General features: G+C 43.3%; 1 protein-coding gene across 1 annotated transcript; it reads left to right on the top strand.

Annotated features, from left to right (window-relative positions):
- Window positions 1–1,842: 1,842 nt before the first annotated feature.
- Window positions 1,843–41,998, top strand: SUGT1 (SGT1 homolog, MIS12 kinetochore complex assembly cochaperone). The gene is made up of 13 exons (XM_053397566.1): window positions 1,843–1,963; window positions 2,056–2,101; window positions 7,860–7,950; window positions 11,661–11,730; window positions 12,287–12,357; window positions 13,729–13,782; window positions 18,332–18,351; window positions 19,420–19,466; window positions 24,463–24,559; window positions 25,313–25,420; window positions 34,334–34,424; window positions 39,261–39,448; window positions 39,800–41,998. Exons 1-13 carry the CDS (start codon window positions 1,932–1,934, stop codon window positions 39,899–39,901), a joined length of 1,017 nt encoding a protein of 338 aa, XP_053253541.1. The 5' UTR covers window positions 1,843–1,931; the 3' UTR covers window positions 39,902–41,998.
- Window positions 41,999–52,875: the final 10,877 nt, after the last annotated feature.

A 52,875-nucleotide genomic window follows, 5' to 3' on the forward strand; every position in this document is an offset into this window, starting at 1 on the left:
TTTCCGTATCTCAAGTCTTTTCTTTTCTTTTCTTTTTACTTTCCTCACCATTATTTTTCCTTTGGGATGTGGGTAAAAGGAAGAAAAAAAGAAGACTCAAAATACAGCATTTAAAACAAATATGGAAACATGCACAGCTGAATCTATAGGGAAGTTTGTAGCAGAAAAGATAATTTGCCCACAGCATTTGCTTGTGCACCTGTCATTTATCTCCATTGCAAAGATAATAAACACAGAAGGAATTCCTCAATTTTGGTTTTCTAGAGCTAGCTCGTTTTAAAAATACTTTTGGGCAGAAGAGAGCGGTCGGCAGAAATCAATAGCTATATCTAATCTTTTACTAATTATATGACAGGCTGGCAGGTGCATGCCCTCCAACATTTTCGTCCCCCAAAATGGGACGTTAGGAGGGGCACACCTTCCTCTCCTGCTGTCTGGTGCTCATCGGCTCTGTTGACTCGCTCCATTCCAGGATCCAAACACAAGCCAGGATTGGCTTCTGTGATCTGGAATGTCCCACTTAAAATGAGACACTTGCAGGATATGCAAGTGCACCCCACCACCCTTATAACAACAACAACAACAAATAATAATAATAATAATAAATGAAAGAAAAGGAAGCAGGAGTAGGGCTCTTTCTAGCTCCCCACCCTCAAGGATATTTTTTTTTAATGTATATAAAAGTACAGCCAATCTGCATGCAAGTCACTGGAGGCTTCTGCAAAAAGAATCATTTTAAAAGGGAAAGAAGCAGAAAGAATCTGTTATTGGCAGATATAATGGAGCTAAAACATGGGAGAACGGATGTTTTATGAGACAGGAAAAAATGCCAGAACTTCAAGCTCCAGAGGTGTATAAGGGAGCCATTGGAGCACCCCACAATCGCCTAACCTTGACTCCCATAGGTTCAGGTCTTCAAGCAAGGGACTTCAGCCAGGAGATAGAAGCAAACCAGCAGCCAGTAGGCTTTGCAACACCACTTCAAACTACCACATAGAAGCAGAGAGAAGCCCCAAACAATGGTTACATCCATATTCCCAAAATACATTTCCAGAAGCAGCATCAAGACATCATAGATATGTCCCAGAAAAATGTGTGGTCTCAGGTAGAACCTGAAATCCAGGCATGCCCGAGTCACTCAAAGTCTTTCACACATACTCCATCACAGTACAAATAAAAGTATTTCGTTTCCAAATCCCTGTGTCAAGTCAGATACACCCATTTGTGTCTCTGGGCTTCTTCCCACTATGGGGCAGGTAGGCATTGTGACTGACATGCTCATGTCTGACACGCCCATGACTCCTTGGGAAGGCCCTGTGGACCTGGGCTCTCTCGCCGCACCCTTACACCTCGCTTCCCTGGGTCCTAAATGCCATTGGAACTGAGGAGATGGATGCAACGATGTGATTTCTTCGGAATTTCGAGTTTCCCCATTGAGCCATCAGCCAGTTGGGCACGTGCCTCGTGGGCGGGAGAGGGGGGCGGGGCGGGGGGTCTCAAGCCCTCCTTCCAATTTCCCGGTAACTGGTACGGAAAATGTCTATAGCTAGGCAAGATTTCAGCCAAATATATATGATGCTTTGCATGAGAAAGCCTCGAAATGATTAGCTTATAAAGTGAAGCCACGTAAATTTAGAACCAGAACCAGATGAGGGTCTGGAGCTTCAGGAGTGAAGCTCTTTTCAGCCAAGTTTACACGACGGGGAAGATCTCGGTGTCCTTCCCGCCCCGAGACGCGAGCGCGCCCAGAGGCGCCTTCCCGGCGGGGGAAGCGGCGCGCGTCTCGCGCCCTCTGACGCTCCAGCCGAGCGGCGGGCGCGCGGACGCTCGCTGATGGCGTCACCGTGACGCCCCGCCCCGCCCCTTCCCTCGCCGTAAAGAAAACCGAACCAAAGTCTTGGCGCTCTCGAAGTTTCCGTGGCGTCGCCAAGATGGCGGAGTCGGCGGGGCTGGGCGCGTTGCGGTGAGCGGCCTGGTCCCCCCCTGGCTCCCCTCGGGGTCCCCTGTCTGTCTGTCTGTCTGTCCGCCTCTGACTCTGAGCCTCTTTCCCCTCAGGCTGCCGGACGGAGACGTCGAAGGAGACCCCGCCGGAGCCGCGCAGGTGAGCGCCGCCAGCCGGGGGGGGGGGGGAGGCCGGGCGAGAGCAGGGAGGCTGCCGCGCTTCTTCCTCCGCCCCGTCTCCCAGCTCCTTAGGCGGCCCCGCCGGTCCCTTGGCCGCCTCCCGCTTTTCTGATTGGAAGGGCCTTTCAGGACCTCCCCTCCCTCGGGGACCCGCGTCTCTCGGGGGGCTTCTGAGCGCCAGATCTCGCCCAGGAGCATCTTCAGCTTTTCGAAATTGCCCTCCTTAAAGTCCAGAGTCTGTGTCCGACTGGGCTTAGCTTTCCCTTGCCTCTGTATGGTCACTTCCTCGCGAGTTTCCACTGCATCAATCAGTTCCTTCCTGTTGGTGAGGACCAGGTCCAAGATAGATGATCCCCTTGCTGGTTCTTCCACCTTCTGGGAAATGAAATTGACAATGAGGCAATGGAGGAATTGGTTGGAAGTCTCCCACTGATCTTTCTCCTTTTTGAATGTTTGGTCATCTGCCCTAGGAAGGAGTCATCCATGTCTTCAGTTTGGCTTGGAGGTCTTTAGCAGACCCCCACAGTAAGGTCACTGTTGTTTCTCCTACAATTTGTACCATAAACTCTCAATCTGCTTTTCATGCTCCAGGTCATGGATTTCTTCAAGAGTGTAGACTATCTTTACATATGCCGCTGCTACTCCTCCCTTTTTGGTCTATTCCTTTAAATGTATTGATTGATATATGCAGCCCATATGTTTATATAGGAACATATCCAAAACCCTGGATGACAGCCCCCAATGCTTTTATGTTGTTGTTGTTTAGTCGTTGAGTCGTGTCCGACTCTTCGTGACCCCATGGACCAGAGCACGCCAGGCACTCCTGTCTTCCACTGCCTCCCGCAGTTTGGTCAAACTCATGCTGGTACCTTCGAGAACATGATTTTCGAGAACATGAATGCTTTTATAGACATTAAATAACATAGGAGAAAGAATGGACCCTTGTGGGACACCACAGTCAAAGGTCATGGGGCTGGCACTCCACAACATCCAACAAAATCCTAATATTACTTGCTGGTAGTGACCTCATAGGAGGTAGTGACCTAGGAGTGCAGCTACTGTAATACAGTACAGTGGTACCTCAGGTTAAGAACTTAATTTGTTCTGGAGGTCCGTTCTTAACCTGAAACTGTTCTTAACCTGAGGCACCACTTTAGCTAATGGGGTGCCGCGCTGCCACCACGCAATTTCTGTTCTCATCCTGAAGCAAAGTTCTTAACCCAAGGTGCTATTTCTGGGTTAGCGGAGTCTGTAACCTGAAGCGTGGTGCCACTGTACTTCCAATTCCCACTCCCTTGAGCAGCTTCAGAAGGGCATCATATTAAATGACACAGTTATTCTAATAACCCATTAAACTAATAATCTTATTTTAGTATAGGCAACTCCTGTTTTAGGCACGTCCAAACGACATATGATTGCACACATGTGCAAGGCACTAAACCTGGTAGTAGCCCCAAAATATACTAAAGATACCATGAAAACTACTCCCACTGTTACAATGAGTTTTTGGAAGTAACCTCTCCCCCCAAAAGCATTTTAAAGAATGAGATCATAAATATCAAGGGAGGAACTCAACAGTGCTTGCCAGATGAAACAACCTGCTTTCTTCTCCCCCTGTGTGCAGTTCTGGGGGTTCTCCCAACACTCTAGAATGGATTTGGGGGATGGAGAGAGGCAGGGAAAGCCCTCTTGCAGGAACAGGAGCCCTTGCGCTGACTTCTGCTGTTGTGCCGAGTTAGTGCAATCTGGCCCCAAGACTCTGCCAAATTCCATGTTACAATTCTCTGAGGGGTAATAATTTATTATTATTTTTCAATGTCACTAAAATCCAGGCAAAACCCAACATATTAGAATCATGTTGCTCCATTTATCATCTACTACATTTATTATCAGGTGGCGCTGTGGGTTAAACCACTGAGCCTATGACTTGCTGATCAGAAGGTCGGCGGTTCGAATCCCAGCGACGGGGTGAGCTCCCATTGCTTGGTCCCTGCTCCTGCCCGCCTAGCAGTTTGAAAGCACGTCAAAGTGCAAGTAGATCAATAGGTACTGCTCCAGCGGGAAGGTAAACCGCGTTTCCGTGCGCTGCTCTGGTTCGCCAGAAGCGGCTTAGTCATGCTGGCCACATGACCCGGAAGCTGTATGCCGGCTCCCTCGGCCAATAAAGTGAGATGAGCGCTGCAACCCCAGAGTTGGCCATGACTGGACCTATTGGTCAGGGGTCCCTTTACCTTTTACATTTATTATCCACCATCCAACTTGCCTAATAAGGTGACAGCTGGGAAGTTAATACCTCACTATTCCCTAAATAGCGACAGTTATAACCCAAACTTTTCTTATAGCTATATATAGCCACCAAAATATGTATGAAGACTATATCGGCCACATGTCCAACATCAAGCACTTGATAACTTACATCTTTTCACAAGCACCTAGTATATCTGAAGACTGCAAAGTTCCACCCACGTTTCTGGCATCAAGCACTCAGTTATATTTTTTGAAACCTCAAATTTGTTTGTGGATTTTAATTGTGCTTTTGCTGCTATTTTATTTGTACTCGACTTGGAGAGCTTTTTGATTATGTGCTTTATAACTACAAAAGATGTACGATACAAAAGATCAGGCACGTCCAACTTCAAATAGGCTGCGATCTACTACCCAGGATCATAAACTGGCAGTGATCTACCCATTGTCATTGAAGGGACGAGGAGTGTGCGCAGGGTGCATGTGTGGAAAGAGGTTGCTAAGGAGGGGGGAGTTTAAGTTGGGGGGGGAAGGAAAGGGAGGCAAAAGTTCTCTTTCTGAGGAGCCAGTCGGCTTCTCTCCCCATCCCCACCCCAAGCCAGCCCTTTCTTAATTTCTCTCTACCCCCTTAAGCAGCTCTCTCTCCCCATCCCCCACCCCTGTCAAAGAGAGCCATGCAGCTGTTGGATCCCAATCCTGCCTGATCCCCCACCCAGGGGAACCGAGCAGCTGATGCTGTTGCTGGTCCTGTCAGAGACAGCACAGACCACTCCCCAGCTCCCTTGCCCGCCTGCTTCTCATTGCTGCCTCCACCATTTCCCGAGCTCCAGCCTCACACAAATCTCAGTCCCCCCTGCCCCTTATACCGCATTGCGGCCCCCTCGCAACATGAATGATACAGTCAACTAAGTTGCACCCTGATCAATGGGTTGGACATGCCTGCAATAGATGAATCAGCTTATAAGAGTTTTCTTTTGCCCCCACATTCTTCCTCCATCTGTCTCTTATCTTTGAATATTATTTCCACCTTCTTTTGCTCCTGTCTCTTATTCTTGACACTCAAAGGATTTCATTATACTCTAGATAGCAATCCTTTCTGAGAATTGTAGTTTCCCAGCATTATCTCAAGTATAGTTTGTGACCTATGTGATACCGTTAGTCCTTGCAGATTTATTTAAGCTTTTTATTAGCCAAAACTCATATATAGGTTTCTAGATCCTTTGCTGTCACTGCAACTAATTCTCACATCTTTCAGACCCCTCACAAATTTGGTATGTTCCTCTAGTTTTCTAGAAACTGATGTCACAATATATTATCACTTTGAAAATGTTTCAGTGGAAAAATGACATTGCCAGAGAAATTTTATGGGCCATTACTAACCTAAACTTAATCCATTTTCTCACTAGCATTCATTGAATGGCATTAGAATGCACCATCCTACTATCTCCTAAACAGTATTTTAATGATGTTTAAATTCCTGATTGTTCCAGAGTCCATTGTGTTGGTTATACCCTTGTATAATAGCAGTTTATAGAGCTGCTCACAGCCTCCCAACATCTGGGCGGCTTTAAATGTTACCCTAGGACTTTTCCAATTGAAACAAACTTGTCTGCAGTTATGTACTTAAGAATTCTAGGCAAAAATTGTGTTCCTAAACTTTTTAAATGCCAACTTTAAATGCTCCTTTTGCCATTTCTACTTGAACAAAATTCCTTGGCTTCACTGCAGTGCTAAAAAATCAGTTTCCCAATTATTTTTAGCTGTTCCATAGATGCATTTTTTGTGAGAAACAATGTTTCCATGTGCTCTGGCACTTGTCATGGCCCTCCATGCACCCGAAGTGGTTTAGTCATGCTGGTCACATGACCCTGTTTGTGGACAAACCGCGGCTCCCTTAGCCTGAAAAGTAAGATGAGCACCGCAACCCCACAGTCGCCTTTGTGGGGTCCAGGCATCCTTTACCATTTACCTGTGAGAGATGAAACAAAATTGAGCTTGAGAATAAAAATTTATTTGATTCTCAGCAAATTCTTGTTACTAAACCTGCACTATCCAAGATAATGGGAAAACAGGGAACACTTAGGAAGATTATTATTTTATTTATTAATTAAATTTGTATATCACCCTTCATCTGAAATACTGCTGCAGAACAGGAAGGAAAGATAAGAAGTTTGTAACTGAAAGAAGATATTGGTGTTATAAATATGAAATTGGAAACTGCTAAATATGTGATATAATGAAATTTAGATTGGAGGGTGTCAAGGAAGTCTTATAGCAATGTACAGTGGTACATTGGGTTACATACGCTTCAGGTTACAGACTCCACTAACCCAGAAATAGGTTTTGATCCAGAGAGGATTCTTGTTATCGTAACTGGAATGCTACGTAAGTGAAGGAGCCTTTGTTCTCTTTATACATTATTTTTGCTGTGCTATGAATCGGCAAGCCTTCACTGAAAAAAGAATCAATTATTAATGGAATGAAATTACAGTGGTATCTCAGGTTACATACGCTTCAGGTTACATACTCCACTAAGCCAGAAATAGTGCTTCAGGTTAAGAACTTTGCTTCAGGATGAGAACAGAAATCGTGCTCCGGCGGCGTGGCGGCAGCAGCGGGAGGCCCCATTAACTAAAGTGGTGCTTCAGGTTAAGAACAGTTTCAGGTTAAAAACAGACCTCCGGAATGAATTAAGTTCTTAACCCGAGGTACCACTGTAAATGTACCAGGAAACAAGAAAACACAATTCTTTTATTTTTTTGTTTTTATTGCTGTTATGTTTTTATGTTGTGTCAAGTGTAATGTTTTTCTTTTGTGTTAATGTCTATGCATTATATGAGAAAACCAATAATTTTGGGGGGGGATGAAATACTGCTGCAGCACCCTGTTTTGCACTAAGTAACTGACTCGGGTGGGGAACAGAAAGGGGCTGGAGTAGATTTGCCTGTGGGGAAGCATTGGTGGATGAACCGTTCAGCATGTCCCTCCTATCCATGAAGCTTCCTAAGTGAATTTTGACCACCAAGGAGTTGCTTGTGCCTGTGCAACTTCATTCAGAGCAGTGCTGTTACATTGGATGTGAAACTGATCTTCTGTTGCATTGGGTATGAAATTGGTTGTCTACCCTGTTAGCTTTGAATAGTAAAGAGAAATTTGTGTGTATACTGAGAAATCAGAACAGTTGCACAGTAATAAATAGATGTCACAACATTATACATTCAGTAAATAATTTTTACTGTCTCTCCCCCCCCTTCATTCTAGATACAGTTTCTTGGCTAAAATGCTGTTTACTCCTTGGCGTATACTGTGATGCTTTTATCTCACTTATAGGCACCTATCCTCTGAATTTGAGAATTTTGCTTCTGGTGTAATTCTTCTCAAAGCAAAATTGTACTAATTGATGCTCTTTGATTTGACAGGCAAGACATTTCACTGTGGGCTACACAAGGATTTGTAGAAAATGTCATGTTAAATTTCTGCATTTACACTTGCAGAAGCTGACAGCGGCTTTAGAACAGAAGCCAGATGATGCAGAGAATTACTGTCAACGAGCTTTTGCTCACATTCTTCTACAAAATTACCATGGTAACATCTCTTTATTTGGTGCTGCTATATCCCAAAATGCTAAAATGTTTTTAGAGTTAATGATGTTCTAAAATTTGATTTCATACAGTCAAAGAATTGCCGTATTGCAGAGTTGGAAGGGTCCCTGAGGGTCATTTAGCTAACCCCTTGCAATGCAGGGCTTTCGTTTCTTTTTTGCTCCCCTCCCCCACCAGCACATTAGTAGGCTTTGCTTGTGAATTTCACAAAATAACTGCTTGGAATGCACACAGTTTGTGTCTTTGCCTGATATTTTCACCTCATCACACCTCTGTGCTAGATATAGTTACTTCAAAATCAATTCCGTTGGTTGGATCCAAACTGGGTAATAAGCAAGCAGAAGGCATTTCTACCCTCACAATATCAATGGTGTTTCTCCAGTTTTTGGCACCTTTCCGGTCCCCTATGGCTTACATGCCATTCTGGTCCTCTAACTTCTGGAGCAGATTTGGGCTTGTCATCAAGAAGCTCAGTTCAGCTGTAACTCTTCATGTGTCCTGAACAATGAGAATTTCATTGTGGTGGATAGGGTAAGCCCCCGTTGTGTAAACCAGTGATGATCTCAGCACGGGGGGAAACCAGTTGTGTGTCGAGGGTTGGATGCAGGCCACAGCCACCTGACCCACTCATGGTGAGAGCCTCTAGCGGGTGTGATAAAGAATCACTGGGCGAAAGAGGGGGAGGAAGTGGTTGGATCTGCCCATTGTATTGTCTGTGCTCTTTTACTGTTGATTAGGCATGGCATAGGGGAACTACGTGGGTGGCAGCCATCTGCGCTTTTTATTTTTTATTAATATTAAAATTTGCATACTGCCCTACACCCACAGGTAGGGCGGTTCACAACATAAAATCACAATATAGAAACATGAAAGACATAATAAAAATAAAAACAAGAACAACCCAATAATCCCCCTTCTCCAAAACATTTTTTTTCCATATAATATTTATTGGAATTTTACAAAAACATCAGTTTACAAAATACAAAAAAGAACATATGAAAAGAACAACAAAAAAAGAAAACCTAAAAAAAATGCATAAAAAAGAAGAAATACAAATAAAAATACAATATACAAAAAACGAATAGGTAAAAAAGAATTAAAAACAAATCCATTTTTTATAACTTTATGCTCATTAACTTGTTTCCTTGACCTCCTCACACCTCCCCTTTTTGTATTCCCATTTAGATAATCAAATCAGCAAATCCTTACCCTCTTTCATTTATCTTAACTCTATATCTTAACATATTATAACTCTATATTTTCATCCATTATCAATTCATTTTTGCATATTCTTATTAACTTTGTTGCTAATACCCCCTATTCAATCCAATCATCATTTTAACATTCATTAATTTTACAATATTTCTGTAGATAGTCTTTAAATTTCTTCCAATCTTCTTCCACCAACTCTTCTCCCTGGTCTCGGATTCTGCCAGTCATTTCCGCCAGTTCCATATAGTCCATCACCTTCATCTGCCACTCTTCCAGGGTGGGTAAATCTTGTGTCTTCCAATACTTTGCAATCAGTATTCTTGCTGCTGTTGTTGCGTACATAAAGAAAGTTCTGTCCTTCTTCGGCACCAATTAGCCGACTATGCCCAGGAGAAAGGCCTCTGGTTTCTTCAGGAAGGTATATTTAAATACCTTTTTCATTTCATTATAGATCATCTCCCAGAAAGCCTTAATCTTTGGGCACGTCCACCAAAGGTGAAAGAATGTACCTTCATTTTCTTTACATTTCCAACATTTGTTATCAGGCAAATGATATATTTTTGCAAGCTTGACTGGTGTCATGTACCACCCATATATCATTTTCATAATATTCTCTCTTAAGGCATTACATGCCGTAAATTTCATACCGGTGGTCCACAACTGTTCCCAGTCAGCAAACATAATGTTATGACCAATATCTTGTGCCCATTTAATCATTGCAGATTTAACCGTTTCATCCTGCGTATTCCATTTTAACAGCAAGTTATACATTCTTGAAAGTATCTTAGTTTTGGGATCTAACAGTTCTGTTTCCAATTTTGATTTTTCCACCTGGAAGCCAATTTTTTTGTCCAAATTATAGGCCTCTCTTATTTGATAATAATGAAGCCAGTCTCACACTTTATCTTTTAATTTCTCAAAACTCTGCAATTTCAATTTCTCTCCTTCTTGTTCCAATATTTCCCAATATTTCGGCCATTTGGCCTCCATATTGAGCTTTTTCTGAGCCTTTGCTTCCATTGGTGACAACCACCTTGGGGTTTTATTTTCCAATAAGTCTTTGTATCTTATCCAGACATTGAACAATGCTTTCCTGACAATATGGCACATTTTAAAAACAGATTGGATGTCAATCAACCAAAGGCCTGGTTAAAGAGTTTTCACCTGGCATCTAAAGGTGTATAATGAGTGCACCAGACGAACCTCCCTGAGGACAGCATTCCACAAATGGGGAGCCACTGCAGAAAAGGCCCATTCTTGTGTTCACCAGTATGCAGACTATACCAAGCTCGACCTCTTGTTTAAATCGGAACCAGTGAAGACAGTGAACTTCTTGTGTGGATATCTGGAGGTGGTTACGGAGTGGATGGCAGCCAGTGGATGGAATTAGTGGTTCTGGGAGACAGAGCAAGCAGGTGTGGGGGATTCCCTGATCCTGAAGGACCAGGTGCACAGCCTGGGAGTCATTTTGGACTCACAGCTGTCCATGGAGGCATGGGTCAATTCTGTGTCCAGGGCGGCTGTCTACCAGCTCTGTCTGGTACACCGGCTGAGACTCTTCCTGCCTGCAGGCTGTCTCGCCAGAGTGGTAATGCTCTGTGTATCTCCCGCTTGAACTACTGTGCTCTACATGGGGCTACCTTTGAAGGTGACATGGAAACTACAACTAATCCAGAATGTAGTTACCAGGCTGGTGACTGGGAGCAGCCACTGGGACCATAACACTGGCCGTAAAGGATCAGTACTGGCTCCCAGTACGTTTCTGAGCACAATTCACAATGTTGGTGCTGACCTTAAAGCCCTAAATGGCCTCAGCCCTGTATGCCTGAAGTATCTCCACCCACATCATCCAGCCCAGATAATGAGGTCCAGCTCTGAGGGTCTTCTGGTTGTTCCTTCACTGCAAGAAGTGAAGTTACAGGGAACTAGGAAGAGGGCCTTCTCAGTAGTCAAGCCCACCCTGTGGAATGCCTTCCCGTCAAATGTCAAGGAAATAAACAGTTACTTGGCTTTTAGAAGCCATCTGATGGCAACCCTGTATAGGGAAGTTTTTAATTTTTGAAGTTTTATTGTGCTTTTATAATTTTTGGAAGCCGCCCAGAGTGTTTGGGGCAACCTAGCCAGATGGGTGGAGTATAAATACTACGACTACTACGACTACTACTACTACTACTACTGTTGTATATCTTATCTTTTCTAGCTGATTTATTATGTACTGTACTTGTTTGTCATAACAGCTCAATATTTGAAACTGATACTACTAATCTAAATAAGATTCAGAAAACTTTAGATGCAGGTTTTGCCTTCTTCCTAGAATAGCTTGTTTATATTTTATTTCTAATATATGTAGTTGCCACCCATTAACTGACTATTCTAGTATGAGGAAACCTGTGTGAAGTATTGAGGAAAGACAGAATTAGTGTGGTTTAATAGTGAGTGAAATAATGCAGTACTTAGAAATTTAATAACCTTTTTTTGTAGATGCCATTGCAGATGCAAAGAAGTCACTATCACTTGATGCCAGTAATGCTGTAGCCTTTCTCAGACAAGGGTGAGTGTTTATTTTATGAATCGTATGCAGGTGTTTTTAGTTTCCCAATTTTGTGAAGATCTTGTTGACTTTCTTGCAAAGGTGCTTTTGTATGGGGAGAATCACTGGCATTCACACAAGTTGCCCTCCCCCCGATTTTTGCCACACACTCCCCCCACCATTGTGGCTTCCTGAGAAGTTGTTCCTTGGGAATGGTGTGGAATGTGGGTGCAATGGGTAGGGGGGGTTGGAGAGAACTGGGGCCTTGCTTTACAAAATTGGAAGTGTATTCTATTCTCAAAATAGTACTTTTGGATAAATATTTAGAATATTTACCTGGACCTATTTATGATTTCCGTAGCAATTTAATACAAGTTCATTCAAGATTCTTGATTGCAAGTCACAGACCAAGTAAAACTAAGGATTATTTTAATTATTAAATAATTGAAATGTTTATTAGGTTTGACTGTTCCTCTGCATTAATAGGAGTGAATTGTCAATCAATTACTGAATTTTATAATGTTGGTAGATCCTGCTTAACAAATATTGGCATTTTCTCCTCTTACGTGTACATCAGGGTAGGTGAATACCATATGAAAGACTATGATTCTGCACTGAAGTCTTTCAGGGAAGGACAACAACTGGATAGTAAGTATGAACGTTCAAACTGATATGCCACCTCATAGTTCAAACCATGCTCAAAGTGGCTGACAACATTTTAAAAATCACATAATTACAAACATAATCAAAGTAGTTATCACAAATAATGCATTGAAAAGCTCTAAATTAAAGATGCAAAAAAATAATATCGGTAACAGCAACCCTCCCATGATACAACAGCCCAGCAGCTTCAGTTTTTGTAGGTGGGGACAGTCAGGGTCTCACCCTCCCAGGCCAGGTGAAAAACACCCGCCAGACAGAGCAGGTCTTCCAGGACTAACAGCCAAGATCACAACACCATCATTACAGTGAATCATATTGTAGTTAGGCATCCCGATAACAAACCTAGGTGATCCTTCATGCGATACTCTCCCCTCCCCTGTAACTGTGAAGAGGAGATCAGAAGCTTAATCTTAACTAACGTTAAGGAAAACAAGCCACCTTTATAAACTATGGTTTAAAGTTGGCTTGTTTTCACTAACCATAATTAAAATTAACCAACCGTAGTTTGCTAGAGTGTAGATGACATCCAGTTTGCATACCCTCCATGATAGATGTCATCTTTTTGGACTTAAATGAAATCTGATCACCAAACTATTTAAGTAGCATTGAAAGCTGGAACAACATTGAGTGCCTTTGTCAATTGGTTCAATATTGAATGCTTTTTAAATAAATAGTTGGTACAGGTGCAGCTATGTTACTATGCTATCCTTCTATAATGGCATTTTGTAATCAAAAAAGTTTTTCTGTAATCCAGAGTTGAATACAATATCTCAAAGTTAACTGCTGATAGGTTGATATTGTCACAGGTAGGTTACTTGTGTGTGACTGAGAGCCACACTTTTTGCCACTTAAGGAGCAACATAGGGAGCCAGTGTGAAGCAGCCGTGGCATATGCATAAGGTGCATCAGATCCAGACTCTGTTCAAGAAATTACTGCCTAAGCATGGCAGAGAGAGAAAAAGCCTTTTGAGTTACATCACCCTTCTTGCCAGCTGAATTTATGGCAGTTTGCCAGGCCACTTGACTGAGCTCAATGGTCTTAGGATCCAGCTCAAGCCTGCCCCATTCCTGGAACACCCTTTTTTCAGGACTTGAGATCCCCTGGGCCCAGCTGCCCTGGGAACCTCCTAGCACAACTAGATTTCCGCTAGATCCCAGCTCTGCTCCTCCTGGCAGATATTGCTATAAGTTTGCTCCCTTTGTCTTCTTCAGTAAAAGCTAGAAAGGCTGGGAACCTCAGATTCTAGCAAGAGCCTGTGTTTGCTATGTAGACAGTTGTCACCACAGCATAAAAGCTTATCAAATCTTATAGTAGATGTCATACTGCAGTAGACTATTGTGTGTTTCATCTGCTAGGTACTGACACAGCTTTTACTATTTGGATTCAAAGATGTGAGGAAGCCATCAATGGTAAGCAATGCTTTACTTATATGCATTCTTATGGGATGGGAAACCTCAGATGTGCCATCCTAATGGAGCCTTTTTGGTGTTTTCATCTATACCCTGGTAAATACTCTTCACTGAATTTTTAATGCTTTTGACCCTGCCTGTCCCAAAATCTGTGTGATATATTCCAAGTAGAATCAGGATTTACACTGCACAAGTTTCCCTGTGAAGAGGATTTATTGGGGAACAACCATCAGCAAACCTAGTTGTGAGTCGAGGACCCGCCACCTGCGTAGGATTATAATAAGACACCAAACCACATTATTTTAGGTTAATGGGAAAAATTAGGCCACAACTTTATTGGTTACAGCATGTGAGTAGTATTGCCTTTAGGCATTGGATGAAACATCAACACATGACTCCACCCCTCTCAGCAGGGAGTCATTTCAGGGTTAACAACCAGTGGGAGAAGCTTGTTGATGCAAATACAACTGGAAGCTTCCCCATGATGTCACCAGGGGTCGTGCCATGGCCCTAGCCACCAGCAGGGCATCGGACAGGATCCACGACCGCCGGATTCCTTTAACAGAATACCCCAAAGAGGAGGGGTAGGTGATGGCCCATACCCAATCCTCCAACACAGCACACCTATTCCAATGCCTAACCGCCAATACCAGAAAGTTGTGATGAGTTGCTACGAGGTAGACGAGAAAACCAAGAGGCTGGTGCCAAATTGCCAAATGGATAAAAAAAGTCCAACCGAAGTCCATAGCAAGGTCAATACGCAAAGGAAGCTGACCAAAGAGGGAGGGAGGGAGATCCGATGCAAGCAGGAACTGACTGGGGTCAGAGAGCTGCCGTGGCTGCTTAAATGCAGGTAACCCCACCCACCAGCCAGCCCCTTTGGCCGACTGAAAGGCTTGGCCGCAGCAGCAGAGGCAATCAGAAGCAGGGAGCTGGATACGCCTCCCTGCCGCTGCGGGAAGCTGCTCCCACTCACAACTCCTCCCGTCTGGGAGGAGGAGAGGCCTTGTAGAACCTGCCAAGTGGGTTACGAGATCTAGTGCAACACTTGTTTTTCCAAATAACTTACAAATACATAAATATATTCATATTTATGCTTAGGGTGGCAACATGTATGTGTGTGAGCATGCAAGTGGTTCGTATACAAAAAGGTGTGGCTTTCAGAAAATGTGTGGTAGAGAGACATTGCAATTATAGACTGAATTTATTTTCAACCTTTCTATCTTGCTTCTGCCATAGAATGGTCTCAAGGTAGCTTACAATAATATAGCACAACAAAATGCAATACAATGAAATCAAAAAGAAAAGAGAGCAGATCAACTTCTAAACAAGTATAAACCAGTGATGTAAGTCCGTTAAAATACTCCAGGGTCCAAGAATGTTCCTTACAGTTGCCAGAATTTCTTCTATAAACGTATGGTATTTTATTAATTGGCTTTTGGGCTACTTCTTAAATGTACAGATTTCTGTCATAGACACTGAAATTATTGAATATTTGCTTTGATTTTATTATTCTGCCCTTGTATTTTGAATGGAGAATAAAGAAACCTATACCTAAATGCAGTAATTAAGGGGTGTTCTGTTTTAAGAAGCTAGGGACAGAGCACACATAGATCTTGTACGCATTTCAAAGCTTAGTTTAAATGTGATGGGAAATATGAAAGATATATAACTTTGAATTGACTGCTTCTGCACATCCCAGTGAGAATATGGAGATAATATTTTCCTCTTTGAGAAATAAAACCCTTCTCAAACTCCTTAAGGTAGAAAGTGAAGCAAGGTAGCCAAGTAAGAGTCAAAAGAGCAGTCATTTTCTACTTATTTGACAGACAAAATATTCTCTTCAAGCAGTTTTATGATTCCTACAAGGAACTTCAGTTCAAAATTCTACAGGCAAAAATTCAGCCCCCCCCCCCACGTTTAAAAAGTGCTAGAAGTGCCTAATGTTGTTCTCCTTTATTTGGCTAATTATTTTAAACCACGTAGTAGACACAGAAGTGAAATAGTGATTCAGAATGGAATTTGTGAGTTAACTGCAACCATTTGAACTTCAAGTACTTCATAATATTTGGCATTTCTGTAACACATTTCATATGTTCTGAAACCTCACATCAGCTCATTAATCCTTACTGCAGCCCTTTATGGTAGGCCAATACGATAAAAGAATTGGCAGAACATTCCCTTTAGTGAGCTGGAGGAAGACATAAAGACTAACAACAACAGCAAAGGTAAAGGACCCCTGGACGGTTAAGTCCAGTCAAAAGCGACTGTGGGGTGTGGCGCTCATCTCGCTTTCAGGCTGAGGGAGCCGGCGTTTGTCCACAGACGGATTTCCGGGTCATGTGGCCAGCAGGACTAAACTGCTTCTGGTGCAACAGAACACCATGACGGAAGCCAGAGCACACAGAAACTGTGTTTACCTTCCTGCCACAGTGGTACCTATTTATCTACTTGCACTTTGACATGCTTTTGAACTGGTAGGTTAGCAGGAGCTGGGACGGAGCAACGGGAGCTCACCCTGTTGCTGGGATTTGAACTGTTGACCTTCCAATCAGCAAGCCCAAAAGGCTCAGTGGTTTAGACCACAGCGCCACCCATGTCCCTAACATTTCAGTCGCTGCATACTTTCTGCTTTTCTGCAGTTTGGGATGCAACATTTTAACTGCCTGAGTCAAGCAAAGGATAAATCAGTGTTATATTGTACTACAGTGCCAGTGTTCAGGTGTGTATGGTAGTGTTTTATTGATTTCTTATTTGCATTTTTAATAAATTTATAAACAATAAACAATGTTGCTGATTTCCAGTTTGTGGCCAATGAGAGCAGGTGTCTAACAGTTTAATACAAAGTGAGTAATTCCATTGTGTGGTATGAGTGGTTCATTCCAGGTTAGCTGTTTTCTTTCAATTGATTGATTGATTGATTGATTGGACTTTCTACAATGAGCTGTGCCCAAAGTGGCTTATAGCAGACATTCAAAACATCAAAATACAGAACACTGGAAATACAAATATACAAAGTATAGTACCGTATTTTTCACCCTATAGGACACACTTTTTCCTCTCCAAAAATGAAGGGGAAATGTGTGTGCGTCCTATGGGGCAAATGCAGGCTTTCGCTGAAGCCTGGAGAGCGAGAGGGGTCGGTGTACACCGACCCCTCTCCGTCTCCAGGCTTCAGGAAGCTATCCGCAAGCCGTGGGAGCCCGCGGGAGTTCCCCCCGGGCTCCCCCGGCTTGCGCAGAGCTGCCTGCATCCCGAAGCCCTGGCGCGCTGAGCGGTTGCGCCAGGGCTTCGGGTAGCTCTGTGCAAGCCGCGGGATGGCTCCCCCGGCTTGCACAGCGCTGCCTCTTATCCCGAAGCCCCGGCACGCTGAGCAGTCGCGCCGGGGCTTCGGGTAGCTCTGCGCAAGCCGCGGGAGGGCTCCCACGGCTTGCGGAGAGCAGCCTGTTCTGGGGGCTGGGGTCGGGGGAAGCTCAGGCTTCCCCCGCCCCAGCCTCTCGCCTTGGGGGGGGAAATAATTTTTTTTTCTTCATTTCCCCCCCCCCCCAAAAAAAAAACCTAGGTGCGCCTTATGGGCCGGTGCGCCCTATGGGGCAAAAAATACGGTACTTGTCAGTAAAATCAAAATAACAAAAATCAACAATTTAGCAATCACAGAATAAATTCAATATTACACAAAACAAACAAACCAATTTAGGCTTAAGTACATAAATACAAAATAAAAATGAAAGTTTACCAACAATAAACTTTATTTATTGGTCTTTTTCTTTTATTGAAAAAGAAATGAAGTTACAAATTAGAATTCACAGAAAAAAGTCTCTAATAAGAGAAAGTAATAATATGGTTGATCATAAATCATAAAACATCTCAACTTTTCAAATAACAAGAGCAAAGGAAAAGAGGAATTTATTCTCCATACAAAATTTGTTAATTTTACCAATTGCCATTGTTTTAATAAGCCATTTTTTACCATATGGTGCTGAAGTTCATTTCCAGCATCTAGTTATATAAAGTTTTTGAAGGAACCAACAGATTCAAAATAAGGAGTCTTAAGAGTGGAAAGGATTTGCTTATATAGACTGTTTAACAAAACAGTCCAATGTTCTAAAGTTCTTGCAGATTTTATATATGCCCTCACCCAAGGTGATGTCAGGCAACTGGCAGGTGGCATAGTTTGCTCGAAACAGCCTCACATGCCAATTTCAGAGTCAGATGGGCCTAAGTAGGCCTCCAGCTTGGAAGCCCACCATAACTGCCTTAGATCGCTGTGTGTGTGTTGCTGCTGCTTGAATGGTACATTACTGTTGCCAGAAACTTTTCACACTTGGTGTGGAAGCTTGTTCATGTTTCCTTGGAAGTAAGTCCCACTCACTCCCTAGTTAAGGTTGCAATCTAAATGTGTCTAGTGTTAAACTGACTCACTCTGTAAAATAACCTGGAGCAAAACTACTAAATAGCTTTGATACCAGCATGCTTTCTTTGTGGCTAATTGATATATATTTTAAGAAACATGTTTTCAAAATAAAGATTTATTTTTTTTGCCTTGCAGCTGGATTGCAGAATGAGGTGGTAAGGTTCTCCCTAATTTGTATACTTGGTTTCTAGAGCATAACACTTCTCCAAGTTGTATGGCAACCTTTGTAAGGATTTTATGTTGATGCTGATGAGGCATTTTATAATGTGACCCAAACACTTTCCAACAGGATTCCTACTATTCAGTGTCCACTAGTCTTCCCGCCCTCTGAACCAAGTGCTAATAGATCAGAAAATCTCAGATAATTTTTAAATGTAATTTATCAGAATTTTAAAAGTAAAGAACAAGAAACACACAGAAGAGTATACAGTGCATACAGAGATTTACACATGTCTAGGACCAGGCCTTTCTTGCTTCTCTCCTTGCTTCTCTCCTGTTAGTTAGTTCTCTCCTGTGAGTTAGTTCCTCTCTGCTAGGTCTTTCTCTTCTTCCCGTAGCTTGTATCTCTGTGACCATGGCCTTGGATGGTTTCTATCTCCATTCAGTTCTTTCCAGCTGGCTCCCTTGATCTTTGTCTGCTCCTTGGTCATAACCTCTCACACAGTTCCTTGCTTTGCTGTTCTTGACCACATAAGCTAACACAGCACACTATGTTCCACCCTGAGATTCCTCATTTAAACATTTCCCTATGCTGTCCTTGCCAACACCTTGTGCTCAACAGCTTTCTGTTTAAAAATCTTGCACATTCTGTCTGCTGTGTTTTTCTTCTGCTTATATTTAAAGTTCTGAAGTGCTTTTAGCTTCAATATGGTTTTAATCTCATGGTTCTGTGTCCTTGTAGTTTTGAGTCCCCTTGAGTAATCAGAAAATGATTTATTATCTGTAAAATTATATGTAGGTGCATGTTTTTCTAGTCATACACCCACCCACTGGTTTCATGGGTACAGGAGTTGCGGAAATATGACATATATGTATAAAATGTGCCTAAACTTTCTTTTTGCATGTGTGTATTTTCATGTGGTTCTTGTATTGAAGTCCATTTCATGCACAAGAGACCACAGATAGCTACTAAAAAGCACTCTTTTGTAACGTGAAAATATTATGATGCTTGGCTTAAAAACTGCTAGATTATTCTAATTTATCAATATCTTTTTATTGTAAAGGATGACAATCAGATTTTGCAACATCAGTCAAAACCACCTAAGATCAAGTAAGATGGAGTTCTTTTTTAACATTCTCTATAACAGTACTTAGTGTTTACAGAATAATTTTCCCAAGAAAGGCCTCAAAAGAAAGCCAGAACCAGTGGGACTTTCCTCAGCCAAACCACTCCAGGTGATCTACTATAACCTGTCCAGTGGAAAGGGTTCCAGGAGAGGGAGGGAGGCAGGGGCTCCAGCAGAACTCTTCTACCCTGCCCCCCAGAGTGATATACCATCAGCTGCCCTATGAGTAGCAACCTGATGGTGTTTTTTTTAATTTGTCACTATTGTGTTTTGTGTTCTTAAAATACATAATTGAATGTTGCTTGTTAGCTGTCTTGGTATTAATTATATCCTGAAATGCAATGTAGACATAATCATAATTTCATTAGAACGTATGGTACACTCTGAATAATTTTGTAATTTGACCTTCGTTTCTCGCTATAATCCTGCCTATGAACACTACACAGCCAACTTTACCGCCTGTGGTCTTGAACTCCCTTAAATTACTGCCCATTTGCACTTGTTTTCCCCATGTTTGGAAGCCCCTCCCTGAACATAAGGTATAAACTCTCAGTTTCCTGAGAACCCATTCATTCCACATGGGCTCTGTCATATTTATTCCCTTAATCTTCAGTTCCAGCTAGCCAAGCATATAGCTGGGTTTGCCTGAATTCTGCTTTTCCTCCCTTCCTGTCTTGTTTTTGTCATTTTGTTCATCTCAGATTGTAAGCTACTGCCGGCAGAGATTTTGCTTTTGCAGCTCAGTACATTGCCATATGCACTGATGACACTGTGCAATAATTAATCATCTTTATAGCTACCATACAGGTAGCACTATGGTCTAAACCACTGAGCCTGGGACTTGCCGATCGGAAGGTTGGCGGTTAAAATCCCCGCGATGGGGTGAGCTCCCATTGCTCGGTCCCACTTCCTGCCAACCTAGCAGTTCGAAAGCACATCAAAATGCAAGTAGATAAATAGGTACCGCTTCAGCGGGAAGGTAAAAGGCGTTTCCAGGAGCTGTTCTGGTTTCGCCTGGCCACATGACCCAGTCATGCTGGCCACATGACCCAGAAAAACTGTCTGCGGGCAAACGTCGACTCCCTCGGCCAGTAAAGCGAGATGAGCACTGCAACCCCAGAGTCGTTCGTGACTGGACTTAACTGTCAGGGGTCCTTTATAGCTACCATGTACAGTAGTTAGCTAGTATTAGCAGATCCCCTAAGTGTCCCTATTTTTCAGGGACATCCCTGATTTAGAGAAGCTGTCCTGGTTTCTGATTTGATCCTGGAATGTCCCACATTTCCTTAGGGCATCCCTGTTTTCATTGGAGAAAAGTTGGAGGGTATGGAATTATCTGACCCCCAAGCAGTTTGAAGGCAATCTGGTATAGGGAAGTGTTTTTATGTTTAATGTTTTATTACGTTTTAATATATGTTGGAAGCTGCCCAGAGTGGCTGGGGCATCCCAGTAAGATGTGTGGGGTATATATAGTAAAATGATTCTTATTGAAGGGGACATCCCTATTTTCAGTGGAGAAATGTTGGAGGGTATGTATTAGTATTCCCTCTTTATAAATGAGGGGTTGGGGCTAAGAGAATGGCTAAAAGAATCTTTTTGCTTTCTGTGTTGGACTCCTTGAAATTGAATTATTTGATTAATGTAAAGTGAAAAAGTTGAGCTATGATTTCTGGAAAATAATGATTCCAGACAGCCTACTGGACAAACTCTGCTCTACTGTCAGGTGGTACATAAGAATATAGGCATCTAGGACCAGGATTTTAATGGTTTCCTGTTTTTCCAAATTAACTTACTTGCTGAAGAATCCCTTAGTATCTGGCCTGGAGCCCTGTGCATTGTGCATTCTGTTCTTGTTCAGCGTTAGAAAGCAGATAGGTATAATTAACTCTTGTGACTCAACATCATTCCAGAGAGAACTTCCCTCAAAAAATAAAACCAATACTTGACTACTCTGCATCCAGACAGAAGAGAGCAGATTCCAAGGCGTTAAAGCCATTGGCAAACCAGAGGTTCCTGAAACAATATCCATCCATAGCCCCCCCCCCAAAATAATAATCTTGATGGGTTTGGTTTGGCAGATGCACACCCTGACCACACCAGACTCAACAGCTTCTGCATGGTCAGCATCCAGTCCACAAGCTCTGGCAAGCTACACTTTTCCTTCCTTTCTACCACCTTGTGGTTTCCTAATAGGATTGCAAATCCCAGCCAGAGGGGAATCTGTGCACTCAACTTCTTAAAATGTATTATCCACATAGTGGCCAAAAAATGTAGCTGCGTGGGGGAGGTGGAGAGCTCAGAAGCGCAGGAGGAAGCTCCTCTGGTCATTTTCCCATATAACCTTTCCTCCACTGATCTCTCCAGAATCAACCCAGAAATAACAGCCGGTAGGCTTATGGGTCCCACAAACAACATAAACTGACATCCATCCTGACAAAATAATTTGCAAATTTGCACAGCTTGCATTCCCACTCATTACATAATCATGGCCAGGAGCTAGTGATCTGCTTTACTACCTCTCTTTCAATTGCAATTTTTCTGTTATTCCTACAAACTTCCACAACAGCAAGATACTGCATCCATGAGTGGCATGCTAGGCTTTCTACCGCTGGGGTAGATACAGAGCCAGTGCCCCAGTACCCGGAAAGGCAGGTGGCAGACCAGGGTAGTGTTCTGGAGATCTGGGGTGGGGATGTCCTGCTTCCTCACATTTCAAGCATTTCCTCCAGCAAGCATCCAAATAATAATAATAACAATAATAATAATATATTATATGCCGCCTATCTGACTGAGCTGCTCCAGACATTCTGGACAGCTTCCAAACAAATTATAAAACCACAGTAAAACATCAAACATTAAAAACTTCCATATACACGACTGCCTTCAAATGTCTTCAAAAAGTCAAATAATTGTTTATTTCCTTGACATCTAATGGGAGGGCATTCCACATGGGGGGCTTGACTACTAAGAAGGCCCTCTGCCTGATTCCCTCTCAGGGAGGGATCCGCCAGAAGGCCCTTGGAGTGTCTCAGTGTCTGGCTTGAAGAATGGGGGTGAAGACGCTCCTTTGGGTATTCTGGACCAAGGTCATTTAGGGCTTTAAAGGCCAGCACCAACACTTCCAATTGTACTCTGAGGCGAACTGGGAGCCAATGTAGATATTTTAAGACGGGTATTACATGGTCCCAGTGGCAGCTCCCAGTCTGGCAGCCGCATACTGGATTAGTTGTAATTTCCAAGTCACCTTCAAAGGTAGCCCACATAGAGTGCATTACAGTAGTCCAAGCAGGAGATACCCAGAGCATTACCACTCTGGTGACACAGTGTGCAAGCACGTAGGGTCTCAGCCAGTGTACCAGCTGGAGCTGGTAGACCGCTGCCGTGGACACAGAATTGACCTGTGCCTTCATGGACAGCTGTGAGTGCAAAATGACTCCCAGGCTGCACACTTGGTTCTTTATGGGCATATTTACCCCACTCAGGACTAGGGAATTCCCCACACCTCCCTGCTCCTTGTCTCCCAGAACCAGTACTTATGTCTTGTTGGGATTCCACCTCAATCTCTTGACTGCCATCTACCCCACAACCGCCTCCACACGCTCACACAAGACATCCACTGCCTTCACTTGTTTCAATTTAAATGAGAGGTACAGCTGGGTTTCATCTGGTGAACACCCAGCCCAAACCCCCTATTGACCTCTCCTAGCAGTTTCCCATAGATGTTAAAAGGCATGGAAGAGGAGTCAGAGCCCTGAGGCACCCCTCAAGTCCAGGGATCTGAACACTCACCTCCCCCAACAGTACTTTATGGACATGGCCGAGGAGGAATGAGTGGGTTCACTGCATAGCAGTGCCCCAAACTTCCAGACCTCCTAGAAGATCCAGGAGGATACCATGGTCAGTATCAAAAGCTGCTGAGAGATCCAGCAGAACTAGGAAACTGCTTTCATCTCTGGCCCTGGCCCTGTCCCACTGGAAGTCATCAGCCAGTGCAACCAGGGCGGTTTCAGTCCCATGATGTGTTCATTGCAAGTGGTCCAAATGGTCCACATCCTCCAAGCGTGCCTGGAGTTCTGCGACCACCCGCTCAATCACCTTGTCCACAAATGGAAGATTTGAGATAGTGCGATAAGAGAAACCTGGTCGACAAGCAGCAGCAAGAACAGAGCCAGCTACCATGTCCAACCAGGTCAATTCCTCCATACGCAATCAGTGGCACTGGTCTTATGAACCATTAACCTGGCATTGCACAGCACTACTTTAAGGGCATGTGGGACACCCTTGTTGATACTCTTCTTCCAGCTGTGCATTTTCTTCTGGAATCTGTTCTAAGAATCTCATCAAATAGTCTTTGAAACTTGCTGAGACCATCTATTGTGGGAGCTTACTTAAAGGTAATGCACTTGGTTGCTTTCATGTCAACTTGAAGAATTAATGAACTTGATGCTCTTTGGTTAGAAAGGAGCTGCATCTTCCACTTAATATACTGATGATGGGGACTGATCAATCCTCCATTCTTGAAAATGAGCATGCAATTCCACTCCAAAAGGCTTTAGCAGGATCCATGCTAAATTCCTGGATGATCCATTTTCTGCCAAGGATCATCATTGACATTCATGTTTGACATAACAAAATAAAAAATAAAAAAATTCCTTCCGGTAGCACCTTAGAGACCAACTAAGTTTGTTATTGGTATGAGCTTTTGTGTGCATGCACACGAATCTGAATAGTATCTGAAGAAGTGTGCATGCACATGAAAGCTCATACCAATAACAAACTTGGTCTCTAAGGTGCTACTGAAAGGAATTTTCCCCCCCCAACTACGGCAGACCAACACGGCTACCTACCTTTAACTAAATGTTTGACATAGTTCACATGGGCCCTTGTTCAGAGGGAAGGAGTTGGGAAAGTCTTGGGAAGCAATCAGGATACAACAGTGGGATATTCACATAAACTAAAATACTGGTGTTTTTTTTAAAGGCATGACTGGTACCAAACAGAATCTCATGTAATTGTAACTATTATGATCAAAAACGCAAAGAAGGATGATGTAAACATACAGTTTTCAGAAAAAGAGGTAAGATATGCATAAAATTCAAACTGAAATCAAGGCACCCTTAGGTTATAAATGTAGTTCGTTTCAAAGTCATTTCTTTGAGTTCAGTGTAACTTCCAAGAGAGTGTGTGCTTATTGCAGCCCAAGATAAAATCAGCAGCTTTATGCTTGGATGGGGAAAAGTGAGACTTTGGGAAATGTTGGTGCAGGTATTATCTAATATTTATATTCTCTGTATTGTTCTGTCGTGCTGTTCACTAAATCCTAACTTTAATTATTGGGACCCCAGGTTTGGTTAATTATATTGCAAGTATTCTTGTTTTATCATTTACATATTTTAGACAATAGAATCAAAAATTCAGTGAATTGCTGCTTTATATTCACACATCTTGCTGGGTATGGAAATGTGTGACGTATAAAGCAAAAGAAGAAGCTGTGTGTCTTTTGTCCATTTAATTATTTATGGCTTTTGGTAACTTTCAACAGTTAATGCAATTCTTTACCTAAAGAATGCACATCAAACTGACACAACAGGCTTTCTGAGTACCTACTTGATGACTAAGAACATTAATCTTCTGTTTATGTTCTAGCACACTTTGAATTATCTGTTGAATAATTCAATATAAATTGCTGTTTGAAATTCCTCTTTTATACTTGACACAGATTAGATGTTCCCAATGAAAGGTCTTTGCCTTCATTTCTTGGGAAATGACAGAAACACTAGGAGGCCTTTTCCTTGTGTTTACTACTGATTATGTTTCGTATTATTAACAGCTAGATGTATTCGTGAGGCTTTCGTCAGAGGAAGACTACAACTTAAAGCTTCATTTTCTTCATTCCATAGTTCCAGAACAAAGTACATTCAAAGTTCTTTCAACCAAGGTAATCTTTTAAAGAAGAAATTATTTTGTTAGATACTTGTCGCCAGGGTGGATTAGATTTAAATTACATGACGATTTAAATCAATAGTAATACTTGATTTAAATCATATTTTTAACAGAAAGACTCATTCTTGCTGGTATAATCTTAATATTTACAACCAGATGAAGGTTTCATTTTTGGAATAATAACTTTTTAGAGTAGTTTTTACAGTTATATAAAAAATAGCTGATTCAGTTATACTATTAGAAATACGTAGACCAATAATTATGAAATTATTGTGAGGTTTAATAAGTTAACTGTTTATATTTGGACAACTTTTCTGCTGTACTTTATTGGAAGGAGAAAAATAAATAATCATTTCCTTAATAACAATTTAAACAATTTATTTAACTAAAACAATAACGTTATAGCATATGTATCCATGTTTGTTAACTGATGTGGTTAGAGACTTTCTTGTTTGGATGATGTCAGGCGAGCCCTGGGAAGAAGAGCCTGGAACCAGTGAACTCTTATTAGTTGACTGGCAAGCACTTCAAGGTCTCGCCAAGTTACTATTTCCACCACCCCCACCACCCCCTTTGGGATTTGCTTCTACGTTCAGGTGCCTATTCTGTACAGTTAAGTGTTAGTGCAGTTGTTGGAACCCAGTGGGATTGGGAAGAGGTTGCCAGCCCTGAAGTGCCTTCCGCACTTGCCTCAAGTCTGAATTGCACAGATATGCAACTGACTTACACAATTATTACACAAAGATTCCAAGACCTGTGGAGTATTCTGCTTACAAGGTTGCACTTCCATCTTTACTGCTTCACACTTACCGTATTTTTCGCCCCATAGGACGCACCGCCCTATAGGACGCACCTAGTTTTTTTAGGGGGGAAATAAAAAAAAAATTATTTCCCCCCCCCCAGGCAGGGACTGTTCCATAACCAGTTCTAAGTGTAGCTTCTTGTCCCACATAGAGATTTCTCAGGAGAATCATAGAATCATAGAGTTGGAAGAGACCACAAGGACCATCGAGTCCAACCCCCTGCCAAGCAGGAAACACCATCAGAGCACTCCTGACATATGGTTGTCAAGCCTCTGCTTAAAGACCTCCAAAGAAGGAGACTCCACCACACTCCTTGGCAGCAAATTCCACTGTCAAACAGCTCTTACTGTCAGGAAGTTCTTCCTAATGTTTAATAGTCATTAATGTCTAATTCTCATTTAATAATGAGAAATAGCTTACTTTTGAGTAAATATGCATAGGATGGTGCAGCTTTAATAAAATCAGTTTGTTTTCAGCTAAAACTTGGCAATTCAGAATGGTGGGTCAATTTCTGTACTAAATATGCAGTTATTGTAGAATGCATTCTCCCCTGCTGATATCTGAACTAATCAGTTATGTCAAACGATATAGAGGTTAGCATTAATCTTTTTTTAGGGCGAAACAGTGAGATTCAGAGTCCCCAACACAATGAGTTGCTGAATCCTGTTTTATGACAGCATCTTATGACAGATTTCTTTAAGATTAGTTGACTACTTAAAAACAAGAAAAAGAAATGATGTTTCATTATTCAGATCTTGCAGGTAGAAATTGGTGGCTGCCTTGTGGATCCTGGATAAAGTCATGAACGCAACCTAGGATTGGAGGAAGGCACAGAGGTTAAGCCATTGGTACCAGTTTTCAAAGAATGGTTTATTTCACTTATTCAAGAGCTCTCAATCATACAACCTATTCACACATGTTCTGCAGGGAAATAGCTACTAAAGATAGTTGCTCTGTCTAATTAGAAAGCCAGCCTAGTAGCTCAAAGGGTGCTGGCCAAAACCTCATGCTGCTCCTTCAGCCCAAAGTTCTTACATTTTTCTTATTAAGCACAATCTTCCTTGCAAATATTCATTGAATTACACAGCCTTAAACTGGCAGGTTATGCTTAAAATTCTACAAGGAAGGCTCAAGCAGTATGTGGACCGAGAACTCCCAGAAGTACAAGCTGGATTTAGAAGAGGCAGAGGAACCAGAGACCAAATTGCTAACATGCACTGGATTATGGAGAAAGCTAGAGAGTTCCAGAAAGACATCTACTTCTGCTTCATTGACTGTGCAAAAGCCTTTGACGGTGTCGACCACAGCAAACTATGGCAAGTTCTTAAAGAAATGGGAGTGCCTGATCACCTCACCTGTCTCCTGAGAAATCTCTATGTGGGACAAAAAGCTACAGTTAGAACTGGATATGGAACAACTGATTGGTTCAAAATTGGGAAAGGAGTACGGCAAGGCTGTATTTTGTCTCCCTGCTTATTTAACTTATATGCAGAATTCATCATGCGAAAGGCTGGGCTGGATGAATCCCAAGCTGGAATTAAGATTGCCGGAAGAAATATCAACAACCTCAGATATGCAGATGACACACCCTTGATGGCAGAAAGTGAGGAGGAATCAAAGAACCTTTTAATGAGGGTGAAAGAGGAGAGTGCAAAATATGGTCTGAAGCTCAACATCAAAAAACGAAGATCATGGCCACTGTTCCCATCACCTCCTGGCAAATAGAAGGGGAAGAAATGGAGGCAGTGAGAGATTTTACTTTCTTGGGCCCCATGATCACTGCAGATGGTGACAGCAGCCACGAAATTAAAAGATGCCTGCTCCTTGGGAGAAAGGCAATGGCAAACCTAGACAGCATCTTAAAAAGTAGAGACATCACCTTGCCAACAAAGGTCCGTATAGTAAAAGCTATGGGTTTTCCCAGTAGTGATGCATGGAAGTGAGAGCTGGACCATAAAGAAGGCTGATCGCCGAAGAATGGATGCTTTTGAATTATGGTGCTGGAGAAGACTCTTGAGAGTCCCATGGACTGCAAGAAGATCAAACCTCTCCATTCTTAAGGAAATCAGCGCTGATTACTCACTGGAAGGACAGATCGTGAAGCTGAGGCTCCAATACTTTGGCCACCTCATGAGAAGAGAAGACTCCTAGGAAAAGACCCTGGTGTTGGGAAAGATGGAGGGCACAAGGAGAAGGGGAAGACAGAGGACGAAATGGTTGGATAGTGTCTTCGAAGCTACCAGCATGAGTTTGACCAAACTGCGGGAGGCAGTGGAAGACAGGAGTGCCTGGTGTGCTCTGGTCCATGGGGTCACGAAGAGTCGGTCACGACTAAACGACTAAACAACAACAAACTGGCAGGTTCACTGCACTCAGATTATAAAGCCTTTCCTTGCCTTTGGACTAACAAGAGTGCCTCTAAGCAAATGGGCACAACTATCCTAAAATGTGACATTATTTTAAAATCTGTTATTTTAAGTCCTGTCTATTTAGGATAGCCCTGAATAACCATTTTCCTTTGGTAATCTTGCATAGACCTTACATTCATATAAAATACACCATCCATGCTATTTTGAATTATTATGTTACAAATAGCGATATTAAAAATAAACATGAATACATTCACAAACTTTTCAGACTTTGTGAAATAATATCTGACTTAATATGATGCATGACAATACTAGCTTGAGCTCTATGGCTGTGTAATAAGGCAAAAGTAAGAAGTAAGACCAACAACCCCTAGCTCCTAGCAGGAACAATCCTGTTCAGGGCTCCATCCCATCAGTTTTCCTGCAGGATACTATGACAGGAAACTCAGCTGTGCAGTTGATCCATCAGTTGAATTGCTGCCCATCGGATTTCTGTGCCACTGAAACAATTGTGCTGCCGGTGACAGAGCTGGATTAAGGAACTCTCACAAACTGCAAACGGGGAATGCAACTCTATCCAGAACTGGTTGAACACCAGCTCTCATACACTAGGAATGATGTTACTTGTGCAACCTGTGTCTTGTTGGAGTTGAGCTTCAGTTTTATGGTCTTCATGGTACTGCATTACTCCCCTCCCCCCCCCCCGCTTGCCCCCCATAAGGCAGAGAGCTTTAAACTGTTTTTGAGCCGGGTCTGCTTGGGTTACCTGGTGCAAAAGGAGCTTTTAAGTGCTCTGTTTGTTTGATGGGCAAGGCCTGCTTGGCTCTGGGAGTGATGGGGATGCTGTCACCGGCTAGATGTTGGGTGGCTCCAAGGGTTTCAGTATACAGTACACAGTTTTCATTTATGCATAAGATGTGGGATTACCAGGCGCTCATGTGCATGTGGGAGGGGGAAGAGAAGAATAGGATTCATTTACAATGCAGTAGGAGCTCTGCTGTTCTTTGATAAAGGGTTTGGCGAACACCCTGGTCTGCTTACTGTGATTGTTGTTTGGGGTAGAAATGTGAAGACTTGGCATAGCACAGGTCATGGAAAAAATATGCAAGATGTACTTTAAATACATGGTGCATTACCAATGAATGCAACTAATTCAATTTGCACCAAGATGTCTCACAAATAGCATATTTGTGGTGTAGTGGTGTAGAGAGCCAGTGTGGTATAGTGGTTAAGAGCGGTAGATTCGTAATCTGGGGAACCGGGTTCGCATCTCCGGTCCTCCACATGCAGCTGCTGGGTGACCTTGGGCCAGTCACACTTCTCTGAAGTCTCTCAGCCTCACTCACCTCACAGAGTGTTTGTTGTGGGGGAGGAAGGGAAAGGAGAATGTTAGCTGCTTTGAGACTCCTTCGGGTAGTGATAAAGCAGGATATCAAATCCAAACTCTTCTTCTTCTATTTTGCATACATTCATACACGAATATAGCATAGCTAAATTTGCCAAATGCAGCTGTGTTAGATCATGTTTGTCAATTCACTGAATTTGGTTTTGAAGTTCTGGAAATTTGCTCACAGATCTTTAAAACTCACAGTTACTGGTTTCTTCTGGAACCTCAGTAGTTATGTGAAATTGTAACTTTCACTAGAGGGTGCTAAAATATTGTTTCAGGCTCATTGGGTTCAGTTTTTAATAGTGGCTTGGGTGGGGGAGGGAAGCAATGAATAAATACCTTGGCTTGGCTTACTACTTCATTTTAAACCATTAACTTTCCACCATTATTATTGTTCATAGTTTATACTCTAATGCATATTTCAAGAGTATTCTAATCTAGGAATAGGAATTCAATACCTCTTTTACTTCTAAAAGTGTTGCAAACACATTTAAAAAGGAATGAATGCAGCCTTAAATAAGCACTGGAAGTTTAGAAAGATTCAAACAGCTATTTCAGGAGTTTTGACTTAAGACTTAAAGAGCAGTGCTAACCATGGCTACTCAGAAGTAAATCCTTTTGAATTCAGTGGGGCTTACTCCCAGGTAAGTGGGATTAGGCTTGCACCCTAAACAGTTGCGTAACCTTTTTTAGATTTCTCAGCAGCTTTTAGTATTGTTGACCATGATATCTGGATAGGTTGTCTTGAGTGGGATGTTGGGAGGCCCTACTTTGTGGTGGTTTTGCTCCTTAGACTGTGAGCTCCAGAAGGTGGTGCTGGGGGATTATTGCTCTGGCAGCAGTTAATGCCTTTTGGTTCTGCAAGGGGCAGTTTTATCCCGGGGTGCGCTTTCCCTACAATTGATGGATTTCTCTCTCACTCTCTCTGGTGTCATAAAGATATAAAAATTACTCTCTTTGGTCTGCTTAAATTAGTATATTAAACAATGTAAGGTAAGTTAGCACTATTTAGTTAACATACCTTAAAATATTGAAAAGTATGAAATATAGATAATTTTCAAGTAAAATTTTACATCTGTTTAACAGTAAGGGCAACTTTTGAGGGTGAAATCCTGTGATGGGGGGGTTGGGGTGTCCCCTGGACTGTGGGGTGTTGCTGATCCGCGTTTCGGCTTACGGTAGATCTGTCCTTAACATTGTGTTTTCCTGTTGTAGCCGTTGACAGCTCTGCTGTTCTCACCACTCCAGCAGTAGCAACAAAAGGGATTATGTGTGGATTCACTGAATCCAAAGTTTGATCAGAGTGACTATAAATATTAAATAAATAAATCAGATATCACACTGCAGCCAAGTTAGGTTTCCTTAATCATAGTTTGTTGGAATTGAGCTGGTAGCAGCACACCATAGTAGTGAGATGCAGACACACACAACCTCACTGCCTTAATTTTTCTCTTAGATGACTTCCACCCCCACCCCACCCCCGTTGGGACTAAAACTGTGGAAAACACTAGCCTTAGTCTTACTTGGAAGCTAGAACAGGTGTGTACTTGATAGTTTGGAATCCCCTGGTTTAGGGTTAGGGTCAAACAGAAACTAAAATAAATATGTAACGAGGAGAACTAGATAAAATATTTGTATAGTAATATACATGTTTTTGTATTGTGATTTTGTGTTGTGAGACACCCTGAGGTCTGTGGGTATAGGGTGGTATACAATTGTTGTTGTTCTTAATGTACATACATATACTTATTTTCCCCTAAGAAATAGCATTTTTGTAAAAGTAGAAGCCTATTTTAAATTATTTCTGTTTAGTTCAATGTTTAAAGTAGGAGTTTTGATTCATGACAGGATATTCAAACAGCTTGCTATAAGATGACTCTAGGGTGAGCATTTACAAAGGTGCCGTTGTTCTTAGGGCTACAGGGATCCCTGGGTTATCCTGGGTTTGAATAGAGCTGAGATTACTCTGCCAAAATGAGTAAGTTTATGCATAAAATTGAACAAGCTGGACTTCAAGTCATATGGCAGACTGCTAACACTGATCTTGGAAGTAAATTATATGTTTGTAATTGTAAAATGAGTGCTGTGATATTTAGTGTGAAACTTAAAATACTCTTTTAACAGGTGTGGGTAGAGATCATGATGATATCTCTTCTTTGGCTGATTATGAAACTGCATAATATAAAATTATCCCAAAACAAGAGGGATGAAACCAATATTCTGTATAACTTTAGAATGTATAGTATGTTTAAAAGTCCATGCCTCTCTGCTGAATCATAGTCTGTCCCATTTGTTTTAAATGATATGCAGGGTTTTGTTTTGTTTTTACATGTGCATAATCATTATTTAATTGTGTTGCTTGATTTGTCAAGTGTGCCTTTTTTTAGTCAGTCAAAATATGTTTAATCAGTGGAGATTAGTCCATAATTTCTACAAGTAAAATTTCAAGCACATTTTTATAAAGTTTACCCAAAAATCTCAAAGTCACATTCTTTCATGTCCTCCACATACTCATTTCTTTCCTTCAGCTTAGAGAGACTCCTGGGGATTTTCCTGCCAACCAGCTACCTGCACCACTCAACCAAACCTAATCCAAAAGTACTGTTGTCGCCAGGAGGTCCCTCCCAGACAGAAAAACCATGTGATAAATTATATTACACTAGAACGGCAGACTTCTTTACCTTAGTGTTGCAGATTCTCCCTCCATCCTGTTTGTAGGTCTGCTGATATTGTAGACCTTTCAGAATCCTACAACTGTTCTGAGCATGTTCAGAGTGCTTCCTTGCAAGCCACACTAACTTAGAGCTTGTAGCATGTTCTAAGCAGCTTTGTCTTTTTTTCTTTTGCTTATTATTTATTTTGTGACCTTGCTAGAAAGAGGGTGCATTAGGGGCCACAGTGTGAGTCCCTTTCTAGAATGTTTTTTTTAAAAAAATTAATTAAATCATTTTGCATTTGTTTAGGAGGAGAAATTGCCGGTGGCTTGTGTGTGAGTTGCAGCAGCTTTTGTTGCCTGCCTTGCGCAGGTGGGTTGGGTTGGGCCAACAAACATGTGCTAGAGATTAAGAGAGTTGTTAGTGTCTCCTTGCTCTGGCTTCCCATGGGATTCATAAAGACAGGTGCGCTGGTAGTGAGTGATTGACTTGAGCACAAAGGAGAGAGTTGAGATTGAGGGACAAGGGTCCAGAGCACAAGTAGTCGCCTTGACTGATCCAAGCAGCTTGTTTACATCCTCAAGCCTTATTAACTGAAATTCATCCAATATAATGGGACTAGACTGTGCTCTGGACCCCCCTTGAGATTCATCTGCTATAACAGCCAAGTCAGGATCCTGGTGTATGCAAGCAATTCTATCCTTAAAATGCTTTGCAAACAACTCATAGCTACCGTTGGTTTCAGCACTTCCTGGAAGAGCTCTGCTGGACGACCTACTGAGGCTGCAATGGAGGCAGCCAAGTAGGCCTTCTTTCCTGCCTTCACTGCCACTAGATGGGCTCTATGGTGAGCCCTCACCAGTATTTGGTTGATAGAGCTTAATTTCTAAGTAAGAGGTAAGTAAGCCAGTCTTCTGAAAAGGATACTTGGAAGCTCTTTCCCTGTCCATAAATGTGAAGAAAATGATTTATTTATAGCAAGGAGACAGTGGCACTGGCACATGTGGCATATGATACATTTTTCTAAATGAGTTCTGTACATGTCCTGTTGTGAAGAGAACTACAAGGTAAAAAACTACAGCCCCACCAAGTCCAAATGTCACCAGTTGCCACTGTGCTTAGCAGACTGAGAAGGTGATTCAGCCATAAGTATAAAAGTAATGCTCAAGCACACTTCCTAGGATTTGTTTTTCAAAACCTTATTTTCACACATCATCCTAATTACTATGGCTCTTCCCAGGCAACAGCTGCTTTTTTTTGTTGCTCATTGTTCTGCAGAGCTATAGAAAGGTACAGGCTGAATTCAAAGAGCACAGCTTCAAGTGAACAAACACATACCAGGATTTGTGGCTTATTTTGCCTAAGCAGACCACAATCTAGTCTAGGTTTGTTTTTCGGCTTACTGATAATTGTTTAGAGCAAAACAAGCCACAGTTCCTGGTTCAGCTGTAACACACAGCTAGGGCTTGTGGTTGGTTTTTGGATGCGGGGGGCAAAGTGGCTCTCATCAGCACATCCACAATAAACCATTTACTATGATAAGCAAATTGAGCTAGTTTGTAAATTAGCTTAATTGTACGTTTAACTGATATGACAGTTAACATTTTTCTTTTTTAAAAAAATTACACCAGAAAAAAACTACAGGCCTCATTTAGTGCATTAAAATTTGGGTTTTTGTTGTGTGTTCTGTAGATTGAAATAAAAATGAAGAAACCAGAAGCTGTACGATGGGAGAAATTGGAAGGCCATGGAGGCTCTCCTAAACTAAAACAATTTGCGCCTGGTTAGTATGTTCATGTTCAGTTCTACAAATTGTACTTTTGCTCTTATCTACACACTATTGCACTCTTTTGTTTGAGACAATCACTTATTGGATTATAGGTCTGTTCTTGGATGCCATCATTATCCATTATTAAACAACAAATTATAGTCCTGCTACTCAAAGATCACTTGTTGTAATGTAGCAGAGAGAAGAGAATCAATCTACTTTGGTCAGGATGCAAACTTTTTTTCCTATTTATTATTTTATTTTAGTTATCAGATTTTTAGTGTTCCTTTCACCATTGGTCCCAAAGTGGTTTCCAGCCATAAAGAGTAAAACTAGATACAATTTAAGATCCAAACAATGTAACCTTAAATGGACAGGACAGGCAAAACGGGTCCTCCTGGGAGAACTGGCTGGTCTTTGTTCAATATTTTATTAATTTTCAATTACAAAAATCCAATAAATGCCATATTTTATCAATACCAAATAGCAATATCAATTCAAATACAAATCAATTACATAGCCAATTATAAAATTTGTGTGGCTTCCGACATGCTGTACTTCAAGGTCTACTGATTCTCTTTAATTCTGCCTCCAGACTATTGCTCAAACCATATACAATCCACTCTTGATAAAATCCCTTATACCACAGCTACAATAATTGACGTCAGTTCCTATTAACACATATAGTAATTTGTAAATTTGCAAGTTCTCCTTCTTCCTGTGTGAGGTTTTAATTTTCATCAATTGTTCCTTTATTTATCAAATATTATGTCCATATTAGTTATTCCTGATCTCCTTTGTGCCTTACGGCTCTGTTGACTCAGAGTTATTCTGGAGGGATCTTTCTCTTTTGTTCTCAACTCTTCTGATTTCACGGAGCAATGGATCCAAACTACAAGAAAGAAGATTCCACCTAAACATTAGGAAGAACTTCCTGACAGTAAGAGCTGTTTGACAGTGGAATTTGCTGCCAAGGAGTGTGGTGGAGTCTCCTTCTTTGGAGGTCTTTAAGCAGAGGCTTGACAACCATATGTCAGGAGTGCTCTGATGGTGTTTCCTGCTTGGCAGGGGGTTGGACTCGATGGCCCTTGTGGTCTCTTCCAACTCTATGATTCTATGATTGTAGCTGTAAAATTCCATACTTCCGATTTCAAGCAGGGAGTTGCCTAATGTCCTGCCAGAGCCCCGGCAAGCCTCCAAGTTCTCCCCTCCACGTCCAAACGAAGCAATTAATTATAAGTACTTATAGAAGAATGATCTGGTGTCCCACTAGAACCCCAGGAAGTCTTCAAAGTCCAGTCCCTCCTCCCCTCAATCAGGGGGCAAGTAAAAAATTAACTCCGCAGAGGCTCCAAGCCCTTTTTATAATTATTCCAAACTTTAATATTTTCCTCACACAGTCCCGTTTGTCATTATATTCCATATCTATACTCCCATTTTCTTTCCTCTTCACTTGCTGTGAAGAACAAAAAAAAAGGCATTCTTGGGGGGAAGGGTGTTTGCCGAGTCATTTATGTAACAGGATTTATAATGAAGTGATTGGCTTCCCTCCCCAACACATACTGTCTTTTAGCTCGCTTGAAGTCATCTTTCCAATTCAAATCTGTACGACCTTGTAGCTATTTCGATTCGGCTGTCCTTAATCTTGTCCCATCATTGCCAGCACGCATCTGTGCATTAATCCTAATTAATCTCTTAATGAACAGAAGAATCACTGCTCTTAATTGTGGCATTGGAGGGTTACTGAGAGGCAAAGTACTTTTCCACTCAGTGTCTCCCTGCTTCCCACATCCATGTCTGAGCGAAAGTCAGGTACCTAGACGATCTGCGAGTGAAGCTCTTTCCCCCAGATCCTGGGGGGAGTTTACAAAGATAATTACCCTCTATCATCTTTGTTTATTGCTTCGCCAATGATCTCCTGTGGTCGTGGGATTTGCACGATTAAGGAAACCAGAAGCTGAGAACTGGCTGGTCTTGACTAGATGATAAAAGGCCAGTAACAAACAGCATTGCTACCCACTTCCTTAGAAGGGAAGAATTCCCAAGTCAGGGCACAGTCACAGAGACAATCCTGTCCAGCATTGCAAGCAATACTTGCCAGTGGCCCTGTGACCAACCACCCTCTCCACAAGTGGATCTCAAGGCTTGTACTGGCTGAAACAGGAAGATTCACCACCAAGTGTCCAGGTTGTTGTTGTTTAGTCGTTTAGTCGTGTCCGACTCTTCGTGACCCCATGGACAAGAAGTCTTTATATGCCAGCATCAACATATTGAATTGGGCCTGGTATCATATAGGGAGCCAGAACAGATCTGGTGACACGTGGCTTCCCATGGGAGCACCTGCCCAAACTCTAGCAGTAACATTCTGTACTAGTTGCAGTTTCCTGACCATCTTCAAGGGTAGCCCCATGTAGGTGTCTTGAATTGATTCCTGGCTTGTAAGCTTCTTCTCTTTCCTCTTTCCTCTCTTGAGAAGAGAAGAGCTTGAGATAGTTTTTGCTTGATGTGTCATAATTGATGTTTAACTTGTAAAAGCAGTTTTTAAAATTTGATTTTCAAAATTATAAACATACAACAGAAAACAATTCAAAATCCAAATATCGAGATTACTCTGAATCTCATGACTTCCCCCCATCCCTTCCCTGGGTCCTAATGATAATATTTATAACTGCATATCAATATTATCCAAATTTTTATCCTTCTAAATTATCCATACTTTCTGTTACTTTACAAGTGTGGTTAAAATCCTGCTAATGTTTTAATGTTGCAGTGGTCTCTTAAATAAATTATAAACTTTTCCTATTCTTTTTTAAATTTCTTATCTTCTTGGTTTCTGAGCTTCCCAGTTAATTTTTTCATTTCGGCATAGTCCATCAACTTGGTTTGCCATTCTTCTCTGGTCAGGGTTGTCTCTTCCTTCCATCTCTGGGCTAATAGTATCTGTGTGGCTGTTGTTGCATACATAAACATTATTTTCTGGTCCTTTGGTATCTCCTAATAGGAGAGCTTCTGGTTTTTTAACAAAAGTTATTTTAAACATTTTTTCCATTTCATTATATAGCATCTCCCATAAATTTTTCGTTACTTTACACGTCCACAACATATGATAAAAGGTACCTTCTTTTTCTTTACATTTCCAGCAAGTAATTGTGCTTGTTCTGTACATTTTTGCTAACTTAAATACCACCTGTACATCATTTTTATGTAATTTTCTTTCAGTGAACAACATGCCATGAATTTCAAATCTGTTTTCCATAGCCTCTACCAGGCTATATTATTTTCTAAAACATCTTTTTGAAATCTTGATAACTTTTATCTGTCTTTAAAATATCATTTAATTGATGATACTGTAACCAGTCTGTTACCAGTTCTCTTATCTCTTCAGAGTCTTTTAATTTTACCTGTTTTTCTACTTCGGTTAACAGCTCTATATATGTTCAATTTTCTTCAAAGATATTGCTTCTAATAGGGAGAGCCACCACAGTGTTTTTTGTTCTAATGTCTTTATATTTCTCCTATACCCTAAAAATGGATTTTCTTATTATGTGATTCTTTCATACCATAAGTATGCATGCCATGCAAATCTGTTATCATGTCCTTCTAAATCTAAAATGTCTCAATTTTTCAAAATTATCTATTCCCAGATCCAGCAAATGCAGGATGCCTCATAATATAATTTCGTCATTTCTTATGTGAATGCTCCTTTTAGTTATTGGAAAGGGGGGAAGGTTCCTCTGAAGGAAGATTACAACATTTGGGGTTTTTGGTTTAGAGAAAAGGAAAGTAAGAGGAGGCATGCTAAGCATATTTAAAATGTGCATGGCATGGAGAAAGTGGGTGGGGGGAGCTTTTTCACCCTCATAACACGGCAACCTGTGGGCATCCAATGAAACTGAATGTTGGAAAAACCAGGACAAGCAAAAGAAAAGACTTGTTCACACACCACATAGTTAAACTGTGGAATTTGCTTCCACAAGCAGGTAGTCATGGCCACCAACTTGGAAGGCTTCAAAAGAGAATTAGGCAAATTCACAGAGGCTAAGGCTGTCAATGGCTGTCAGCTGTGATGGCCAAGTTTTACCTCCACTGTTGGTAGGCAGTATGTCTCTGGATACCAGCTTCTTGGAATTAAAGGTGAGGAGAGCGATGTTGCACTCAAGGCCTGTTTTCAGGCTCCCCATGGGCCCCTGGTTAGCCTCTGTGAGAACAGGATTCTGCCCTCGATGGGTCTGATCCACAAGGCTGCTCTTATGTTCATGGGGTGGGGAGAGAAGGAGCACAGGTAGAGAATGAAAAAGTAGAACAAAACTTTTCACAGGCTTTTGTGTGTAGAGTGACATTTGTAAGTGAACTGAGTGCTTGGTAGAGCCCAGCATGAATTTGCTGTGGAACAAAAGCTGCCCTCTTTTGTTCCCTCTTCTGCATTGTGTAGCCCATTGTTGGAAGACTGGGAAGGTGTGGATTAGAGGATTGATTGTGTTTGTGGTGTGGGAGAGAGGCCAAATAGATATATATTATTGGGAGGGGTGTGAGAAAGAGAACCCCAATGGATATATGTATGTAGGAGAAAGGTGTGTGGTTTCAGCCCCACTCATCATGGGCATGTAGTTCCTGAGAAGGAGAACTCACAAGGACCCATAGCCTTTGAATTAGAAAAGATTACCTGCCCCTGCTCTGGCTTTTATGGTCCTGTTTGAGTAAGGAATGCGGAGGGAAATACATGCTTCAGTAAACTCAGTTATTTCGAGCTGTTGCCTTCTTTTCAGTCTGTACATGCTAAAGTCCACCACTGTTCATCTGCGATAAGCTGTGATATATTGTTGGGATCAATCTGTTCTCTCCATTTTCAAGTTTCAGATGCAACACACCTTTATCCTTCATCTTCTCATTATACAAGGAATTGGGACAAATTAGTAGTTGAGATCAAAGAAGAAGAGAAGAATGAAAAGTTGGAGGGGGATGCAGCTTTAAATAAACTGTTCCAGCAGATATACTCTGATGGCACAGATGAAGTGAAACGTGCCATGAACAAATCTTTTGTAAGTTAACATGAGATTTTCTGAGTTGTGTTTAATTTATTATGACTGCAAATGTAACATCAATACCCTTTGACAAGGAAGCCTGCCATAGAATTGTAGAGTTGGAAGGGACCCTACCAAGGATCGCATGGTCCAACCTCCTGTGATGCAGATATGGCTGTTTCTGAGAGTTGGAGAACCATGAAATAATAGGAAATTATTTTGCAGGTGGAAGGGTGCATTGAACTTTTTAGTTCAGTGCTTAGTGACTGGGCCACTGTGTCTCCTCCTCGCCTGCAGAACTCAGTCTACTTGATTCTTGGATTATTCCTTTTTTTAAATAATCGACAAATGTGTGTTTTCCTGTTTCAGATGGAGTCTGGTGGGACAGTTTTGAGCACAAACTGGTCTGATGTGGGTAAAAGGAAAGTAGAAGTCAATCCTCCAGATGACATGGAATGGAAAAAATTCTAACTTTTTCATGTGCCGCTTTGTGCTGCCCATATTTGTGTATTTACCATTGTGTGTGGACACAGCATCCTTGAAGCTGAAGCACTGAATGTTCATTTGAAGATTATTCCTGTCATCTTACCTTGATATGCTCTAGGAATACCTTTCTCTGCAGGTCTTAGAGGAATTGAAGTCTCTTACTGCTTCTGTCCTTGAAGGGGTTTTGGGGGGAGATAATACGAACCTATCATTCGTACATTTTCTGCTGGATTGCTCAGTTATGTATTTGGAGAGTTAGCAAGACTTTTAATGGGCCACCTAGGATTATTGCCTTATTAATACACAAAATTCTTTAAATAATTTATTCGCTTTGGTGATTTTGGGGGTAAATACACTTTTCACCTACAGTGTTAAGATTGTTTGCTGTTTAACTCTGCATACAAATAAAACTGTAAATATATAACTTTTCCAAAAATATCTTAGGCTCATTCTTTGTCAAACTAAAATAGTTGCAGAAAGCAAATTTGCATTTTTTGAGTTACGTAGCCTGTGGATAGGCCTCCTCTGTGCTAAAATTAGGATCTTAGTACAGTGGTACCTCAGTTTAAGAACAGTCCGGTTTACGAACTCTGCAAAACCGGAATTGGTGTCCTGGTTTGTGAACTTTACCTTGGTCTAAGAATGGAAGCCAAATGGTGGAAGGGTGGCAGGAGGCCTCATCAGGGAAAGCGCGCCTCGGATTAAGAACGGGTTCAGTTTAAGAACGGACTTCCGGAACGGATTAAGTTTGTAAACTGAGGTACCACTGTACCTCATTCGATTTACAATAAAAGTAACATACATTGCTCTATAGGCATTATACATAGTGTATTTTTATAATATAATAGAAATAAAAAGAATAAGCACGTAACAAGAGGCTAACCACCATATCATAACCACCGTATATGATATCTATCCCGCAAGCCCACACTGCTGTCCTCCCATGCAATCACATGGAACGGCATTGAGTTTCACCTTCCTTCCATCTTGACTTATTACTGTGGGTGAACCAGGGTTCATCTCTTATAATAAAAGTGGGTCAGTTTCACAACAAGCCAAGTTCAGACTATGAGTTATGTTTGATAGGGGAACGGACTCCCTCGGGAGGTGGTGGACTCTCCTTCCTTGGAGGTTTGTAAGCAGAGGCTGCATGGCCATCTGTCTTGGATGCTTTAGCTGAAATTCCTGCATTGCAGAGGGTTGGACTAGATGACCCTTGGGGCCCCTCCAAACTTTACAAAGCATTTTGAAGCTGTTTTGTTACACTAACCAGAGTTTGTTATATCCCATAGCTCAATAATAAGCCAAGGTTCAATGAAAGCAAAACTAAACACTTGCTTTAACGGTCTGCCTCATGGGAATCCTTTGAAGCAAGAGGATGTTCAGATTGTACAGGGTCCAGGGTGGGGGCAGGATAGAAAAATGCACAGTGAGTGTGTTGAAGCCCTTGGGGACAAATGGCACATTGTGTCTTAGGCTCTGGTATCATTCCCTTTCCCAAGATCAAACTTCAGCCCCAAAGGTGTTCTGTTAATTTCCTAGACTGGGAAAGTGAATTGAGAGTCCTGTCCCCCCACTGCTGCCCTCGGACTATGTACAGTTTTGTTTTGTCCCTCTGTTACCTCTGGTCAAACAGGTTTGGCAGTGTTTTGAAACAGAACACACATCTCCAGAACCTGTTTACCACTAGGGAAAGCAGAATGAGTCTATGCATTGTGAACAGAAAAATCTCTTTCAAATCATCTGCAACTGTCTGAGGGGCAGGGACACACACAGGTTGTTGGGGTTTGGGGGGGGATTGTTGCTGTTGATTTTTTGTATATTTTAGATTTTTTTATTTATGTGGAAATCGTTCAGTTTGATTTTGTATTATGTTTTAGTTACTGCTTACAGCTACTTTTGTTATGTTTTGGGGGTTTTTTCATGTTGTAAGCTGCCTTGAGCATGGTTTGAGCATGGAAAGGTGGCCTACAAATAAAATTATGTACATATGTATGGATGGATGTTCTAATTCAGTTGTATCCTTTTTTGAGATCTAGTCAGTTCATTACAAATATAAGTCCAATGAGGCATTAAGCATTTGATTGTCTATAAATAATTGTTGAATAGACATATATGGGGGAGGGGGGGAGGTCATTGAAATTGGAACTACCAGTAGATGAGTTTTCTACTTCTATTAAATGTTTTTCAGCTTTAGGTTTTGCACAAAGCATTGCAATGTTTTCTAAGACTTTGCTTTGAATTGTTCATGTAGAATTAAAATGTAGTGATTGAAAGGAGGCGTATTATTGAGTTTTTAAAAAATATATTTCAGTAAAGATTTGCTGATGTGCACGTAGTTTTTGCATATATGGAGGTATCCACATATCAAAGTGTCAGGGAACTGCCATTGGAGCTAGAGGCGGAGGGAAGGCTCCAGAGGGATGTAGGAGAGGGTCCCAGTAGGGAGAGAGGCAGCCCATCTGCTGGGGAAGGAAATCAGCGTAACACCAGTGGAGAAGGGGGGCAGATGGGGGAATCGGAGAGGAGGCTCCAGGACTCTTCACCGGAGACCAGCGGGGAGAGCACCACTATGCCGCTGCCCACGCCCTCCCTGCGCAGAAGACTTCCGCGCAGGGAGAGTAGGAGGAGACTTGGCGTCAAAGAACTTCTTTGCTGGAAGAGGTTCAAGAAACACCCACTGACGGATTCTGCCAGCGACCGAGACAGTCACGAAGTGAAGGGCTGTCTAGACAGAAAGGGTTCAACCAGGTAACCTAGCCAGGAGTGGCGGCAACTTACGCACGAGCAACCCCTAGAACCATTACAACAATCCGTCAGTCGCCGATGTTGCTTGTGCACAGCTCCAGAGAGGCAGCACGATGAGCCAAACCAGGGGAGACGGAGCAAGCAGCTGGAGTGCAAAATCTGGTGGAGAGGAACCGAGATTTGGAACAGCATGTGGCTCTCCTGACGGCGCGGCTGGACGAAAGACGGGCTCAGGATGCGCAGGTCAGACCCACCCCCATCGCAAGGAAGGTACCGGGGCTGGTACACAAGTTTGGGGGGAAACCCCAGGACTACAATGCATTCCAAACGGAAATAGAGTACGCTTTGGAACTGCAGCATAATGACTTTGCTGATGATGGGGAAAGGGTAGCCTACATTGTGGGGCATCTGGAGGATGGGGCACGGAAATGGATCAGGCCCCTAATGGCGACGCAGAATGCTGCCTTGAAGGACCTTAGGAAATTTTTCCAGGCGATGAATGCGATGTATTCCAGTGAAGTGGAGCAAAGTGTGACTCGGCGGGAATTGATGGGGTGCAAGCAGGGGAGCCAGTCAGTTAGAGACTACTGGTCGCTCTTTGCTATGTTCATCCACCGGCTCGGGTGGGATCTGGACTCTGAACCTATTCAAATGTTGTTTGAGGAGGGGTTGTCCCCAACTGTGAAGGACGAGCTGTCCCGCGTGCCCCACCCACAGTCAATGGATCAGCTGACCAAGGCTGTGCTTGTGATTGGAGTGCGGCAGGAAGCGCAGGCTCAGGAGAAGCGCGAAGTGAGAGGGGAACGTTGCCATGACTACCGCATTCCTGAAATACCGAGACAGCTTTCCCAGGCGGCTGAGCCAATGGAAATAGATGGCGCGCGCGCGAGGTTTCAAACTCCAGTGAAGGTCGCAAGAGGGAGGGCAAGGATTGGAAAACCACCAAGAAGTGTTTGCCAACGGCCAGGACATTTTGCCAGGGTCTGCCCTCAAAGAAAGGCCTGGCAAGGGATGGTGGGGGCTGTTGGCTGTGAGGAGAAGGGGGAGGAAGGGCAGGCGCAGGGAAACGCCAACGCCTGGCTGCCAACCAGCGGGGGCAGCAGCCAGGCCAGCAACCAATAGAAGTGCCCCAGCCTGACCCTCCCAGGGCAGCTATAGCCATAGAAGTGGTGCTAGAACTCCCGAATGGGCACCCAGTCAAGGTGGAGGGGCTGCTGGATTCAGGCAGCTCCTGCAATTTCTTCAGCAGGAACTTCGCTCTAGAGCACCAACTCCACCTGCTGCCCCTGGATTTTCCCTTGCAAGTGACCACCATCGATGGCAGGGAACTTCTGGGGGGGGGGGGAGTGACACACCAGACCCCGCCAATGCGAATGAGGGTTTCCAGGCACACGGAGACCATTGCCTTTCACGTGGCCACACTGGCAGGACCCCCAATAATACTGGGGATGAGCTGGCTGGCACTGCATGATCCAGTAGTGTCATGGCATCAGCGATCAGTCACCTTTGGGTCAGCTTACTGCTTGGAACACTGGGAGGAGAGAATCCAAGGATGACGGCGGCCAGGGTGGCTGGGCTGGCTGTGGAGCCAAAAGGGGAGGTGCCACCACAATATGCTGACCTGAAGGAGGTCTTCAGCGAAAGGGAGACGGATAGACTACCCCCCCCATAGGCCCTTTGACTGCCAAATCAACTTACTCCCAGGGGCTCAGCTGCCGGTGGGTAAGCTGTATGCCATGTCTGACCAGGAGATGCAGGAGTTGCGGCAATTTATTGACAAGAACCTGAAGAGGGGGTTTATAAGAGAATCAAAGGTGGTGGGGGGCAGTCCGGTGTTCTTTGTGGACAAAAAAGAGACTAATCAGCCCAGACTAGTCGTGGATTATCGGGCCGTCAACATGGTGTCAGAACCCGTGACCTTCCCAATGCCCAGGATTGACGACATTTTAACACGGGTGAGGCAGGGGAAATTTTTTACCAAGCTGGACCTCAGGGGAGCGTACAATTTGATTAGGATGAGGGAGGGGGACGAATGGAAAACCACCATGTTCACCCCCCCGGGGGCTTTTGAGTACTTAGTCATGCCATTTGGATTACAATCGGGCTCCGCCTGTTTTCAAGCATTCATGCACCACGTGTTGGGGTCCCTGCTGTACAAGAACTGCGTAGCCTTTTTGGACGACGTCTTAATCTATTCTGACAATGAGAAGCAACATGTCAAAGACGTCAGGGAAGTGCTAAAGAGACTGCAGAAGCACCAGTTGTGGGTCAAGCTGGAAAAATGCCAATTTCACGCCAGAGAAGTCGAGTTTCTGGGGTACAAGTTGTCAGACAAGGGCCTAGCTATGGACCCAAGCAAGGTGCAGGCAGTGCTGGAATGGAAGGCCCCCAAAACCCGGAAGGATGTGCAGAGGTTCCTAGGGTTCAGCAACTTCTACAGGAAGTTCATCAAGAACTTCGCCCACTTGACAGCGCCCATCACAGATTGTCTCAGTAGCAAAAAGAAGTTCGCCTGGACAGAAAGTGCACAGCAATCCTTTGAAAGACTGAAGAAGGCGTTTGCTTCAGAAGAGCAGCTCCTGCACGTTGATCTGGAGAAACCCATGAGGCTGGAGACCGACGCGTCCGACCGAGCCATTGGAGCGGTACTTTTGCAGCCAGGGGCCAAGCAGGGCTGGAGGCCGTGTGCCTTTTCCTCGAGGAAGCTGAGCAAGTCGGAGCAAAACTATATGGTGTATGACCGCGAACTGCTTGCAATCTATGCGGCGTTTCGCCGATGGAGACATCTGTTAATAGGGGTGCAGCACAAGATCCAGGTTTGTACGGATCACAAGAACTTGGAATACTGGAGGACCGTGCAAGTACTCAACCAGAGACAGATTTGATGGGCACAGGAGTTCTCCAAGTTTTCCTTTGAGATCCGATACGTACCGGGAGAGGAAAACGTAAGAGCAGATGCTCTCTCCCGGAAGCCGGAGTACATGGAAGGAGAGGGACCGCCGGGGGCCCGACACGTGTTCCCCGAGAACCGATGGGTGTGTGGGGGAGCGTTGGTTGGGAAACGAGAACTGGCCGGGCTTATTAGAAACGACGTGTTCGCTCAAACTAAAATCAGGGAACTCTGGGACGGAAGGGAAAACCATGGAGGGTTTGAGGAAAAGGAAGGGCTACTGTATTTTAAGGGGGCGCTGTATGTACCGGGGGAGACCTTGAGGGGAAAGGTACTCAAACAACTCCATGACAACCCAACAGCTGGGCACTTTGGACAGCACAAAACCACACTGCTTGTCACCAGGCAGTTCTGGTGGCCAAGGGTGAGGGAAGATGTACGGGAATATGTACGGGGGTGCGACCGCTGCCAGAGGGCAAAGGGGGAGAGGGCTGCCCCCGCAGGGTTACTGGAACCCTTACCCACGCCAGGAAGGCCCTGGGAGGTGGTGTCCATTGATTTTATGACAGATTTGCCCAAGTCAAGGGGGAAGACAGCAGTCATGGTAGTAGTCGATCTGACAAAGATGTGCCATTTCATAGCTTGCTCACATGCGGTGACGGCAGAGGAGACAGCCAGGTTGTTTGTGGATCACATCTTCAGGCTGCATGGAGCTCCCTCGAGGGTCATCTCAGACCGCGGGAAACAATTTACTTCCTGGTTCTGGAGGAAGCTCATGAGCTTGCTGCAGGTCGAGGTGGGTTTCTCGACGGCGAGACACCCGGAAACCAACGGGCAAGCAGAAAGCGCGAACAGTATACTCCAGCAATACCTACGCTGCTACGTCAGCGAGAGACAGAACGATTGGGTAGAGAAACTAGCGCTGGCTGAATTTGCGTACAATAATGCTGAACATGTGTCCACGGGAATGAGCCCGTTCATGGCCAATTATGGGTGTCACCCCAGGGCCTTCCCGGGGAGGGGGGAGGAAGGATGGAGTGTACCTGCAGCAGAGCAGTTTGTGGAAGAAATGGAGGCCTTGCACCAGCAACTCAAGATGAACTTGGAGCGGGCCAAGGAAGTTTACAAGAGGCAGGCAGACAAGCACCGTCAGGAGGGGGAGGCCATACGGGTGGGAGACCGAGTGTGGTTGTCAACCCAAGGGTTACCCCTAAAGGGAGGGTGCAAGAAGTTGCAGCCAAGGCGGCTGGGACCTTTTGAGGTAACACAGCAGGTGAACCCTGTGGCATTCAAGCTCAAGTTGCCTGACAGCATGAAGATACATCCGGTGTTCCATAGGTCCCTACTCTCACTGTACAGGGAGGGACGGGAATTTCCGGGGCGGGAGGGAGGAGTCACCACCCACCCACGGGTAGAGGAGAGGGAACACCACAACCAAGCCACTGAAATACTCGATTGAAGGTGGCGAGGGCGCCAGGTGGAGTACTTGGTAGCTTGGGAGGGAGAACCCAGGTCAGAAAACACGTGGGTCCCCACTGAGGTGATCAATGACGGGTATCTGCTGGAAGAATTCCACAGCCTGTTCCCAGATAAACCAAAATCACTAGTGAGATTTTGGGAGGAAGAATTTGGAACCACAGACGACGAAGAGGACTTTGTGGGTTTTCCTGCCTCCGAAGAGGAGGGAGGGGAGGTGTCAGAGGGAGAAGAATCAGACTGGGAGGCCCACCCCGCGGGAAGAAATCGGAGCGGGCGGGAAGTGGGTTTTGAATCCTCAGAGGAGGGCGATAGCTCATTCAGGGGATTCCCCGCATCGTCTGCCGAGGAAAGGGACGAGGTTGGATCAGAAGGTCGGGCCGGGGGTGGAGGGGGTCCTGGGGGGGAGGTGGATGCCAGGGAACTGCCATCGGAGCTAGAGGCGGAGGGAAGGCTCCAGAGGGATGCAGGAGAGGGTCCCAGTAGGGAGAGAGGCAGCCAAACTGCTGGGGAAGGAAATCAGTGTAACACCAGTGGAGAAGGGGGGCAGATGGGGGAATCGGAGAGGAGGCTCCAGGACTCTTCACTGGAGACCAGCGGGGAGAGCACCACTACGCCGCTGCCCACACCCTCCCTGCGCAGAAGACTTCCGCGCAGGGAGAGTAGGAGGAGACTTGGCGTCAAAGAACTTCTTTGCTGGAAGAGGTTCAAGAAACACCCACTGACGGATTCTGCCAGCGACCGAGACAGTCACGAAGTGAAGGGCTGTCCAGATAGAAAGGGTTCAACCAGGTAACCTAGCCAGGCGTGGCGGCAACTTACGCACGAGCAACCCCTAGAACCATTACACAAAGTGAACAATGTATATTAGCAAGTTTTCTATAATGAACAGCTAAAGTTCATTCTTGTATGGAAAAAAGCATCCCTATAGATAAAAACAATGCAAAGCCTCTTAACAGTTTTCAGCTTCATTTAAATATGTTTTCACATATTTGCCTTTACTCACTTAGCTTAAGGCACAATAATTGCATTTGGCCTTTGAGGGAAATGTAATGCATATATAATGTTTTTGCCTCAAAGTAAAAACTTGTACTAGTCAAACTATAAAACATCCCATCCTTCTCAGATGTCTCTCTTAAGGCTACAACATATAAAATTCTTTCATACCGTATTACAGGGTAATGTGGTTCGGTGGACTAATTGTGACAGCAGAACTCATACTTTAATTATACTTTAAACATTAACTTAGACACAAGCACATTGACATTTGATCTTTGGGGTGTCTTGCCCTCCAGGGCTAGGAAGCAGTCTCCTGAAGATGTTCAGGAGACTGCTGAACATGCTAGGAAGCAGTCTCCAGAAGGGATGGGACCACCCTTGTGTCGCGGAGGCAGCATCTTCCACAACACAGGAGCTCCAGTGCTGACCAGATTACAGTGGTACCTCTAGTTATGGACTTGACCCGTTCCAGGGTGCCATTCACACCCCAAAAAGTCCGTAAGTAGAACGCTGCTTCTGTGCACGAGCACAGTGTGATAGAGTGCTTCTGCGCATGTGCAAAGTGTGCAGAACGTTTCTGAGCACACACAAGTGGTAAAACCCGCTTGTATACACTTCCGAGTTTGCCGCGTTCACAAGGCAAAAAGACGCAACATGAACCTAACGCAACACGGGGTATGACTGTATTCCCAACTCGGGGAGGAATCCAACGGCAATATCCTCTGGTGGCCCAGTTGTGCTTCCTGCCACTTCTTCCCTCTCATCCAGAGCTGCAGGACAGATTGCAGGAGACAGCAGCCTGTGTGTTTCTCCCACCCCCAGGGATGAAGTCAATTAAAACCCACAGGGCCAATGGAGGAGGAGGAGAGGGTCTGGGTGCCCTCAGCCTGCCACAGGCAGGAATGACCAGCTCGGTGAATGCAATCACATGTATTGCCCTCATCCAGTTACCGCATTTTTTGCTCTATAGGACGCACCTTTTCCCCTCCAAAAATGAAGGGGAAATGTGTGTGCGTCCTATAGAGTGAATGCAGGCTGTGCGGCTAAGCCCAAAGCTAGAACAGGGAGACGGAGCGCCCTGTCTCGCTGTTCTAGCTTAGGGATAGCTGCGCACAAAGCCTCTGCAGGGCAGCGGGGTGCCTTCACTCTGCTGCCCTGCAGAGGCTAGAAAGGCTGTTCCCAAGCCAGAACAGCTTGGGGATGGCTGCGCAAAGCTATCCCTGAAGCCTTTGGAGCACAGCGGGACCTCACGCTGTGCTCCAAAGGCTTCAGGGATCTTTGAGGCTGGCGGTGGGGGAAAGCCGCCAGCCCCAAAGAGCAGGTCGAAAGGAACCTGAAGCCTCCAGAGCACAGTGGGTGTTCCCGCTGCGCTCCGGAGGTTTTGGGTGAATGCACCTTAAACGCACCTTGTTTTAGAGGGGGAGAACAGGAAAAAAAATTTTTCCCCCTGTTCTCCCCCACCTATGGTCCGGTGCGTCCTATGGTAGGCAAGCTTTGCTTGAAAACTTTATTTTTAAAAAATAAATTTATTTTTCATTAATAACAATGCAATGGAGGCCACATTAATGCAATGCCAAATTATGCCAAATCACAATACAATAAAAAAGCCAATTAAACAGTTCCGAATTAAACATAAACTTCCCATGTTCTGGCTATCATTGATGTCATTCCTTGGTCCTGCACAAATTCTTTTAATTAGTCCCAAATTCCACAATTCTGATCTTAATCCCTTGTTCTAGCAGCCACTGATGTGATAACTTTCGATCGTGTTTAATAAATCCAAATCCATTAACTTGCAGAGGGAATTTATATCCTTTAGCTGTGTGAAATATTTGTTTACCTTCTTTTCTTCATGTTGTAATCAGTCAGTTTTCTTCCACATTGCCCCTCCTTCCAAAACTCATTTGTAAGCACCCCACAGCTCCATTTTGCCTCTCTGAACTGAAAGCACTCCAGCGTCTGGCCACAACTTCTGGTTAACTTCAGGTGTTTCTCTCCTTGCTTCTTCTAACGACTGGCGTCTCACCAAAACCATAATAAATCAGAACTGGAGCTCTCTTTAGTTGGCAATGTTACAAATCATCACAGTATTTCACACAGTCTGTTCTTTCAAGCACTCCGTAAAGAAAATTATAAGTTCTTGTTGAATCCCTCTTGCATTCCATGTGTAATTGTAATCCATTAGTACAGTGGTACCTCGGGTTAAGTACTTAATTCAATCCGGAGGTCCGTACTTAACCTGAAACTGTTCTTAACCTGAAGCACCACTTTAGCTAATGGGGCCTCCTGCTGCTGCCGCCGCGCCGCCAGAGCCCGATTTCTGTTCTCACCCTGAAGCAAAGTTCTTAACCTGAAGCACTATTTCTGGCTTAGTGGAGTATGTAACCTGAAGCGTATGTAACCTGAGATACCACTGTAATTTCATTCCGTTAATAATTGATTCTTTTTTCAGTGAAGGCTTGCCGATTCATAGCACAGCAAACATAATGTATAAAGAGAACAAAGGCTCCTTCACTTACGTAGCATTCCAGTTACGATAACAAGAATCCTCTCCGGATCAAAACCTTAGCACTCAGTGGCTGATTCATTTCGCAGGTTATCTTTCTCCTCCTTCCAAAACATGTCTGTTTCTTAAGTCCAAATTCAGATACTTCTTAAAAGAAACAGAGATACCTCTACGCATGGTGACTGCATTGGGGAGTTTCCAAGACGTGGAGTGCTTATGCCCTCTGCATCCCTGTCCCCACATTCCATCGGGAGCGAGAAGCAGTTATCAGATGATCCATGAGAGAAAGCTCCCCCCCCCCGACCAGAGGGGGGCTTGCAAGGATAATTGCTTCCAAATTATCCTTAATTAACTGCACGGCTGGCATCCGCTACCATGGGATCAGCAGTTAGGCATAGTGGCTGCACCGGAAGTCCTGCTTGAAAACTTTAAGTCTTTAAGTACTGAACATAAAGAGCAATGCCTTGGTATTTCAGACTTCATACACTTGACTTCCATGCTAGGGGTTTTTTTTAGCTTTCTTTGAGTTGGTGCAAAATTACTAAAATCTAAAAATCTCTTAAGTATCATAAGGTTCAGGGAAACGTATTTGTATAATAATAAATAATAATAATAAACTTTATTTATACACCGCCCTCTCCAGCCAAGACGGGACTCAGGGCAGCTAACACCAGGTATACAAACAATTGGTTGAAATACAACTTAAAAACAAGATTAAAATACAACATCAAAATGCAGCCTCATTTCAGTAGAAACTCAAAAACTTTTTTGGGGATGAAAATGTGTCTTCACCAAGGCCAACTATCCAGACTGATTCTACGTGGGCCAGAAAAAAAGCCAGGGAAGTCCCCATTTAGGAGTTATATCACAGAAGGAGAAAGGAAAAAGGAAAGAGGGGGCGAGGATCAAATTGATTCCAACTTGGTATAGAGAAACAAGGTATAGGGGAAATGAGCAAATTTCAGGACACAGATAATATTAACTCACATGGGCCAAAGCACAAGATTGTTAACGTGATACATCTCAGGGCTTTGTCCTGTGTGGTGGCCTCTTCCCACAAAATCACAAGGACCTTCATGAAGCAATTTCTAACTATTGGATTGGATCTTGTACCCAAGTTGCTGGCTACAAGAGTGGGAGGCGCTCCACTCTAGTTTTCCCCCCTATTGCTCCACTCTGCTCTTCCCCTGCTTTCCCTCCATTGCCCTATGTCTCCTGCCTCTCTTGAACTCCGACTTCCTGAAGTACAGGTCCTTGCGGACATGGAAATTTTAAAACAAATTTCACTGCTGTGTGGTTGATTGTATATGATTGAGGAATATGACAACCGTGAATGTGCACTAAAGGCAAAAATTATGCTCAACAAAGCATCATAATGGAGACCCATAAGTTTCTCTGAAAAATATGGAAGAAAGCCGTCCAAGATGAATGATTCCACCCCTCCTGTCCCTGATAAAACCAACAGAGCACTTACAAGCCAGAACCCTTCCACATCTGGTTATGTTCCTCCTGGAAAGCCAGTTGCCATTGAGAAAAGGACTGCAGTCATTGAGAAGAAGGTTGAAGGAATGGAAATGGAACCTGCAGGTTGCTCTGATACAACGTCTGCTGTTGAGCCCTTGAATGCCATAGGCTTCACCACAAAATCAACTTCCTCTCTCCCCTCATCAAAACCTTGTTAAACTTGTTTTTCATTGCTTGTTTGAATTGTTTGTGGTGGTAATGGTTTTATTCTTTTATTATTTCAAGGTAATGCAGAGGACTTTTTCCAATTGGGAATGCTTTAAAAAAATTTAATACATTGCAGAGCAGCATTATAATAATGTGGTTCAGGGTTTTTTGTTTAATCATTTGGGGTGAACCTGTTCTGGGTTGGGAATGCATTGGAATTTCCCCCGTAAGAAATAATGAAAATGTTCAGATTACTATATGTATGCTCACCTTATGAACCATTTTTCAGGAACAGGTTAGTTTTGTATAGTTTGTTTTGTGTCGTGGGACCTGTGTGTATTGTATTTATTGCTGGTGTCAAATTGCTTTTAAAGTTATCAAATTAATGTTTTAATGTATGTTGTTAGTCTCCGTGGGCTCATTAAGGATAGGTGGGTGGCTATAAATATCTTAAATAAATACTTCCAGACTTAGCAGTCAACCTTATGGGCATGTACCAGTTTTATAGCAGCAGACGGGACTTAATTTGTTTATTTAAGCATACTTAATTTGTTTATTTAAGCATAGCACAATTCTTTCATACTTCCATATAGGGCTGTCCTTGATTGACTGTTGACTGACTTGTAGAGGTGGGTCACTGAGAGCCAAGTCACCTAAAATGTTTGCACT

The sequence above is a fragment of the Podarcis raffonei genome, chromosome 7, assembly GCF_027172205.1.
Source record: "Podarcis raffonei isolate rPodRaf1 chromosome 7, rPodRaf1.pri, whole genome shotgun sequence".
NCBI lineage: Eukaryota > Metazoa > Chordata > Lepidosauria > Squamata > Lacertidae > Podarcis > Podarcis raffonei.

Excerpts from the sequence above, each read along its gene's own strand:
- SUGT1 (XM_053397566.1), top strand. The coding sequence starts at position 1,932 with ATGGCGGAGTCGGCGGGGCTGGGCGCGTTGCG. Across the intron at positions 2,102-7,859 it reads ACCCCGCCGGAGCCGCGCAG|AAGCTGACAGCGGCTTTAGA; the intron begins GTGAGCGCCGCC and ends TTACACTTGCAG. Across the intron at positions 19,467-24,462 it reads TCAAAACCACCTAAGATCAA|GCATGACTGGTACCAAACAG; the intron begins GTAAGATGGAGT and ends TTTTTTTTAAAG.